The following is a 70,939-nucleotide window of genomic DNA, read 5'->3' as shown; positions in this document are numbered from 1 at the left end:
CTCAGGAAGGGTCCCAAGATGACTGGAGAGCTTGGACTTTGTTCTGATAGCCAGTGCCTTCCAGCTGACCTGGCCTGACACAGTGTCCTGAGCAGTGTAGGTGTTAGGAAAAAGTTTCTTTGATTGATGATACCTACTCTATGGTTGAGACTCAAGCTGGCTTATTCCCACCAGAGCCAACAGGAGTGGTTGACCATGTCCTCTGCAGCCAAGGAAAGCAGCTGTCTGTGCAGGTCTCTCCAGAGGCGGAGGAAGACTAAGCTCTGCCTCAGCTAGACACAGCTCTCTGCTAGACAGTGGGAGGCCATGAGCACTGTGGAAAGAGCCTCCTGGTTGTTAATTTCCTTACTTCCCCTTAAATGTTTTTCTCCTCATTTGTGGCTCTCCTCCCACTGTCTGCCCCAGCCTGCCCCCTGTCATTTCTAAAATCTGGTACTCTCTGTTCACATTGAGGCTTATATGACTTAGCCAGCCCTTGATCTTTGCCAACTTGCCAACCATTTCTTCCCTGTCCTCTGATCTGGTCCTCCCCTCAAAACACTCAAGCAGGCAACTCCCTGTCAACATGCAGAGATAGGCTTGGCAGTTTCCTTGAGCACAGATGCTCCCATCTCGTTAGTATTGGGGAGCCATTTTGTCTGGGTAGGTTGGCCCTTTACAAACCTGACAATGACTAATCTGCCAAGTGGCTGCTTCATTGTTGAAAGATTCATAGCTTTGTTCAGAAAAGGTCAGATTCATTGGTTCAGTCAATTAGAGAATAATTTATTGTCTCTCTTCCTTCTGTGACCTCCAAGACCATATGTAGTTTATCAGAAGGGGCCAATCTCCAAGGCAAAGTCAGGCACACTGATAAGCCCCTAAAAGGCAGAAATGGGGCAAACGAGGTACCTGAGGGTCTGTGGGTTGGAAGTCTCATCGGGGTCTTGTTCACCACAGATCACCATCACGAGGAAGTTCAAGTGGGCTCCATGTCCATCAAGTACACTGGGAATTACCAGTATAATACAAATATGAGATTGTGTAGGCAGACTCAAAGAAGACGGCTACTTCCTCTCCAGTATTATCTTGCAGTTAGGACAAACAGTCACCAGGTAGTAGGTACTGAAGCCTTAGTTATGTCCTTCTGGGACAAACAGACTCTTTTGGGGAATGGCTAAGTGAATAAGATTAATAAGCTCTATTACTCAATTTTAACCTAACAAAGAAACTACGTTATTAATACAGCTGGGCATTAACATAAACTAGAATAACTATTTAAATGAAATACACAACCAAAGCAGGGTTTGGAGAAACCCAAGCCCCTAAAGAAACTTGCTTGCTAAGCCTAAATTCATCAATCCTAGTACTTTCTTTCTCTTTCCCTTGCTTTAGTCCACTGGTTTCTATCCCATTTATATTAGTTTACTTCAACTTTTTGACTGCTATATAAAGAAAAGAATCTAAGAAAGAAGAACAACTTGGCCGACTCTCCTTTGACACCACCCTCCTCTTTTCATGAGCTGTGACGTCGAAGGAATTATTCTTGTGGCTCTTCCCTAATAGCTACCAACTGAAGTCATTAATCAGAGCTGTCATTTCTTCTCCTCATAGTGCTTCTGCCTTTATTTGCAAGGAATCTGAGAGAGGCCAAAAAGGAAATGAAGGTAGCCATATATGAGCTACTTCCCAGCATGAAACCCTGTGATTGTCTTTTCCTTAATCAGGAGGGATTAGATGTTCCTTCTCCAAACCTAAGTTCCTTCCCTCTAAAGCCAGAGCGTATGGTATTCATAATGTATGTTGGATGGTCCCTTAACAATTACCACTCCCCAAACTTTTTTTCTGTTAGAACTTGGACTTGGGAAACTGAATTATGCCAGAATGGAATGTTTAAAACAATATTCCAAGATCATAATCAGATTTCTAAACAAGCATACATAAATGTTTTTTTCCATATGTGCTGTGAAATCAGACCCAACAGCAGAGTCCTCCACTGTAGCTTTCCTCTAGGCTCCTTGTAGGAAATGCCCAACTGTGACTTTTTTCCATCAGATGGGAATAGGACCCAGGGACTTTGGACTTGCTTTGTTCACAGCCCCTGAGATGAGAAAAACTCAGTTGAGTATGATTGGGAGATAGGCATGCATTGTTTTTGGTTTTTTGTTTTGTTTTGTTTCATTTTGTTTTAGATCAAGGAGTAGAAAGAAGGCATTGGAGGCAGGAAGCCACGGATCTAAGGAATGGCAAAATTCTGAGAAACAGGAAAAGTATCATGAGCTTCCCCCTCTGGGATAATAGAGGAATTCCAAGGCATGGGATTCTGGGAACTATCACAGAATAAAAGGGAGTAAAAGGGTTAAAGGGAGATGAAAACCAGAAACAAAGAGTGGTATAGGATATCTTTGGAAGATTCCATAACATCTTCCAGAAGTTCCCATTACAGAAGGTCTATGACTTCTTTAGGGCAGGAGAAATGAAAGTGGCAACTAGGAAGACCTTCTGGGGTCATTGTCCTAATGAAGGAATAAGAGGAGGGGAGTGGAAGCTCACAATGGTTGTAGAGCCCACAGGAAGAAAGTGAGAGGAGTGCTGGGTACCTTCCCAGGCACAAGGACTCACCTTGAGGGTTTCACAGAACCCAGAGGTCTCTATTAGCCCTTTGTCACTCCCTAACTGTCCTTAGACTCATCTGAGACCCTGCGAGTCCTTGCAATCTCAGCTGGCATTTTTACCATGACCAGTCTGGGATTCTTAGCTTCAACCAGGGCCTCTGCCCACTTTTAATTGTCATGGGTTCCCCCAAAAGGCCTATCTCTTCACCACTCTTTCCCCTAATCAGCTTGTCTGGCCAGACATCCACACCTAGGAACCTAGATCTCCATCCCAGACACAGAGAAGCCTCTATCACACATCCTTCCTCCTAACTTTGCTGTTTATAATTTCTCTCCTGCCTCAGCCGCTCATCTGGCTCCTGGTCTCAGCTGACCCACTCTGAGGAATCTTCCAAGTATGTCCTCCTCTAGAACAGATGACCAACCCTCTCAAGAATTACTGTGGATGCCCAGAAGATTGGAATCTTCTTGTTTTACTGCTTTGTATTTCTGGCCTCCACTGCTACCTCTCCTGGTCAAGTCCATGCAGGGACTGCCTGATTCCAGAATCTCTGGGTTTTGTTCCTGGCCTGTGACTTGGCCCTGGCTCCATTAGCTCTGTGACTCACAGCACTGACCTCTGGCTGCACCTCTTCACTGATTACTTGCAGCAGTTGCACTGGGCCTCCAGTTCCTGGATACTGTTCTCAGTGCAGGCCCCCATCCAGATGTCGGTGTGCAGACCTCTATGTCCACTTGAAATGTTCTTCCCATTTTCTAGTAAGCCGATGTGGCGGTGACAGTGGAGAGCCCTAGAGAGGCCTTTGATCCCTCCTTCACGTGGGTGTTACAGCAAAGCAAATTATCCAAGTCCTTGGTTTATAGCACCAAGGTCTGACAAGAGATAATGAGTGAAACTAAGAGGCTTGAGAATTCTGTCTAGAGAGTCATCAGAGAGTTCTCAGACCGAGCTGAGATTGCTCCAGGAGTGCTCAGATACCCAGAGGTTATAGCCAGCAAGAGAGGTCAATAGGGGCCTGTCCATAAATGGTATTAGTGCATGTGGACATTAGGGCTAAGGACAGCTAACAGCCTCATGGTGCCATGACTTTGGTGGCCTAAGTATTCACATGAATAATCAGAATCTCCATACCACTTCCCAAATCCTAGGCTTACCTAGAAACTAATGTCCCAGATCATCATTGTCTAATTGTGGCTACCATATTGGATAGTACACATATAGAACATTACCCTTTTCCCCAAAGGGAATTTCTGAAGAAAGGATGAAGAAAGAATGTACAGCAACAGGTGAACATCCACCAGCTAATGAAGCCAGACCAGAGGAGAGGGGCTGGTGCCACATGGGGAGAGGGTAAGGGATGCTTGTGTTTTGTTATTCTCAAGCTAGCTCCTGGTACCTTAAGGAGCTTTAGATGGGTGGGCCCACCTTGCCTTACTATATCCTTGCCTTATTGGCCATTTCAACTTTCACCTATATGACAAAAATCATAAAATACTATCAGGTGCCATTTAGAAAGATCTAAGCAAACAAGAGAGTTTATTCCCATATGGGAAACCACATTTCAAAGAAGTGTCAATTTTGCCCAAATCAATCTACATACACATTTAACATAAATTCCAACTGAAATTTTTTGGGCTTAGACAGGTCGATTCTAAAGCTTAGTCTGGAAAAATTCGGCTGAAACAAACTGAATGTAACAGAACTTCTAAATTCCAGATTATCATGTATTTATTTCATGCATTCAATTCAAAATAGTTCATGGAAAGGCGGAGAATGTGGGCTCATGCCTCGTTCTTTGTTTTAATGGCACATGACCCATAATAAGAAAGCTACAGAAGTAAAAGCAAGTTTATATTTTCATATTAAAAACAGAGTCCAGGCCGGGTGCGGTGGCTCACGCCTGTAATCCTAGCACTCTGGGAGGCCAAGGCAGGCAAATCATTTGAGCTCAGGAGTTCAAGACCAGCCTGAGCAAGAGCGAGACCCCGTCTCTACTAAAAATAGAAAGAAATTAGCCAAACAACTAAAATATATACAAAAAAATTAGCCGGGCACGGTGGTGGATGCCTGTAGTCCCAGCTACTCGGGAGGCTGAGGCAGAAGGATCACCTGAGCCCAGGAGTTTGAGGTTGCTGTGAGCTAGGCTGATGCCACGGCACTCTAGCCCGGGGAACAGATTGAGACTCTGTCTCAAAAAAAAAAAAAAAAAAGAGTCCAAAAACAAAACAAAAAAAAATTAATCTGGAATGTAAACAATTGATAATAGCTAGAAATATTTTTTTAAAAATAAATAAGGGGACACTTGCCCTAACAGATATTAAGATGTATTCTAAAGTCACAGTAATTACCACAGAGTGTGAGAGAAGAGACAGATTAGTGTACAGAATATGTATAGAATCAGACTCAAATACATGAATATTTGGTATATGATAAAGGAGGCATCTCAAATCAGCATAGAAGTATGCTGAGATAAATGGAAAGACATTTGGGGGAAAAATTAACTTATCTTATTACATAGAGAAAACAAAAGCCACAGTCTAATTCAGTGCCATGTGGAGAAAGCAGAAATCTGAATCTGAACAACAATGTCCTCTTTTGTGTCTAGATTCTTTCACTTTTGAGATTCATCCAACAGCATGGGCAATTCTGTTTTATTCATTGGATGAATGTACTACATTTTGTGTATCCAGTTTGTATACCATGTTCATCCAGTTTGCTTATCATTCCCCCAATGATGAACACCTGATTTGTTTCCAGTTTGGGCTCTTATTAATACAACTGCTGTGAACATTTTTGTATGATTCTTTTTATAAGCACGTATTTTCATTGCCCTTGGGTAAATGCCTAGAAGTCAAATGGCTGGGTCTAGGGTAGGTGGATGTTAAGTTTTATAAGAAACTGACAGACCTTTTCCCAGAGCAATTGTATCCTTTTACATTTTTACCAGCAATGTGTGACAATTCTCCACATCTTCATCAACATTTGACATTGTCAGTCTTTTCATTTTTAACTACTTTGATGACTGTATAGTGATAGCTCATGGTGATTTTAATTTGCATTTCCAAGATGACTAATGATGAGAGCAATCTTTCTTGTGCTTATTGGCCATTTGCATATTTCTCTTGTGAGGTATTCATTCAATAATTTTTGCTCATTTTTGTTGGTTATGTTTTAATTATTGAATTGTAGAAGTTCTTTATGTATCCTCAATGCTGGTCCCCCATCAAATATATGGTTTTTAAACTAATTTTCCCCAATATTTAGCTTACCTATTCATTTTCTTAGCAGAATCTTTTGATGAACAGAAATTTTTAATTTATTTTTATGAAGTTTGATTTGTCACTTTTCCTTATTGCTTCTATATTCTGTGTCCTGGCTAAGAAACATTTGACTACCCTGAAGTGATGAAGGTATTCTATGTTTTCTTTAAAGATTTATGGTCTTTTACATTATATTAAGTCCCTGATCCATCTCCAATGAATTTTTGTGTATGATGGGTGTGAGACTAGGTTCAAGGTTCATTTATCCATATGGATAGCAAGTTATTCCAGTGCCATTTATTAAAAAGACTTTTACTTTCTCATTATATTGCTTTGGCACCTTTGTCAAACTTAAAATGACTGTATAAATGTGGATCTATTTCTGGTATCTTTATTCATCACACTGATATATTGGTCAGTACTCATGCCAGTAACATGCTGTCTTTATTAGTGTAGTTTTAGAGCAAGACTTGAAGTCAGGTAAGATTCATCCTCCAATTTTGATCATCTTTTTTCAATATTACTCTAGGTTTTCTAAGTCCTTGGCATTTTCATATAGATCATACAATCAGTTTGTCAATTTTCATCAAAAAACTATCATGGTTATGACATGATTGTATTAAAGCTATAAATCTATAAATAAAATCTATAAATCCATTGTGACAATTGATATCTCACAAATAGTGTCTTCCAATTCTTGCACATGGTATATTTTTCCATCCCTATAATGATTTTTTAAATAGGGAAGAGTCTTTGTCAGAGATGTGCTTTAAGATTAATTTCATGGCAATATGAAGTGTAAGTTGGACTAGAAGTATGGGTAGCATTTGGTATGCTATTGTGGTTATTCATAGACAGAAAATACGTGCTTGAAGCAGTGTTGTGGTAGAGTGCAAATGAGCAAATGCATTCCTAAAATAGAATTATTGGGAGTTGGTGACTGGATGTTAAGAGCGAGAAAGATGATAGACACTTAGATGACTGTGATATTTGTGTGTAGGGTGACCTAAGGGATGACATTTCCATGCACTCAAATGTTTACTGCAGCACAATTCACAATTGCAAAGATGTGGAATCAACCTAACTGACCATCAATTCAGGAGTGCATAAAGAAAATGTGGTATATATTTCACAATGTAGTACACATCATGGAGTACTACTCAGCCATAAAAAGGAATGAAATAATGTCTTTTTAAACAACTTAGATAGAACTGGAGACCATTATCCCAAGTGAAGTACCTCAGAAATGGAAAAAATAACCACCACACGTACTCTCTAATAATTGGGAGCTAAATAATGGGCACACACAGGCACAAAGATACATAAAGGACATTGGAAAACAAGAAGGGGGCAGGGTGGGAGGAGCAAAAGCTTGCCTATGGGGTATAGTGAACACTATTCTGGTGATGGGCACACTAAAAGCCCCCACTTAAGCATTATACAAGGTAACCATGTAACAAAAACATTTGTACCCCCCTAATATTTTTAAATTAAAAATAAATACACTAAATAAGAGAGAGCAATCCTACAGCTTATGGAATATAGACTAGGAATTTCAATTCAGAACTATCCAAAATTAATGTATATCCATTTAAAAAAATTCAAGGAAATTAATGATGAGAGAGAGAAGGGATAAGCAATAAAGTCTTGCCAGGCATAAGACTTAAATTCATTCATTGGTCCTTACCATATTTAATGACTACCTTCTCCCCAGTGTAATGGGCTCCAGTGAATGACTTATCCACATTTCATCACAGGCATTGGCTGGAGCTTGTGATGGATGAGAAGGCCAAACAAATGTGGGTGCTGGTTTAGGATCTGCTTTACACCAATATTTACTATGGACATAATCAATACAGCTGTTCAGAGTGATGATTCCAATAAAGTGAGTTTCTTCTGCAGTGTCCATCCTGCTTCCACTTCAGGATATGAAGAGAGCTTTTGAATCTCTGGCAGTCTTGTTCTTTGAATGACGCTGAGTTGATTGAGTGGTAACTTGTGGCTCAGGCTGCAGTTAAGGAGCAGGCTTTGCTTCTGGCTCCCTTGCAGGCAACATCTTCAATCCAACAGTGCCCCTAGATCAACCCTTCTCCACAACCTGATCTGCCTCAGTCTTGTCTCTTTCCTCGCCTGACTTTCAGATCACTGAGGCAAGGACTTCCTTCCAGAAGCTAATTACACAGGATGTGTGGCTTCCTGACCCACCTGCATTTCCACTGGGTTGCTGGCTAGTGGACTAGGTCCTCATAACTGACTTGGGCTGGGGCAAGGGCAGAGTAACTACAGGTACCCACCTTGTGAATCTCTTCTGGGAAGCACTGTGGGTCCAGTGTTGGAGTTTCCTCCATGCACTAGAACTGCTAAGAGTCCAACTACATTATCATAGCCCATCCTGCCTGTACAGAAGCTTGGCCTGCCTGTCTCTTTGGAGTTAGACATGGTGCCCACTACGTCAAAGGCACACATGTAAAGACCCAAGTGTTTTACACAACTAGAAAGATCCCTGTTGGCAACATCTCTGTCTATGCTCATTGAGCATTAGACTCCCAAACAGGGTGGAAGCCTGCACTGGCACCCACTCTGAGCCCAGCTTTGGGCTGGGCTCAAATGAGGCTATAAAAATGAAATAACAATAGTTTTAGCCTTGAAGAACATGGGTAGACTCCTAAAGACCCAAAAAGAGCATGAGTACAGAACTGCACAGCTTACTAATTACTCACATTATCCCTCTAATTTTCACAAAATCCTGCATAATGGACCTTATTCTTATTATCCTCAAGTTACATATGAGGCAACTGAGGTGCAGAGAGGTGAATCACTTGACCAAGGGCAAGTTTTACAAGTAGAAAAGACAGGATTCAAACCCAGATCTGTTTGACTCCAAAGCCTGCCTTCTTAAGACCTTCTTAACTCTGCAGGACTGTCTCAGCAAATATCAGTCCTGCAAGTGACCCCATCATCAGAAGTATGTGGGAACACCTTCCACAAGAGGGGGCATCTGGCTGGGATTTCTGGGAAGGGGAGGCACTGGCGGGGTGGAAAGCCAGCTTGGCTCCCTATTAGCAGGGGCAGGTGTTCACTGGGGCTCGACATAGCTGCTCTATTCCTGTATCTTGTCCAGGCTAATCCAGTCCTGGCTGATGTGGCATTTCACCGAGTATGCCCTTTGCCTCTGTAATGAGATTCCCTTCGTCTTCAAGCAAAAATGATGGATTGGCCTTCAGTTTGCTTAGTCGCTCAGCTTTGAAAAGACATCTCAGCTGGGCCAACTTTTGAATCATGTACAGGAAAATAGTCCTGCTGCTAAGACCCATATTCTGACCTGGCTCAGGTCTGACCATGGACAGGTGGCCTTGGGCCTCAGTTTCCCCATCTGTAAAAGATAGATGTGTTGGGTTTCATTCCATCTATGTTCCATTGATTGAGAAGGACAGACTTAGGCATTCAGTCAACTAATAAAAATTATTGAGGACCTCCTATGTGCCAAGCATACTGAGTTACAAAGTGTACAGTGGTGAGCAAGACAGAAATAACCCTGGTCCTCCTAGGGTTTAGTAGCTGTTGGGGAGGTGGCCATGTATGCAGATACATTGTCACATGTTGTGATCACAGCATGAGGGCTAAGAGACCAGAGTGACTAACTCTTCCTGGAGGATTGGACAAGGTTGCCTTTCTTATCGTTACCTTTGTTTGAATAACTTCTACACATCATTCGTTTATTCATTCACTCCCCAAACATTTCCTGAGTGCCTGCCAAGTGTCAGATACTGGAAATATAGTGAAAGTCAAGGGAGAGGATGAGCTGGCCCTGAGGAGCTTACGTTCAAGGAGAAGAGATGGACAGTAAGCAGGTAAACAAACACACAGGGCTCATAGCCCTATAGCTACTTTAGTTTGGCTGGTTCAGAGAAGGCCTCTGAGGAAATGACATTTGAGTTGAGGCTCATGAACAAACAATAAGGAGCCAGTCACCTAACATTCTGAGAGGCAGAGCTTCCCTAGCAAGGCCCTAAAGTGAGACTGAGCTTGAGAACAAGGGGAGAGTGGTGCCTCTCGGAGGCCCCCTCTCTGGTCATTGCTTCCTGGCAGGCCTGCTGCTGGAGCTCTGTACATGTAGAGAGTGAGCTACTTGCTGTGACAGTCCCTCCCCTCCTCCAAGAGCCAAGGAGGCCCATCTGGAAGTCCCTCTTCCCACAGTCACTCTGGCCTTGGCTTCTGAACCACCCCCCCTCCAAAAATTCCCAGGATTTCTGCCTATTTCTGCACAAAGCAGACAGCTTCTTCACCAAACCCCTTCCAAGCAGGAAGGCCTGGGCCCCTCCTCATCTTCTTGCCTCCTGACCACAGTCTGGAAGAGTGTGGCCTGGCAGATTGGCAGCCATGCCCACATAGGCAGGGCCTTTGTGTGCAAGGCACAGAGCTGGGTGCCGCACATCCTACCTCTTATTGCTTGCCACCCCCAGCCTATGCAGGGACTCTGTCTGGATTTCCCCACCAGGAAGACAGGAAAGAGGCCCAGAGAGAGGCTGGACTGAGCCCAAGGCCACGTTCAGAGGTGGAAGCCAAGCCAGGACCTGCGTCCAGCTTTCCAGAGTCCTAACCCCATGCCTTTTTCCACCCCACAGAGTCTCCAGCCCATTCCAAAAGAGAAACCAAGAGTCTGAGAATGGCTTTGGAGCAGGAAACCACAACTCCCTTGCCAAGCCCACTTTCCCAGCAGAACAAACCCCTTTCATTCTCCTGCCACGTCAGCAGTATTCATCCCTTACTGCCTCTCAGCCCAGATTTCACTTCACAACCCAAAGAGACCTGTGCAGCCCTGGATCAGATTACATGACGGAAGATTTAGCTCTGCTTCTGCGTGCTGCTCCAGGCATACCAGGATAGAAGTTGGTTTTACAGGGAGATTACAGTTGCTCCTGACCAACACCTTTGGGCTTCTGAACTGATTATGAAAGCCCAGATGGCATCATCGTTCACCACCTTCACAGTGATCCAAAGATGAATGAGGGCACTCAATCAAGACCAAAAGTTAAGCGGAGACAAAAGCAACCAAACCCCTGTTTCACCCTGCTGCCATGTCTCTGCTCCCCTTGTTACGGGGAATGTTCTTTCCCATCCCTGGGCCTGAATTCTCTCACCTGTTACATGAAAAGCTGGCCTAGATGCTCCCTGAGAACTTTCTAGCAATTCTGCTCTGCAAACTCTGTGAGGTGTGAGAGTGCTCCTGGGTGAGTGGTCATAGTATACCAAAAGGAGGAGCTGTGTAGTAGCTGGCTGGGGCAGGAAGCTGGCATGCTGGGGACTGAGCCATGGAAACAGCCTCCGCTATGAACAAGACCTCCATGAAGGGCTGTGTATACACATGCCACACCCTTGTGCCCACCTCCCACCTCAGGCCTGGAGCCAGTGGGTCTGTGAGTAGGAGGGGGATCATAGCCCATGCAGCAAGATAGGGAGACAAGGGCCCTTGATTTTCCCAGGCATGCAGCATGCCCTAACTGAGAACTTGGTCTGTGTCAAGCTGTGATTTGGACCCCCTCTTGAGAGGCCGGAAAGGCTGAAGAGGACACGGTTGGGGGAGAGAGGAGCATCGAGCCAGCTGCCATCAAAGATGAATTTTCAGAAAAGAGCCAAGATGTTTAAAGAGGCTGTTTAATAAATTCTGTTTTTTGATATATGATACCTCCTTGTTTCTCCTTGAAACCTTCAGTACAATGCCACATTAGCTGTCAATGCACTTGCTGTTGGATTTGTTCTTTCTGAGGCTTAAGCAATATGCTGAGACTGCCCTCTGCAAGAGCAGGGTGCCAGAGCAGGGGTAGCCCAAGGAGGCCCCAGCACCTTTGAGTCCTATATAGAAGAGTTCACTAGCCTGGCTTGTCCACAGGAGGAAGGCCTGGTGGCCCCCCAGCTACCTCAGTACTCCCATCTCCATATCCCTCATCCCGGGTCCACCATCCCCGAGAACCCCTCTGCTCAGGAAGGGTGAGAATCCTCAAAGGAAAGGCAAAGAAGGAGCAAGGCCTCAAGGTTTATTTCACTGTGCAGGAACTGGAAATGCAGGTCCCTGAGTCTCAGAGATCTGGGGGGGTCACATACAGGGTCTAAGATGGACTTGCAGGTTTATCAGCACCATTGCCACCTGCAATAGACTGAATTGTGTCCCCCAAAATTCATATGTTGAAGCTCTATGTCCCAGTGTGATAATATTTGGAGGGGGCCTTTGGGAGGGTGAGATGAGGTCCTGATAGTATGGGCCCTCATGATGAGATTAGTGTCCTTACAAGAAGAAATACCAGAGAGCTTGTGAGCGCTCACACTCCCTGCCTTCCTCCCTCCCTCTCCCTCCCCAGCATGTGAGGACACAGCAAGAAGGCTGCTGTCTACAAGCCAGGAAAAGGGCCCTCACCAGAAACCAATCCTATTGGCACCTTGATCTTGGACTTCTCAACCTCCAGAACTGTAAGAAAATAAATGTCTATTCTTTAACATCCCCTAGTTGATGGTATTTTGTTATGGCAGCCCAAGCTGACAAAGACACCATCCCTGATAGGAAGCCAGAACTTCACCCTTCATGCACATGTTCAGCCCATGGGCTAGGCATGAAAGGAAGTGTTGACCCCATTCTACAGGAGGAGAAACTGGGGCCCAGAAAGCAGCCTCACTTGGCCAAGGTTCCAGAGTGAATAAGCCCAGAGCTATGACTCAAACCAGTATTTTTGAATCCAAATTCAGTAGTCTGGTCCTGGTTTCTCAAAGTGTGGCCCAGGGACCTCATGTGTCAGAACCCCATACAGAGTTTCTTGAGCAAACAGAATCAGCGGGCTTCATCACAGGCTTTCTAAATAACATCATCTTAGGGTGAGCCCAGGAATCTGCATTTTAACCAGCTGCTCTGTGATTTTTAGGCTTCCTAAGATTAGACAAGTCACCTTAGTTTACTCTGACTGCCATAACAAAGTGGCACAGACTGGGTGACTTAAACAATAGAAATTTATTGTCTCCCAGGTCTGGAGGTTACAAAGTCCAAGATCAAGGTGCTAAAAGGCTTCGTTTCTCCTAAGGCCTCTCTCCTTGGCTTGTTGATGCCGTCTTCTCCCTGTGTCTTCACTTGGTCTTCCCTCTGTGTGTGTCTGTGTCCTACTCTCCTCTTCTCATAAGGGCACAGTCACATTGGATTAGGGCTCACCCTAGGGAACCCTATTTTAACTTAATCACCTCTTTAAAGACCCTGTCTTTGAATACAATCACACTCTAAGGTACTTTGTGCTAGGACTTCAACTTACAAATTTTGCCGGGACACAATTAAGCTCAAAACAGCAGCCTTGAATGAAAATGTGGTTCCCAAGCCCTACTCCTAGTGAAGGACAAGTCACCTTTCTTTCTCTCCCTCTTCCTTCTACCTCTCACTACCATAAAAACAGCAACATGTTCTTTCAGAGCACTGGCTGCAAGTAGACCAAGTCAGGAGTCCCTGCTCCCTGTTTCTATATTCCCTAGCCTGACTAGGTCTTTGGGGACCCTCAGGAAACCGAGTCTCTCCCTTCCTTCCAGGATGGTGGGCATGTACGTGGGTGGCATGTAACAAGTAGCACTGTGGCTTGTGAAGAAAGGCTCCTGCCCTCAGGTGTGCAAGTCAGCTCCATCTGCATGTCTCCGAGCACCTTTAATTGACCCAAAACCAAGTGGAAGGTGCACCCTCAGCAGCAGAAAACACACACACAGCACCCTGGCTCAGTGCCCACACAGTAAATACTGTCTTTTATGCCCTGCAGCTGACAAGCTCATGGAACTCGAACAAAACCTTCAGGGCTCATCATTGCATACCAGTTAAAGACACCAGAGAACAAAGATGATGTCTAGGAGGGATGCATAAGGTTGTCCCCTCCTCTGTCCCCGCTCCTCCACCCCCAGTGTCTTTGGGCCACAGTTAAGGGAGGAGTGGTGCTGTGTGAAGTACCCCAGCTTTGCCCACAAGGCCTGGCACGAAGGCTGCAAATTCTGAACCCAGCCAGCCCATTCAGTACTCCTCCCACAGCCAAACCTGAGAAGCTAGCTGCACTGAAGCCCTCTGCCCTAGAGACCTTTGCTCTCCGGCCCTCAGTTTCTCTGGAAGGCCTGGACACTTTCCAAGGGCCAGCTCCAATCCTGGCTCCCTGTGGAGCTTTCAGGCAGAATCTAATGCCGCCTGCTCTTAACTCCTCAGCCCGTGGTATGGAGACCCTCCATTTTCTCACTGTCTTTGACTCCCCCTGGCAGGGAGTTCAGTCTCACTGGGAAACACAGCCTTTGCTCTGAGAAACAGTCCTGGACCAGCCTCCCTCCAACTCCACTTCCTGGTTGTCCAGTGTGCTTTCCTGACAGTCCCATCTCCCAGTGCTCTTGGATCTGAAAGTATAAGTGTGCATGAGCCCTGAGCATCCAGGTGGCCCAGGGACACTAGCAGGGCAGGAGATGCCTAGCCAGGCTGCTAGAGGGCCTCACTCCCAGGGGTGGGAGGAGGTGGCGAGGCTGTAAGGGGCGCTCTGGCAGCAAGGGAGGGAACAAGGGAGGAAAGGAGTGTGAGGACAGCTTTGTGGCAGGAGCAGAGAGCTGGGGTGGACACACTGCAGGACCAGGGACCCCTCTCGCCGCCTGATCCAGGCCCGGGCCCTCTTCACCCCTAACGGCTGCAGAGGGCCTACATAAGCCTATAAAGACCCACCCTGGCCAAGCCAAGCTCAGCAGGCGGGAGCTGAGCTGAGTCTAGCAGCCGTGAAAGCAGCTGCTGCAATACTGTCCCGTGAAGACAGTTGTGTTTCCCAGGAGGGGCTTGATGTCATCCCCCAGGCATCTGGGATGGGATTTGAGAGCCCCCCTCCATCCTGCCTTTGCCTTATTTATGTGCACATCTGTGTCCTTCACTTAACTGAGAGCCCTCCAGGCCAGCAATTGCAACTGATTCCTGTTTCTGTCGCGCCCATCCCACAGCTCACACCCCAGAATCTGGCACTGAGTATGTGATGGCTTAATGTCTGCAAAGGAGCCTGGTAGTCCCAGAAACCTATAAAGATTATGTGCGAAGTCACCACTGTAGATGTGGGTCAAGAGGTCAGTAATTCTTGGACAGGCAGCCTCTCCCCTGGGACACAGTTGCTTGCTGGGGCTGGGGCTTAATCCGAAGGAAAAGAGCTGACTTGCTTCCTCCCCCCATAACGGGTGTGCAGGGCCTTCTGAGGCAGCACCGGGCTCTCCAGAAAGCCCCCACACCCACACTGGCTTTGCAAGGCATTGTCTTTCTTTTCCCATTGCCCCATCTTCCTCTTCTTTCTTTGATTATGTAGTGACTTTCTCCATTTTACCAGAAATATATGCTCATTAAGGAATATTTGAAACATTCCAAATCAGAGAAAGAAGTAGAAAATGTCATCCACATTCTGACCACCCAAAGATAGCCACAGTTAATATTTTGTAATGTTTTCTTCCAATATTTCCTCTAATCTTTCTGAGCAGTGAGGGTTTATGTGTGTTTGCTTTATTTCTACTGCTTAGCAACAACTGACAACCAGGTGAAGGGGAGGGAACAGAACAAAACAATGTAAATTTCAGGAGCGGGTCATTTGAGTCCCAGCTGCGCTGTGGACTACCGACATGTTCCGTGCTGCTGGGCATGCATGGGCCCTCCTTGGGCTTCAGTTTGCCCATCTGTATAATGGAGTGTTGGATTAGATGACTTCAGAGTCCTCTTCCAACTTGATGATTCTTTGAATTCATCGGGGAATAGGGAAGGCTTCAAGGAGAAATTGTTATTTAGCTGAGATTTGAAAAACTCTGTTAATAGGTTTGGAAGAGACATTCTAAGTGGAAGAGAAGGTGGGTGCAAAGAAAAAAAAGTTGGAAGACACAAGCTGGCTTTGGGGGACAGCCCCTGTAGGGTTGAGAATGTGGGAAGTGTCAACGAGAGATGCACCTGGGGCCAGACACCAGATACCTGGAATCCTTTCATCTGAAGGCCCTCTGGGTCCAAGATGACTCCCAAGCAGAGTGTCTGTGAGCCAGTAGTGCAGAGAGTGGCAGTCAACAGATGAGCAGGGGACAGAGCCAGCTGTTGCCCATTCAGGTGTGAGATCTCAGGACAGGGCTGGCCCTGCTGGGCAAGCTGAGATGGAGCCTGTGGAATCACGGAAGGCTGGAGCCGGACCCTGCAGACTCCATTAGTTGCAAGCATGGCACAAATCCACAAACCTGAGGGGAAAGGAGTCAAAGAAGCTGGAAAATCACGTGAGGCCAGAAGCTCAAGGTCACAGTGAGCTCTGATTGGGCCACTTTACTCCAGACTAGATGACAGAGCAAGACCCTGTCTCAAAAAAGAAAAAAAAAACCTGGAAAAAGAAAGAAGGAGGAGAAGCCCCAATAAGAAAACAGTTCAAAAAGGGGAAATGCATCAAAAGAGTGAAGCAATGCCCTAGACACAGAGTTTAGATGGTCTGCCCATCTCCACCAGGCTCACTCTCACAAGTCCCATCCTGATCCGAACATGCCAGCAGATGGAGGGGAAGATGTTTAGAGAAATGGTCAAACTTCCTAGGAAAGAAGGTGGTTGTAGAGAAGGATGTAGGCATTGATTTATCTACACATTCACCAAGCATCTCCATGGGCCCACTGAGTGGCCAGCCCTGTGCAAGGGTGCCAGCCAATCTTTTGACCCTCCCTGCCAAGACTTAAATTTGCAAGATGAACATATTAGAAACAGTGGAGTATTGCCCAGTACTTCGCCCCAATTTAAATAAACTTGGAAGGAATCATGGTGCTTGGGTTACTGTCTCATGGTCCAAACAGCTTGGCTTCTCACAGACGTTGTTAACTGGACAGGAAAAAAATGTAGCCTGTGTTTCCATTTATCCATAAGACTTCATCATCACAAAATAAAATAAGAGAATTTCAGGGTCAAACAGGAGTTTGAAAGCTACTTAGTCCAGAGCCATTATTACCCTGGTTTAAACCATTTAGCATAAACATTTATTAGACTTGATGCTCCTAAAAAGAGACAGTTTTCTAAATAAAAGCAGGCAAATAAAGCTAGGGCCCTACTTACCAGCTATTTTCCACCAAGCTAGTTAAACAGCCAGGCTTCAGTAGAACATCCCATGGAGTTGTCTCTGGTAGCCTTAAGGCCTTCCAGAAGTTTTGTATCAAGTTGTATTCCCAGACAACCTGCCAACATTCGCTCTCTCTTCAGCTGCACAGACCCTCAGCAGCTGGCTGGGTAACCCTGGGGCTAACTTGGTCTAGCATCCCCAAGAGTCCTTCTGTGCAAGGCGGCATTGGCCGTGGCTCCTTGCTCCCTTGCCTAAGGCAGTGCAGAAGGAAGAAGAGATTCAGAAGCTCCTAGTAAATGTCACCCCACCCAGCTAGCTTCTGAAACTTTAAACATGTGTCCTATGCAAAGAGAACTCCAGGCTTCCAGAAGCAGCTTGGAGTCCATTTCCCCGACACCTGCTGCAAGAGGCAGAGCCCGACTGTCCCCATGACTCACTGCCCACCCCGCTTGTTTCCCCTCAACTAGTTCCAAGAAGAGCCAATTAAATCATCTAAACCTTTATCTCTTCCCTCATTGATAAGAGATTTGGAGCCTTTTAGGAGGATCCTGCAAACCCAGGCATGTGCTCATGGGGAGGGGGCCCAGACAGGCCCTTGGTGGTGGTGGCGGTAGCAATGGTGCTGGTAAGAATGGAGGGCTGGGTGTGGCCCTGCTTACTAGGGTCAGTAGGGGAACCACTGCTTGTCCCAGAAGGTCCTCAGCCCTCTCCCTAGCCCCTTTGCCTGCTTGCTTGCTGCCTACCTTCTTTTTAAATGCAGTGGAGCACAGCACACTGCAGAACCACAGAGCAGTATGACCCTTTCATGGTGATCGTAAAGGCGCCTTCATTATCGCCTCCCTTCATTATTTATTTGGCCACGTTAAAGGCAGCCCCATTAATGCGGACTACACAGCTCCCCTTGCCTCTGTCTACAGGTATCACTGTGCTTGCAGCTCAGACTGCAGATTAAGTATCTATCATCATGTTGATAAATGGCCTCTGCAGCAGGGCATCCCAGTACAGGGAGCCCAAACCCTGGAGAAATCTGTGTGTTTGGCCTCTGTGACAATGTGCCTAAGCTCACCTGTGGCTCCTTAGCTCCACAGGGAAACTCAGAAGGAAGGCAGCCAGGGCAGCCCGTTGATGCCCTGGGCCAGCTGGCAGCTCCAGGAGAGCAAACCCCCACAACTCCTCTCTTGCTGACCCCAGGCAAAAATGGAACCACCAAATCAAAGAGACAAAAGTCTGGGCAATACATGGGATAGGGAGCTGTGGTTGCCTCTTCCCCAGACCCCCTGATCATGGGAGGGAGTAGCAGGAAGCCCTTAGGCTCCACATTTGTGCATTCCTTCAGCACCTCTGGGAATCAAACCCACCTCTGCCACAGGACGCAATTTGCCAGTTAAATTCTGAGAAGTGTGGAGGCTCACACTGTGGCTCCACAGCTCCATCCCAAGGGGCCCACCATAACTCTCCTGCTCTGCAAGGGACTCCAGGCTGCCTCCAAAATTCTTGCTGCTCTGAAAAAGAAGAGACAAATACAGGTTTCTAAAGTTCCTGGGACCTCATTCTTTTTCATACTAATTGGCAAGTTTATCTGCAAGGCTTTTGCATCATTGCAACCTAGCCATTCTCACCCTCGGTGAATCACACCTCCTCGAGGGAGAGTTCCCTGATGTCTCTGCTGCCTGTGGTGCCACCAAATGCCACTGCTGTTCTGGCAGCAGGCAGGAGGGAGATGTAATGAACACCACAGTGCGAATGATGCTAAGGTCATGGCTCAGTTCCAGACAGAATGTTGATCATGGCTCCCCTGGGGCTCTATGCCCCTTCCCAGGCTGGGCCAGCTCTCCTGAAGACATGTGGCCTCCATCTCCAGGACAAGGGGCTGCTAGCAGAGGAACAGTACTCCGTGCAAAGGCTCTTTGCTCCCAGTGCAGGTCTTATGAATGCACAGCTCAGGGGTCATCTATGGCCCCAGGAAGCCCTCTAGCCTTGCAGCCCCTTGGTGACAGGTCCCAGGTCTTCTTCAGTTCTCAGGAAAGGGTTGTGAATGAATGAACAAATGTATGACCAATTAAAAACACACGTGAATGACGGCAGTGTATGAAAAAGGATTTTTAGACCCTGAGGGCAATGGCTGCAGGATCCTTGACACCTGCTCATCCAGTCACCTGGGAATGCTCCCTCAAACTCACAGCTAGAATGTCCTCGTGAAGTAGCATGTCTGTTGTTGGGATCAAGGAACATAGAAGACGCTTTTATTTTGTTAACAAAACCCAGCCCTCCAGGCTGCTTCCTCTGCAGCCTATTGGCTCACCTTAGGGTTTCCTTCTGGGGCCCACAGGTAGGCAATCTGTGGTTCTTCTTCCCCAGGACAGACTTTCAGACACTTCAAGAGGGTGGCCATGTTCCCCGGGAATCTGCTGTTCTCCATACTGGACAGTTCCTTCATCTGTTTCTCCTCTTCACCCACCCGGTAGTCTTCCTCTGCACGTGGCAGGCTGTGTCCATCCCTAGTCAGGTGCGGAGCCCAGAACTGAGTTCAAGACTCTAGACATGGTCTTCTCAGAGGGGAGTCATTACTCCCTTCATTCTGGACAGTGCAGCCAATTACTGTGGCAGCTACTTCTGCAGCCACATTGCACTCTGGATCCCTTTTGATCTTTGTGGTCAACCAAACTAGGTATTTCTCATCTTTTTTCAGAGCCTGAGCTCTTTAATCAGGGGCATCCAATTTATTTTTACAAAATAATGGCTTTCTGCATGAATCTTCCAAAAGTCATCTCATTGAGTTGCGGTAGGGCACTATAACTAGCAATGGGTCCATCCTTCTCTCCAAGCCTTGGAGCATTGGGAAATTTAGCACAGTTGCCTTCTATGCTTCACCTGACTCACTTCTATAAATCTGGGATTGATCAAGATCAAGAACAGAGTTCTGAGACCTGTCACATTAGATTTCTAACCCATGTTGAATCCCAACTTCCAATGGACACCCTGTTGTTATAATTGCTCAGACAGTTGTGAGTCCACCCAGCAGCACAACCATTCAAATCATATTTCTGAGGTCATGAGAGTCTTGGGTGGGTTACCACCAGTTAGGGATTCTGAAAACACTAAGAATCCTAGAATGTCATAAGTGGAAGTCCCCTTAGTGATTACTTGTCCCTTTTCTTTGTTAGAAAGGGAATACAGAAGCCCAGAGAGAGGTAGGTGGTGCCTAGAGCCAGCAGTGTATCATAACAGAATGAAGCTCTACTTCGTACAATCCAGATCTAGTCCTGCACACCTTGCTGATGACAGGCATTGCCACAATCATCTGGAATATGTGAAGCTTCCTTCTAATTGACATTAAAAATGAACAAGAGACATGCCAACCCATAGTCCCTTCATCCAATGTAGTAGTGGAAAGCCAGAAAGCATTTTTATTTCTGTTTGGCATTGAATGTCCCTCACCCAGCAGTGGCCCTGAGGACACAGGGCTGGGGTGGGGTACTCAATGACTGGGGCTGAGTGCTAGGGGTAGGGTCTACATGGAGCCCCCGTTTGCCTAGACTAGGGCTAGATCATGGGACATGCTGGGGACAGAACCCTGAACAGGGTGCTCAAAATGCCAATAGCTATGTTGAGATAATTTTTGAGGGTGAGAAGCCCCCACACCTGCATTCTTGCATACTTTTCACAGACTAGGCTCGAAAGGAAGAAAATGGATGGCTATAAAAACTTTGCTGGTAAATTTCTTAATCAGCCGACAAGCTTATTTTTCACTTGGCTTCCCTTGGTATTTTGGTTTTGTTTCCACCCCCCCCCCACACACACACACTTAACTTCCAACTCCATTGCTCATACATCGCCTTTCATTGGAAGGAAGAAGTCATTTATCAGAAGCTGAGCAGGCCAGCCCACCAGCATCACATATGGGCGCTTCTCACTGCACTCTGAGCCTTTCTCACAGCCAGTTTGCCTCTGACTCCTGGGCCTTCTGGCTTTTCTGCCTGTGTCTGTCTAGCTCTCCATGTCTCTGTGTCTCTGTCTTTTCTTTTCTTTTTTTTGTTTTTTTGAGACAGAGTCTCGCTTTGTCTCCCAGGCTAGAGTGAGTGCCATGGCATCAGCCTAGCTCACAGCAACCTCAAACTCCCGGGCTTAAGCGATCCTACTGCCTCAGCCTCCCGAGTAGCTGGGACTACAGGCATGCGCCACCATGCCCAGCTAATTTTTTCTATATAGATTTTTAGCTGTCCAAATCATTTCTTTCTATTTTTTTGGTAGAGACGGGGTCTCACTCTTGCTCAGGCTGGTCTCGAACTCCTGACCTTGAGCGATCCACCCGCCTCGGCCTCCCAGAGTGCTAGGATTACAGGCGTGAGCCACCGCGCCCGGCCTTCTCTTCTTTTCTTATTGCCTTTTTTGTGTTTGTCTCTCTCTGGCTTCTCTTGGGTTCTCTCCCTCTTCTTCCTCTCTCTCTCTCTCTCTCTCTCTCTCTCTCTCTCTCTCTCTCTCTCTCTCTCTCTCTCTCATTTTGTCTCTTTTCACTTTGGCCTTAGATCCATCTTCCAGACCCTAAAGTCTGGAGCTTACAGTGATTCTAACCCTTCCCAGAACAACCAACAGTTTTCCTCCAAACTTGTAACTGTGGCCCTTGCCCCCAGTTGTCTGACTTTGAAAAATGACTGTTATTGGAACGTCTGGTGTCGATGATTTAGCACAGGCCTTTCTCAGAGCCAACAAAAAGTGCTCCAAGGCTTCAGAAAATGTAGAACAGGAAAAGAGAACCTTTGGGACTCCATGGGGCTTGTCATGGCTTGTGAAAATGCCAGCTGAGCATTTGAAGATGGCTGATAATGAAAGATATGTGAGGCCAGATGAAGAAGGCAGAGTCTGCACTTCTGGCCAGCTTTCCCCATAGCAAAACCACTCCTTGCTCCCCACTGCCCTCCAGACAAAGATAAAGCTCTGTCACCTGGAGCACAAGGCCAGGTGTGCCCTGCCCCACTGTCCCTCCATGCTCACCTCCCACCACTGCCCCACACAGACCTTCTCATGCTATTCCAGGACCCTCACCATTCTCTCATCTTACCCTCTGCCCCCATGGCTTTGTGCCTTTGTTTGTGTCATTTTTGCACCTAGAATCCCTTTTCCTCCTCTGTAACATCCAACTGCTAAGTTCCTGTAATTTTTATTTAAAAGTCTGCTTATCTCCCAAGCGTCAGTGATTTAGCTATTTAACAACTATTTATTGAGCATCTACTATGTGCCATACTGCTTTCTGGCTAGCAAATAAAGTCTCTGCCCTTGTGGAGCTAGTTTTTGGCTTTAGTGAAAGTGGCAAACACTGATCAGAGACACATACCAATAAGGGAGTATCTGCATCTGGGCTAGGAGCTGTGATGCAATGAGAGCACTCTCAAGGGAGAACCTGCCCTCAGCTGGGAGGTCAGATAAGTCTTCCTTGCAGACATAGTGTGTGAAATGGGATATAAATAGGAGGGATTAATTTGGGTTTCCACCAAAGAGATCAATATGTGCAAAGGCCTCACAGTAGTAGGGAGCATTTGTGCTTGAGGAATAGCAAGGGAGTCGGCATAGCCAGAACACAGTGGAGAATGGGCAGAGGCAGAGGATAAGGACAGGAGGTGGGCATTACTTGGAGGCAGGGGGAAGAGCTTGTGTGTTGTTCATCATGAGATGAAAAGCCACTGGAAGTTCCTAAGCAGGAGTTGCAAGCTTTGCAGAGATACCCCTAGCAGCTGTGCAGGGGATAGACTCTGAGGAGAGGGGGCATAAATAGAACTGGGAAGACTGTTAAGGATGCTATTGCAGTCATCCAAGAAAGATGGTGGTGGAAGGGAGGTTGGGGAAAAAGGTATTTAAGAATTAGTGTTGACATAATGTAAAATATAGAGGGAAGTGGAAGGGGTGTGGATGGTAGAGACATTTATTGAATGCAGAATACATTCTTATTGGAACAGCTCAGAGAAGGTCTTGAGTTTTGTTTAGAGAAATATGAGTGGAAGATGATAATATTAGTTACCAGGGCTTCAGTGCAGTAGGGGCACCCTGCATTCCAGCCCCTCCTCTGCATTTCACATGTGCTACCTCACTCCTTCGCAAACCCTATGAAGCAGATGATGATGATGATGATGATGATGGCGATTTTCATTCTTAAGTGAGGTAACTGAGTCCCAGAAAGATTAAATAATTTGCCTGAGGCCTCACAGTTAATCAGTGAAGAAGCAAGGATTTAAACCCAGACAGTTGGGCTCATGAGCCTAGATGCCTCAGCACTGCACGCAGCTGCCTCTCATATTGAGTCTGAGGTCCCACAACCAGCTCCAGCCCAGACCTCTCCTCTGAGCACTAGACCCATATGGGAGGTTTAGGTTTAGAAGTCATGGGCACAGAGGTCATTACTGAAACTGTGGAAGGTGGATGAGCTGACCTAAAGAGAGGTCACCATGACACCTTGCCCTCACCTTCCCATCACCTGCACACTGTTCATCCAACCATCATTCAGGAGGACCACTTGGAGCAAAGCGTGGCTAGGCACCAGGCTGCAGACATGAAGGCAACTGGGTCCCTGTCCTCAGCAGGCTTGCAGCCAGCATGAGCAGTGCTAAGTGGGTGAGAACTCTGGGAGCTGGGGTGGAGTCAAGATGCCGGCCAAGGAGATAGAGAGATAGACATAGATGTAGATATAGATATAGATATGGAAAGAGATATAGATAAAGGTACTGGTTCTCTTTCTCTGGTAAAAACCCTGGTAGAGGAGACATAGATGACAGGTGGACAGATGATAGATAGATATAGATAGATAGATAGATAGATAGATAGATAGATAGATAGATAGATAGATTCAGAGCAAGGAATTGGTTTATTCAATTGCAGGGCAGGCCAGGCAAGTCTAAAATCCATAGCACAGGCTGTCAGGAAGGGCAGGCTGGAACCTCTCAGGCAAGAGCTGACGCTGCAATCCACAGGTAGAATTCCTTCCTTCTCTGGGAAGCCTTAGTTTTGCTTTTAAGGCCCTTCAGATGATTGGCTGAGGCCCACCCAGATTATCTAGGATAATCTACCTTACTTACAATCAATTGATTGTAGATGTTAAACACAGCTACAAAATATCTTCACAGCAACACACAGATTAGTGTTTGATTGAATATTTGGGGACCATAGCTGGCCACTTTGACACATAAAACTGACCATCAATCACAGGCACCCAGAATAGGAACATTAAAGAGCTTTCATTCAAAAAATATTGAGTGAGTGCCAGCCACTGTGTACACAGTAGTAAACAAGCCAGACAATAATCCCTGTGCTCATGGAGCTGACAGCCCAGCCTGGCCAATGCTTTGGTGATCGTGTCCCATTAGGAATTTTACCTTCTATGTCCCACTGGACTGTAAGCCCCATGCACCTCCAAAGCTGGGGCCATGTGTGAACCCGCTGGTCTCCCTCCCTTGGGGCTCAGCACAGGAACCAGCAGATAGAAGATGCTCAGTAAGTGTTGCTGCAATGAACTGAAGTGTTTGTGGACATGAGAGAAAGCTGTCTTGCTTCAAGCAGATCAGTCACATTAGGCATCTGAACCATGGAATTTTCAAGTGGGACAAAGCCTTGGCAATCACTGTGGCACATTTCATTCCTTTGATTTAAGGTGGCCCATTTCCCTTGACACCATCTTCCCTTAGCCTGCCCTGAAGTCAGACCCACCTGAAAGCCCTTCCACTCTCCAGACAATAGCCCCTGAAGTGTGGCCAGAGAAGTTGGGCCTCTGGTTTGGGAATTCCACTTTGGAGTTCACAAGGGAACCCTTTGGCCCAGGCCAGGTCTTTGCTAACTCAATGCACCCTTTGTTTAGCACATAAGGTGCAGAATGGGAAGGGCCAGCCCCACTAATCAAAAAAGACTGTCCAAGCATCATAGCTCCATTGGTCTTTGGGCTCTGTTACCAGCCTGTGTAAGATGCCACCTTCACAGAAAGCAGGAAACTGGGGGCCCAATACAAGCACAGGGCAAACTGGGCTCTCAGTTGACAAATGAGACCCAGAGGACCTGGCCCCAGGGCGGCCTCACAAGCTGGAATAAGGGCAGGACAGCCTTTGCTGACCAGGAGCAGAGACACAGCAGCCTAGAACCTCCAGGCTGGAAATGACCTCTAGATGAATGGTCTTTTAAACCCAAGCTGCACAAAGTGTGATTTGCATTCAAGTGCTAGTTGGCAAGCAGTTTGCTCAGGGCCCAAGATGAGATAAGTGCAGCAGTTAGAGAGCGTTTTAGCAATTTGACGTGGCTACAATGCAGAAGTGTGTGATTTTGTATTTTACAAAAGTATAGATTGTGACAGAATGGAAATTGAAAAACAAGTCCTGCCATCACAGGTGGTTTAAGGAGCAGTGCTCTGAACTACTGGTTCCCCAGCCTGGCAGTGAGTCAGCAGGATAGAGGCTGGCATCTCTGTTTGAACCCCCTCCCCAGGTGACTCCCAAGTAGGCTTGGGAACCAGCAGACCAGTGGTATGGAATGACCTATACCCCAAATAAGAGACACATCCACAGCTTCCACATTCACACCTCTAGGGTTCAGAGACACCCTCATCCTGAGGCAGTGGCTCACTCAGATGGCAGCTGGGCCCCTATGAGACCCCACTGGGTCTGTGCACTCAAGCTCTTTCCACTCTCTGCTGCTCTGGCCGAGTCCCTATGTATATTTCCAGCCTCTCTTCAAGACATCTGAGGAAGCCCTGCTGTGTGCACCACTGCCGCCTGTACCCGCTTCTGAAAGAGATAGACCCAGCCTGCCTCTGACTTTCTAAATGTAGTTACCAGTGCCATCATGTCCCTTTCTACCTGCATCCCTCCCTGTACTTCTGCCTTATGGAATGTAGAAGGGCTTGATTTGTTAAGATCCATCAGTTGCTTCTATATCCATCCACCCCTGCAGTGTCCCCATGTTGCTCCAGACAGCTTGAACTGTCTCAGCAGGGCCTGGGGCTCCCAGACTCCCCTTTGTTTTGACCATAGCCTCCTGACTATGCTTGATGACCTCCCTTGACAATGCCTATTGGCCTTCAGCTTTGGCCTCTTCAAAGCAATCTGGCCACGAGGTCCGTCTACCTTGTCCATCCAGGCAGGAAGTGGGCAGTGGCAAGTATTTGTGCGTTGGAGCATGAGTCGTCTACTTTCTCTGAACAATGTGTGTTAGCATAATGTGGTGACGAAAGCCAAGGAAATGGACTCAGGAAATATGAGGTTAAGTCCTGCCTCTCTCACTAAATCATTTCACATCTCTGGGAACCCCTACCTCTCTCTGAGCCTCAGTATCCTCATCTGCACTGTGGGCACGTCTTCCTCAAGGCCTTCTTACAGGTCCTGAAATGAAACAAAAGACCTGAAAGAAATTTGTGATGACTAAATCACTAGCTCCCTTAAAGAAGTAGCTCTTTCTGTTCAGGACCCAGGAGAAAGGAGAGTTTCCCATTCTGCTGCCAACTCAGTGCCAATGCCATGAGCTTTTTAATATAGGAGTTAAGAAAAGAAGAGAACATGGAAAGAATAAAGGCCTTGAAATAGCTAAGTCAATTTGTACAGAAGAAGAGCAAAAAGGAAGACTTGTCCTACACATATTAAGATCTAAAACAAATCTATAGTCATTTAAAAAATAATAGGTACTGGTGCAGGGCAAAAAACAGACATCAAAGGAAAATAATAGAGAGTTAATATATATGTTAAAGTTGGAACCACAAATCAATGGGGAAAGGAAGGGTTTTTGAGTAAACAGTGCTGATAAAAGTGGTTAGACTCCCACCTCACACCATATTTAAACATTGATTTCCAATGGATTCAAAGCCTAAATATAAAAGATAAAAACATAAAGCTATTGGAAGAAAATGTAAGCAAATACCTTTTTGGCTTGGAGAGGATAGGATCAGACCTAAAATAAAATCTTCAAGCCAATAAAGCCAAGCTCAGAAAGACAAATCTTACATGTTCTCACTCATATGTGGGAGCTAAATATTTTTATAAACACAATTGATCTCCTGGAGACAGGGAGTTGAATGATGGTTACCAGAGGCTGGGAAAGGTAGCGGGGAGGTGAGGATGGAGTGGGGATGGTTGATGGGTGCAACAATATAGTTAGATAGAATGAACAATATTTGACAGTACAAAAAAGTAAACTGTGATTAACCATGAGTTAGGGTATACTTTAGAATAACTAAAAGAGTGGAATTGGAATGTTCCTAGCACAGAGAGGTGATAAATGCCTGAGGTGATGGCTATCCCAATTACCCTGATTTGATTAATTCACACTGTATGCATGTATCAAAACATCACATGTACCCTATAAAGATATACAACTATCATGTGCCCATAATAATTAAAAAATTTAAAATAAAAATAAAATAAAATCTTCAAGCCATAAGGATTGACAGATGTGACCAAAAAAAATTACAGATTTCTGTTCACAAAATGATAACATTAAAAAAAGATAAATGACAGAGGTGAATACTTTTGTACTCTTGATGTCTAAAACCAACAAGAAGGGATCATTCAGCAAGAAGACAGGAGTCCAAATAAAAAAACACAGAAAGAATTTGAATGGGCAATTTACATAAGAGGAAATCTAATGACCAGTAAAATGTGTGAAAAGATGCAAAAAAGTAGTAATCAATGAAATGCAAATGAAAACAACAAGATTCACTTAGCCCCTATCAGTTTGGCAAGTATTAGAAAGTTGGACAATACCATGTGTCAACAGGGACACTGGAGGCAACACTGGAATCCTGTGACCTCCTGGTAGGAGTGTAAACTTCTCTACTGTTTTGGAGAACAGTCCAGCAAGGCTTAATGAATTAACTACATATGAACTCTCTGATCCAGTGGGCCCACATCTAGAGGACTACCCCCAATGTAGGTCCCATCACCACATATCCAGGAGAGGCCACTGTGGCACTGCATGGAAATAGGGACAGGGCATCTTTCCATCCCCAGGAGAAGGGGCAGGCTAAACAGAAAACTAAGCAGCAGTTTGAAGTAACTAGATGTATGTGCAACATGGACTGATCTCGAAATTATAGTGCCGATTCTTTTTTTAAGTAAGAACAGAACAAGATTTATAGCACAATAACATTTATGCAAATTAAAAACACATACACAAAACAACGCTATATTTTATAAGAATGCATACATATTCAAAGACTCATCTCAAAAGCATTAGAGCGTGTGCTCAGGAGGGGAAGGGTGTGGGGACCTGAGACAAAGGGGATTGAAAACTAAAATGCAAGCAGAGCCTGAAGCGAGGGCTGGGTTTCATTCAACTCTCTGCACCTGAGGGCCACAAGTAAGTTGTAATAATGCAATTTTTAAAAGAAAATAAGGGCAAGGGGAATGAGGCATGAGTGCCTAATGGGTATGAGGTCTGCTTTTGGGGTGATGAAAATGTTCTGGACAGTGATGATGGTCACACAACCCTGTGAATGTACTAAATGCCAGTGAATGGTACATCTTAAATGATTAAAATGGTGAATTTTATGCTATGTGGATTTTACCTGTATACAAACCAAAAAAAAAAAAAAAAAGGAAAAGGAGAAGAAGGAAAGATGAGCTCCCCAGGCAGGACTGCACAGAAGGCAGCCAGCTCCCCTGGCCTCTCATCGTTAGCCTGTCTCTAAGTTCCTGGTTCCCCAGCACAGCATAAGGACCCCTTGGGCCAGCCCCTGTGCAAAACTGGCATCAAAACGGGGCCTGGCTTCCAGCCCTAGCTCTACCCACGCCACCCTGGGGAGCTAGTCCTGTCCCTGTTTACCTCACAGGCCCATTGTGACGACCGAGTGGGCTGATGCATGGGAAAGAGCTCAGCGCCTGACACAGCACCACGTGGCATGAAGGATTATTGGAGATATTTATGACCAAGCTGAATTGCTCACAAGGCAATTTTCTCTCCCTTATTCCTTCCTGACATGGCAGCCAATTTCCATTTCAGTGACTTGGGACTTTGAAGAGGCAATATTGCAACCCTTCCCCTATTTCCCAGAGCTTGCCACAAATTTGGTCATCCCTCCTGGTGTCAAACCAATAGCTGAGAGCCCTGCAGCACGTAGGGCTGGGCAGGGACTGGAGTTCAGAGCCCGTCACTCAGACACAGGATGGCTACTCAAAGATTGCTTCGTCCCAGAGCCCCAGGCCTACAGCACATGTGTGCAGGTTCGTGTTCATCCACCCACCATGCCACATGCCCAGCGGCCCTTCACCCTCACCCTGCATGGAGATGTCTTCAGAGGGGCCAGATGTGGCAGGGGTGGAGCACTTCCAGGCTGCAGGATAAGCTGACGGGAGGCATCAGGACATTTCCTTTCTTTGGAGTAGCTGCCAGCAGCTCTTTCTTTACTTGGAGATTCCTGCAGTTACTCAGTTGGTGCCACTGAGTCTCAGGATGCTTGGGAAGGCAGCCCTCCCCCAAAGTCTTGGTGTTCAAGTCCAGCACCTTGGTCAGGGTTCATGGTACAGGCTGGAGCCGGTGTTGCTAACGTTCCTACACGTGAGGCTTTGGTTCCTTTACAAGCCAGGTCATCACACACAGCCTCTGGGTGCTTTCCTATCTAGTGGAGCCCTGCTCACCTCTCCCCTCCTCTCTGTCCATATTGCTAGCCAGCAGACAACAGCATTAAAACAAAGATCTAACTGTGTGTCTCCTCTGCTTTTAAACATCGCAAATGTACAACCTAACATCGTGCAAATGCCTCCACTTGGCTTTCTTTTTTTTTTCACCATATTATTGGGGTACAAATGTTTAGGTTATGTATATTGCCTTTGCCCCACCTGGGTCAGAGCTTCAAGTGTGTCCATGTCCCAGACGGTGTGCACCGCACCCATCACGTGTGTATATACCCATCCCCTCCTCCCCTCTCCCATCTGCCCGACACCCGATGAATGTTATTACTATATGTGCCATCCACTTTGTTTTCAATGCTCTCCATGGCCAGACCTCTGCCTGCCTTTCCTGTTTTATCTACCTATTTTATTAATATCTTCTCCCACACCCAGCCCTGCAGCCCTACAGAAAGCACTGCCCCACTTCTCTGAACACCAGAACTTTTTCCTTCCTCATCTATGCACATATTGCTTCCCTTACTAGAAATGTCTCATACTGTTTCTCTGCCTAGAAAACTACTCATCCTTCAATACCTTGCCTGATTCTCCGAGACAGAGTCAGTCACTGTGTTCCCCAGACTTTACAGCACCCTCTATAAATCTGACTCTCATAGTACTCAGCATCTGGCACGGGCCTACAGTGATCTGTTACCAGGTCTGTTCTACCAGACTGGAAATCCAGGAAGGCAGGAAATCGGTAAAATTGTCCTCAGTGTCCCCAGCACCCAGGGCAGTATAACTGAGCACTCCATTGGTGCACGGTTCTCATCACTATTATTTGCCATTAGAGCATCAGCATTTGTCCAGCAAATATTCACGGAGTCCCTGCTGAGCGTGAAGCACTGTACCAGGACTTAGGGGTACAACAAAGAACAAGACAGATGTGATCTGACACTATTTGATGGGGACAGAGAGACCTTGAACAGAGAAAGAAATAAAGGAGGACACTATGAGCAAGTAGTGCTGGTCAGATAATTAAAATGGGGTGATGTGACAGAGAGTCGCTGCGTGGCCACATTAGACTGAGTGGCCAAACATTTAAGCTGATGATTGAATGTTAAGAAGAAGCCAGTAATGCAGAGATCGGGGGACAGGACATTCCGACAGTGGGAACAGCCAGTGATTAACCAAACACTGAGAGCCTCTGTCATCGCTGACACAATGATTAAACACATGCCATCTCAGTGGAGGCTCCCTACCTCCCAGCTTGCAGCAAGGCTGAAAGGAAAACAGCTGGCCTTAGCCAACCACCCCGCTTGAGCAGCTCTGAGGTTTGCCCTATCTGATCTGCCTTTCCACTGGTCAAGCTGCCGCTGGGCAAGGGCCCAGAGTGCCAGACCCCTGGGCCAACTCCATCAGGAAATGCCTTGATACAGCAGGTTGAGCAGGTCTGTAGCCAAACAGCCCCATGTTCCCGTCCCAGCACTTTCACTTACTTGCAGACACCTGTGGCCAGGTGTTTAACTCCTTGTGCCTCGGTTACTGTGCGTGCCGAGTGGGTAAACCTAGCTTGTCGAGTTAATGAGAGGCTTCAATGAAACCCCATGGGCACAGTGCCTGGAGGAAGATGGGCCCTCGCTAAGCCAGTGTCACCACAGCTAGAAGGCCCTTTGGGGCAATTTAGTCCAGTCCTCTGTTGAACGTGGGGACACTGAGGCATAGGCTTGCTTGCTCAATGTCACTCCCATTCTGGACTAGAACATACATCTCCTGGAGTGTGTGCTTTCCTGAATATTAAATTTGTTTTTCTGAAACAGGACAAATTCAGTTTCCGTTTGAAATCCACATGTACTACAGGGTTGGGGGTGGGCGTGGCAGTGGGGTGAAGGACATGGATGTGAATGGCACTGGGAAAGCCACACAAACACACACGTGCCTCCACGCATGTCCAGCACACACATACACACGTGCAGACTCTACAGACAGAGTCCCGGCCCTGTCAGCCCTAGCTTTGACTGCTAACCCTGGTTCCTTGACCACCTGAATGTAGGGCCTTAGTTGGTCTTTGATGTCCCCGAGTGCACAAAAGAAGATTTGAGACCATGTTTGTGCAGCCACTCCCCTCCTTACTCCCTTGGGTACTCTTCTAGTCCCTAGAAAGCCATTGCCATCCTCTAGCAGGCCTTGGTGCAATGGCAGAAATGTACCAAGTAGGTGATATATGTGTGACATCTCCAGCAGCTCCCCTGGGCCTGGGAATGTGACCAGGGAGGATTGATGGCATTTCCTGCTCTGGCGCAGAGCTCCTAATGGGGCTGTGCTGGTGTCCCTGCCAGAACCCAGGAGAGAGAGTGGCAGTAACCTCACAGCTGGCCACTCACTACAGCCCCCATGCCTCTGCGTAGTGGAGAAAAGCCACTTCCAGCTCCAAGGTGTGGCTTTGCAAGGCCACTAGTCCAAAGTACTAGTCCAGAGGTCTTCCCAGACCTAGTGATGGTCACTGGCTATGAGAAAGACACGTACTTATAAAATAACAGGCAAATATGAACTAGTGGATGAGATTTTCATGCTATTCAAAAATGATTCAATACATGACAAGATATGAAAATAGACAAAAATCAAGTTTCAGCCAGCTCCATCTCAAAAGCCTCAAATGTCACCACTCAGTGCTTCCTCCATCTGGCTGTGATGATATCTCTGCAACTGAGTAAACAACCCATCAGAAACCTGGTTTTCAGGCCCACGGTGGCTCAGTTGGTGGCTGCTGTCACCTTGGAGTCAAAAGCAGCTTTGGGTAGCATGCCTACGGCAGCCAGTGTTTTGAACCGCCCACTCCACACTCCCTTCTACAGATAATACCTGAAGCTGTTCTACAGCAGGTACAATTAGCTCTCAGCATGTTCGGACACAGCCACTGCCTCGCCTGCCTTGTCTTTGGGCCAAAGCAAACTGTTTTTTGTTCCACATGGTCAGAACAGAAAAAGAAGAGCAAGATCATGCCTGCAAAATGAGCCGCGTTCCTGGACTCTCTTCACAGCAGGTTTCCACTTTCCCAGACTCTTTGTCCCCCACCTACGTCCCAGCCCACATCTGCACAGAACTGGTTTATTTCCTGAGGCAGAGGCTGTGTTATGGACATACTGGACACGCTGCTGCTTCTTAAAGGGCTATACTTTCATTGCATAGGTATGGTAGGAAACACAAATTCAAGCACCTCAAAAAAATCAAGAAATGCACTGGTTTTCTCATTCTTTCAACAAATATTTGTTGATATCTCCTCGGGGACAGGCACTGAGCAGGGACTAGAAGACAGAGCAGGAAGAGGTGGCTTGATGGAGTGGGGTTGGGGGATCTCTGGAGACCGCCAAATCAGGGTGGCTTTAGAGAAATCAGTTTCACCTTGAAACCTGGGGAACCCAGCCCTTGCAAAAGAGGGGCCAAAGGGAGGAGACAGGGGCCAAGTCTTCTGGGCCTGGCCTGAGGGGGCGATGCTCCTGGGCCACTGGTGGTACACCCAAATTGTTTCACTGGTTTTGAGGGCGACTCCAACCCAGCCTCTTTTTCTAAGCATACTGCATATCCAAGTGCTCAGCGATGAAATCGATCCACAGAGGTGACTCATAGGCAGACAGCCAGCCCAGTCACGGAGCCCTGTCTGCATTCCCAATTTGCCTGCTCAGGTTGTCGCCTTGCTAATGTTATTTACCAAGCCTGATGCCCTGAATGCCTGTCCCCAGACCCTGCTGGAGCCCTCCAGCCATTGTCCCTGTATGCCTGTCACATCTTGTCATTAACTCTCCGAATTCAACAGGTCTGGGCAGCCTGTGTACAGACCTGCCTGCTCACTCTCTCATCCCGGGGCCCCATCCCTATCCTCCCTCAGAACAGGTCCCAGAGGTGAGTGCCCCACAGCTACACTCCTCCTCCCTTTCCTCGGGCAAGAAAGGGAAGAGTTGCCAACAACAGCTCTGCAGGGTGGCACTGTGCAGCTGGCAGATGTGGCCAGGATCTCTGGCAGTGAGAGGAGAGGACGAGGGGCGAGGCTCTCAGGGGGCTGTGGAAATGGAGAAATCCAGGCAGGCACCAGAGAGCTTCTTCCTGCAACGCCCCGTGCCCGTGACTGCCCTCCTCAAATCCCTTCTTGCGTGGGGGTCTTGAGGTGACTCTCCCCTAGGGTCCAGGGCATACAAAAGGGCTCCCGCGACATGGAGGGTGCGCAAGAGCCCGGGAAGCCGGTGGCGCGCCCTATGCACGGCGCGAGAGCGTCCCCACCCTGCTCCGCGGCTGGAGGCGGAACCGCAACAAGGGCGAGTTGTCTGGAGCCCGAGGCTGCCGGGCGACGCCCATACCTCGGCCGGCTTGGGCTGCTGTTCGCCCCCAGGGGCCACCTGCCAATTCCACCTCAGTCTGCCTCGGGAGACTGAGGTCCCCTCCAGCACCAGACAGACCAGCTGTATCTTGGTGAGGCTGGGGCAGATCCCACCTACCCAGAGCCAGAGTGCCCCAAAATGCTGGAACCAAAGGATCCGCAGAGATCTTACCCATTAGACAGATAGGCAAACAAAAGCTATCACACGAATTCAAGGCAGCTCCTTGTCCACAGGCAACTCTAGGAACTCCTGATTATTATCATCTCACCACTGTTCCCATCCATGTCCAGTGCTGAGCCTCCTCTCTGACCACCCACTCAAGAGAGTCTGCTATGCCCCAGGGACTCTGACCCTTAGGAGCTGGAGGGTGGCCCACAGTTCAGGGGGAAGCCACTCCTCCAGCTGGCCTCTGATCCCACCACTCTGGGGAAAAAGTTGGAAGGACTTGGATGTGGCCCAGGCCCAGGTTATGAAACCCAGTTGGCATTTAATTGACCTAACAACAAATTGCTCAATTTAATTTGCTTACTCAATCCAATAAAGGAGAAACAAGAAAACCCATCTAATTAAAAACATTGATCCATAGAAACTGGCAACTCCACAGGCCTGGCTGGAAGTTAGCGCTAAAACAAACTTGAGTGATGCAAGGGTATGAGTTAAGACAGGACAAATCTATCCTCTGCCTGCCTCCTAGGAGGGCTAAAGAAAGCCTGAGAAACTCCTTCTTAAAGTAGGTGGGAAACCGAACCCAAAAGGGAAAGTAATTTGTTTAGTTCAACCAGTGAGGCCAAGTTAACTCCAGCATCTTTGGAGCCTGAGAGAGTTGGGTTCATGTTCCACTGCACCCATCCCAGGAGGCTACACTGTGGGGTCCTTGGCCTTGCTTTTCAACTTTCTTGCTCAGGTGGCTTCTGGGACCTTGGCACCCCATCCTACTTGCCCAGCAAGCTCCTCTGCATCCTTCAAAATCCAAGGACAAATCTGTCCTCAGAAGGCAAAACAGCAGCTTGCTCAGAAAGACCCACTTAACCCTGCCCAGTTGGAGTCCTGTGAGTATACAGCCAAGTCAAAAGTGTCGGGAAACTGCAGAGCCTCACCAAGCCTGGGGAAGCCAAGGAAAGATGGTTCTATTGGATACAAATGTAATGTCCTCTTCCCCAACTGCCCTACTGTGCTATGTCCTGGGTTTCCAGGAGTAGAAATTTCCAAGTCCTCAGAAAGTGGGAGTGGAGCAGAACCCAGCTTAGGTTCCTGGCTCCCAGGCCAGTGTTCCTCCCAGCCCTCCAGAAGCATGGCCTTGGTCTCATCCACAGCACCGAGCCCCTTCTGGACCTGTGCTTAGCAAACCTGTTATCTAGAAATGCATTTTCATCACCCTCCCCAAGCTAGAGTTGGTTTGGTGTCCCGGGCCCTAAATCAGGGCTAGATTACCCTTCCAGGGAAATGTCTGCTTCAGAGAGAAGCAAAACCACTTAGTATTTGGCAGCTCAGTCCCTGCCAGGGGGAAGGTGACCTGCAACTGAACCCACAGCCAGTATGGCACACCATCCCCCCCACTGGGAGCGGATGGCACCCCATGCCTGTTACCCCAGCTCCTTGTTCATCTTGGGGAGCTCTGTCTTCAGCAGAACCTTCTAGGGACCAACTCCACACACACACACACACACACACACACACACACACACACACACACACACTTTCCCCAAAAGTAGCTTTGGCTACAGGCAGGCAGGATGAATGTCACACAAATGCAGATGAACCCTGGGGACAGGGACTATACACTTGCTTGTAGGGGATCAAAGAAGGCTTCAGGAGGGAGGTGACATTAGAGATGACTTTGAAGGATGAGAGGAATGTTGTAGGCAGAGAAGTATGTGTAAACGGAGTTCCCTGCGGGATGGCTCCGGGTGACTTATGGAACACCACGGAGTTGTGCGTGGCTGCAGCACACTCTGCAAGGCTATGAGGATGGGCAGAGTGTGTGCAGTCTAATCCGTCAGAGAGAGGGGAGAAAGCCAGCCCCCAAGGAGTCCCCAGCATTCAGCATTTAAAGAACACTGTGATGTGCCAGCAGCTGCTCTAGGTGCTGGGGATGCAGTGGGGAATCAGCAGAATTGTCTACCTCAGGGTGTCTACATTCTAATGGGGGAAACAGACACGAATAAACAAGGTGATTATGGGGGCTGATACATGTATAAGGCAAAGCGGACAGGGTGGTGAGATAAAGCATGGCTGAGGGGCTGGGGCACCTTGCACTGTGGAGTCCTGATGACAAGGAGCCCGCCACCTCCAGGCCCAGAGAAAGAGGCAGGAAGAAGCTGGCCCAGCGTGGAACTGAGGGGAGGGAGACCAGAGGGCCTGGGGCAGGAGAAGCAGAGGAGAGAAAGCGGCCGGAGACCCTGGTGGGAGCCGCACAGGCAAAACCTAGAGACCACGGCCTGAGTCTGGAGGCCAAGGAAAAGTTGTAAGCAGGGGAGCGATGGGATGCGACTTCCCACCCAGGCCTGGTGGAGAATGGCTTGCAGAGTGCGCCTGCAGCTGTCCAGGAGCAAACTGGTGGTGACCTGGCCAAGGGCGCGCAGTGGAGGTGGGCAAGGAGCACCATTCTGACTGTGTTGTAAAAAGCAAAGCACAAGCCATGTCCTGGCCGACCGGATGTGGCAGATGAAGAGGAGAATCCAGGATGCCTTTCAGGGTTGGCCCGAGCAAGGAGAAGGACAGATGGGCCATTTCCAACATGGGGAAGGTGAGCAGATTTGCGAGAAGAGGAACCAAGAGGGCGGTTGTGGGGTGTTACTTGTGAAATACCATGGTGGTGTCAGTGGGCATTGGGACCTATGTACACTGTCATCTGTGTGCTGCCTTCATGTGCCATCAGAACAATGATTTACAACATTTTCCTTAAATCAACTTTAAGCTGGCTGATTGTTTTCTTTAGCTCCATACCAAGCAATCTTATCTACAACATCAAGGGATTTGCAGGCTATTAGCATTTTTTTTTTCTGAATATACATTAAAATAGTGCTGACAGCCATGGTGTCCAAGTCCCCTTGCAATTCAACCCTGACATTTCCTGCTTCCCCAACTTCCAGCAGAGTGTGCACCTAGCATGCAGACTGGGACTAGAGGACTGGTTTGACACCCAGGAACTTCTGAGGGCATTCGAAGGGACCACAGCAGGATATTGTGAGAGAGAGAGACCTGGTCCAACAGCTGTGCAAGGCCCTGGGGACTGCTACCTAACCTCTTCGGCAGGCCGCGCTCAGTCCTCTGCTTGGGGGTGGGGGGGGGGGTGCACGGTAGAGCCCACCACCCTTTCCTGAGGTCCGTGCGCCCTCTGGTGGTCGGGTTCCCCATCTCTGTGCATTGGGGGCTTCCTTGTTTCCAGGCTAAACAAAAGAGGGAGACCCTCTGCCTTGGCCTCCCAACAAAGGGAGGGGACTAGTGATGAGACTAGCTTTAAGCTCCAGACCAGGAACAGATAAATGCTGCTGAGGCTGGGACTCAGGCTGGGCCCGGCGGGGGCGGCAGCCTGCAAGCCAGGCAGGGGCCACCAAGGGTCAGATAGAAAGGGGAGGAGGAGTGGTGGGTGGGCAGGAGCAGGGGCTTTGTTTTCCAAAGAAGGTCACCAGTGCAGAGAAAAGCAAACTGACGGCTATATTCAAATAGAGCAATTTACCTTCAATGAGTATTTTCACAGGAAAATAAAAAAAAACATTCCAATTTAAACATTTTTACATTAAGAGCAGGGAACATCAGGCTGTACTAAATAAATACAACACATAATGGAAATTGTACTTCAGTTCTTATATTGCAGCCAGCTACAGACAGGAGAGAGACGGGGGTGAGGGCCAGCAATAGACAGGAGAGAGTCATGCTCTTGCAGAGAGAGAAACCCCAGGTGGGGGAGGTGGGGGTTGGCCAGAGACAGACACAGGAGCACACATGCACGCACACAGACAAGCTGCACAGATATTCTTATGCCATTGCTTCATCCTTTTCTCAATGAACAAACTGTGTTTAGATGAAAAGAAGAGATTAATTGCTAAACAGACACTTGCAGACCAGTGTATAAGGAATCTCTCATAGAAAGCTGCAGTGGGCTCAGAGATGGGACCTGTGGACCTGATCTCAAATGAAGAAGTGGCAGAAAATGATGCTCTAGGCAGAGGGAAGAGCATGAGAAAAGTCCTGAAAGCTTAAGAGAACATACACAGTTGAGGCACAGCAAAAAGTTGTGGGAGATTGGACCCAATCTGGGGAAAGGGAAGCTGGGGAGAGGGTGGGAGCTGAGTCCTGAATTCTGTGTCTTCAACCAGTAGGCTGCCCATGTGACCCAGAAGAGCCACCTGCTTTGCCCTGGGGAGAACCAGATTCAAGACACAATGTGTCCCATGATGTGGGCTGGAAATTGGGCAGCTGTTGGGGCTAAACTGAAGGTTAACCAGGCTCCAGGGAGAAACACTGCAGATTTCTTGCTAAAACCAAGACAAAAAATTGTAATGCAGTCATCCCCTGCCTCTGGCCACAGTACCATCTCAGGGCTGCAAAAGTAACATCTCACCCAGGTTCCAACACATGAGGAAAACTGAAATTCTCAGTGCAGCCTTAGCAATGAGCATCTTGGCAAGCAGTGGGTTGGGTCTTCAAAGACTTCTCTGCAGAGAAGAGACTTAGAGCCTTTTCTTCCAGCCCAGTGCCCAAAGAGAGAGTAGACACAAAGATCGGTCACACCATGAATGCTATCTCCCTATTGCTGCCACTCTCAGGGACCAGGACCTCCAGGTGAGTCTTCTCCTGGTTAAGATTTATTACTGTAAGGTAGAGAAAAGGCCAAGAAATTACACCAAATTTAAGAGAAGTCTGGCTAGAAGAATGAATTCACATAAAAATGAATGGTGATACCAAAAGCACAGGCAACAAAAGCAAAAATAGATAAATTGGATGACAACAAAATTAAAAACTGCACATCAAAGGACACAATCAACAGAGTAAAAAGGCAACCCAGGGAAAGGAGGAAAATATTTGAAAATCATATCTGATAAAGGGCTAATATTCCAGAATATATAAAGAACTTCTACAGCTTAGCAATCTGATCAGAAAATGACCAAAGAACTTGAATAGACATTTCTCCAAAGAAGATATACAAATGTCCAACAAGCATGTGAAAATATGCTCAAAATCGCGACTCATTAGATAAATGTAAATCAAAACCACAATAAAATATCAGCTCACACCCGTTAGGATGGCTACTGTCCAAAAACAGAAAATAATGAGTATTGGTGAGGATGTGGAGATATTGCAACCCTGATGCACTGTTGCTGGGAATGTAAGTTGGTGTCATCACTGGAGAAAAGAGAATGGTGGCTCCTCAAAAAATTAAAAATAGAACTACCATATGATCCAGGAATTCCACTACTGGATGTATATCCAAAGGAAATGAAAAGAGATATTTGCACACCCATGTTTATAGCAGAAATATTCACAATTGCCAAATGGTAGAAATAACCTAAGTGTTCATCAATAGATGAATGGATAAACAAAATGTGGTCTGTCCATATAATGGAACACTATTTAGACTCAAATAATGAAGGAAATTCTGACACATTATACAACATGGATGAATCTTGAAAATACTATGCTCAATGAAATAAGCCAGGCACAAAGGAAAATTACTGTGTGATTCCATGTAGGTGAGGTACCGAGACTAGTCAAATTCATAGAAATAAAGTAGAATGCTGGTTGCTGTGGGCTGTGGGGAGGGAGGAATGGGGAGTTTTTTTAGTGGGAACAGTTTTCATTTGCAAGATGTAAAAATGGGTTTCAGAACAATGTGAGTATACTTAATGCTATTGAACTATACACTTAAAATGGTTACAATGGTAAATGTTATATGTATTTTACCACAATAAATAAGTAAGTGGTGTGCACTCACAGGAAGGCATCTGAGTCTGCACTTAGATTTTCTTGCCCACTAATTTGCCTTCAGGCTTCTGACATCTTGTAATGTCTGCTCAAGTGCCTGCTGGTCCAGGACATCCTCCCCAAGTCCCCAGGCAGAAGAACCAATGTTTCTGTCAAGACATAGCTGCTGGCAGATGGAAGCATAGTTTTGGTCAGTTCTGTTTGTTCATTCATTCATTCATTCCTGTGTTCACTTACTCCTTCAATGAATAAATATTCTCTGAATGTCTCCTTTCTGCCAGATGTGTCACCGAGGCTGCAAACAGACCAGAGAGGAAGACTGTCTTGGCCTTTCCCTCAAAGAACCCACAGTCTGGAGGGGAAACCAGATCCATCAAAACTGACCACACAGTGTAAGGGCCAGAACAGAGAGGCTCTTGAGCACTGTGGGAGCCTAGAGAAGGGGTAATTGACTGACTAGTGGGGGAACAGCTGCAGGCAAGGGGGCCTTCCCTGAAGAGGTGGTGCCTGAGCTAAGTCCTGAAGACTACAGGGCTTAGGCAGGCAGGGGAAGATGGCAGAGTGTATTTCAGATGGAAAGATTTCTGAATGGGGTTGGAGGGGACAAAAACCAGAAAATAACAAGTGTTGATGAAGATGTAGAGAAATTGGAACACTTGTACACTGTTGGTGGAAATGTAAAATGGTGCAGCCACTGTGGAAAACAGTGCAGAGATTCCTCAGAAATTTAAAAATAGAACTACCATATGATCCAACAATCCCACTTCTGGGTATTTACCCAAGAAATTGTAAACAGGATCTCAAATGGATGTTTGTACACCCCTGTAGGCAGAAGGCCTTTCATATCCTCAGTTTTCACATCCTTGGGTTCAATCAACTGCAGAGTGAAAATATTCAGGAAAAAAATAATACAACAATAAAAAATACAAATAAAAGGCAATACAGTATAACAACTATTTACATAGCATTCACATTGTATTAGGTATTAAAGTGATCTAGAGATGATTTAAAGTATGCAGGAGGATGTGTAGGTTATATGCAAATGCTACACCATTTTATATAAGAGACTTGAGCAGTCACAGATTTTGGTATCCACAGGGGGTCCTGGAACCAATCCCCTGGGGACACCGAAGGACAACTGTATGTGGAAGAGAGAGTTTAATGGAGGGAGAGAATGCGAATAGCAGAGTTGTGCAGTAACCACAGATAGTTCAAAGGAATTTATTACTGTGTAGGTGTCTCTAATGCCTACATTAACTTGAGGAGTCTCCTGCCCACCAGCATCCTTCAGAGTCTCTTAGGAGATGTTCTGCATAGAGGAGCGATGGCCAGAGCTGCCGGCCGCCTCTTTCTCTAGGAGGATTGCTAGCTGCCCTGCCCCGGAATGGACCAGAAGCCAGGAGCATCACCATCTCCCTGGCCCAGAGAAGCTGAGACCCCACTCCTGGCTGGCAGAGCAGGAGTTTGAGTGTCTGACAGGGAGGGACAGTCCTGAGTGAGCATCCTCCTACCCACCCCCCTCCACCATCACACACCTTGGCCTGCCTTGGGAGATAAGCACCAGGTACCTGGACTAAATGTAGCCAGTGCTCAAACTACCTATATATGCAGAGAAATGGGGGCATTCAGAGCACATGTTTTAAAAAGTGGGGGCCAGAACCAAGTGGGAAGTGGCTAGGTGCGAAGGAGCCAGACATCAGAGAGTGCTGTGGCAGGGTGCCCACGGATCTGCAGATGCACTTCCTCCAAGCAGATGGTTGTCCAGGCCTCCAGTCCCAAGACAGACCACTAGAAGACAGTCCAGCTGTTCCCCTCTTCTTTCCTCAGACTTGAGCAGCCTGAAGCCAGCCCAACACAGTCTGCACTGGCCATAAGCTTGGCTTTTAGCTAGACTTGGAGAGGAACTCCAGGATGTTTAGGCCAAAAACCTGGGGTCAGAGAGGCTTCGGGAAGCATTCACAGTACATGAGAGTAATGCACAGAAACCTGGAGATCTATACAGCTCTTCTAGCTCCTGGGGTGAAGGTCAAGACTGGAGAGGCAGTTGGGTCCCAGCCCTTATGGCTTCTCCTCGGTAGCTGGCTCGGGGCTGTTCATCCCATCTGACAGGTAGTAATCCTCATTGTTCTGCTTCATCTTGGTCTCCAGGACCGTGATACGCTGCTTGAGCTTCTGCTGGGCTCCGGTGTACTCAGCCAGCAGGCGGCCAAAGCGTGTGTACAAGGTGTCCATGTTGGTCTCCAGCTGTTCCAGCTTCTCTTGCACATCTACTTCCATGCTGGTTGCCACCTCGTTCTCGTCCAGCAGCCCCTCCTTCATCAGGATCTCCCGACCTCTCTCCTCCAAGACCTTCTTGGCATCTGGGTACTCAGTCACAGCTTCCATGAGATCATCCTTGGACAGGCAGAAGAGGTCTGAGTAGCCCAGGCTGCGGATATTGGCTGTGCGTCGATTGCCCATTTTGCTTCCCTTAATGTTAAGGATACTTATCTCCCCAAAGCAGCTCCCAGCCGAGAGCAGGGCATACTGAGTCACACCATCATCAGCCACCACTGCCAATTTGCCCTCCTTAATTATGTACATCTCCTTGCCAATGTCCCCTTTGCGGCAAATGTAATCCCCAGGGCTAAAGACCTGAGGACGGAGCTTCAGCACCAGCTCCACCAGCAGGCCAGCCTCACAGTCATGGAAGATGCGCACTTTCTTGAGTGTGGACAGGTGGACGTTGATGGCTATCTCAGCCCTGAGCTTGGCTGGCAAGTTCTTGAGAACTTCCCGCTCATCCACAGTCTTCTTATTAGTCCACAAGTAGTCAAACCACTTAATGACCTTGGCTTCCATCTCCTTGCTGACCTTGTGGAACTGCATGTAGTGTTTGACGGCATCGATCTTGGCCTGAAACTCTGCCCGGGTAGCATTCATGTTGGAGATCATGGAGCCCACATTTCCCACAATGGTGGCAAAGATGAGGACACCAATCAGGAAGTCAAAGATGACAAATAGGAACTCTTCATCCTTTACAGGAGGTGGTGTCTCCCCAATGGTGGTGAGGGTCAGTGTGGACCAGTAAAGGCAGTAGATGTATTCCCTAGCCAGGTAGCCATACTCAGGGTCAGTGATATTGGGGTAAACCCAGGTGTCAACCCCAAAGCCTATGGATTTGGAGATGGCGTAATAGATGCAAGCATTCCAGTGGATGATGACCAAGATGTAGAAGACCAGGTTGCTGATGCGGAAAATGTTGGGGTAGCTGGTGCGTGTCTCAGTGCGGTCAAAGAACTCAAACATTCGGGCAAAGTGTAGCAGGCGGTTGAAGCGCACCTCGGGGCTGTGGATGCCCACAGCAAAATAGATCAGGTCTGTGGGGATGATGGAAGCCACGTCCAGCTTGAACTGCAATGTGTGGATGTAGTTGTCCCGAAGTTTCTTGGGGTCTTTGACCAGCAGCCCCTGCTCCAGGAAACCTAGTAGAGATGCAAGCGAGCACATCACCTCTGCTCTCAGACCTGTCCCTCTCTGTACACGAATGCTCATCAAGGAACAAACTGCCCACTCATCCCTCCTTCCCAAGGAGGCATAGAGCTCATATAGCAGGGCTGGCCAGAAGGACCCTAAGAGACAACCCCCCGATCCAAATCTCTCTAAGCATGTGGGACCATGAGGTTCAAAGAAGGCCAGTCACCTACCAAGGTCTTAGCCAAGCAGTTGAGTCCAACATCATGTCCAGTGGGCTTCCTGAAAATGTGGACTCAGGCCTTTGGAATTATGGGTTATGCTACTGCCTGCTCATTCCAGTTGCTCACTGACCTGTGCGCAATCGGATGACGAGGTCTGTGATGTAGACCACATCGGAGAAGTAATCCAGCACCAGCCATATCAGGTAGTAGCCTTTCTGTAGGTCACTGAAGCAGGCTCTGCAGGAGGACAGGGCTGTGCTTCACCCTCAAAGCCAGCCAAGGTCCCCTGGAGGCTCCAAACGGAGTGGCCACTGTGTACAGGGCTTGGGATGGCCACCAGGGGCACTATTGAGTCATAGCTAGCCTGGTGCCAAGGAGACACTGACAGGGAACTTCTACCCTGACCTTTATCATTACATAGACATCACCACTGGCCATTACTTTTGTGTCTTGCCCACTGGACTGTGAGCTCCAGGAAGGCAGAGATCTCCTCTTAGTCATTACTTGGGCTCCATGCCCAGCCCAGGGCACCAGGATTTGAGTGCTCAATGGGTGTGAGTTAAAAGAATGAATAAGTCATTGGAAGAACAAACTAATCACCTCCACGCTCATCTCCTCAACATACACCTATTGAGCACCCAACATACAGCACTGGCCAGTCCAGGTGAGAGAGGGTGTAGTGGGAATGGAGAAAGTTTGGAGGCTGCAGGAGTTTCTTAGAAGGAATGGACAATATTTGGCGACTGAGTGGAGAGGGGCCTAGGGAGAGGGCAGAGTAAGGATGATGGTCCAGTGAGTGTACGGTCAAAGGGAGGAGCGGTTAATGCTGACTACTCAGTCATGTTTAGAATCGAACTCCATCCCCCTCCCATTCCCACAGAGGCTGTCCCACAGCCCCCAGCACACTAGCACTCTTCTCACCACATCCTCCTCAGCGCCCAACAGGTGTTCAGTCCAAGCGTTGCTGAATGAATGACTGAGGCAGGGCTGGAGTGGAGTGGGGGATGTTTTCAGGCAAAGCTGCTTGTCGAGAGTGGCTTTTGAACTGAGCCTGCTGGGAGAAGACTCTCCATGGGTTGAATGCAGGGAAAGGGAATTTTCTCTTGAGGAAGCAGCATGTTCTGATCCAAGAGTAGTGAGTGTGGGGGCAGGGTGTGTCCAGAAGGTGGAGAGAGAGACAAGGCCAGGTCCAGAGGGCCTTGAAGGCCATGCTCAGGACTCGAACTTCATCCTGTGGGCAATGGGGAGTCATTGACGGGTTTATGAGGAGAGAGTGGCATAATCAAATCCCAGTTTTTAGCAGCCGTGGTGGCACAGTAAATTGGGGGAGGTTTGGGGCTAATAGGGTGGATGGAGGTATCTTTGGCAGCCAGGGAAGGAGGGCTGAGTTGGGGTAAACTCTTTATCAACAGCTGGGACTGGTGTGCTCTCAACCCAAGAGTCTGTGTACTGGGCTGCTTTGGCCACTTCCTCCCAGGCCCTGCCTGCTCACCTGGCCACCAGCAGGCACCAGTTGTAGAGGACAGGCATGGCGATGACAAACAGCCAGCGGTAATACCAGTCCCCAGCTGGGTCCAAAACAAAGAATTCAAATTTCTTCCTGAGGAAACAGAGAGAGGCCAGGCTTAAGGATCAGGTCCCCTGCCCCAGTGTGGCAGCACCCCAGTCCCCAGAGGACAAGGGTCCCCAAGAAAGCACTGCCTAAGAGGATGTGTGTGGTGAGGGTGGGTTGTTCAGGGACCTACAAGCTGGTGTCAGGCCTCTGAGTGGAGCTCAGATGGGTGAGAGACACCCTTCCGCCCATTCTGATCCTAGATAGGCCCATTGGCTTCTGTGACCTCTAGAGGGCATGCCAGGGACAAAGCTTTCAGTAGGGACAGGCCTGGGGAGGGATCTCCACAGGGCGGTAGTGAGGGCACACAGGAACTCCAGGCAAGTGAACACCACGTGCTTCCTACCCACCCCCAACTCCATTTCTGGCCTCCAGCCTCCAAATCACTTTCCCACATGCTGAGTCCTGCTTTGGCAAGGGTCCTTTTCCTCCACTGGCCAGAGGTGGGGAATGTCGGCTTGGCCAGACATTTGCAGTCGTCTACTCATTCCTCAAAGGACAGACCCTCCAGCTCTGCCTTGTCTGCCCTCCCCGTACTCTCCTGCTCCATCATTCGGTCCTTGCCCACCAGCCCCCTCCACACTGCCCCCACCACCACCCCACATGGCCTCTTCAAGACCCAGTTCGTCCCATATCGGAGGGAGCTAGGAAGGACATGCCCACCAGAGTGCTCCATGAGTGCACTCCTTTGGCATTCCTTGACTACTGCAGCTGGACTGAATTTGGGAGCAGCAAGAGGACATCTGGCAAGGGGCAGCTAAGAGGACAAATCCACTGGAAGCTCCCATGGCAAGAAGGCACTGAATGTTGGAGAGGCCGTGACAAGGACAATGCAAATGTGCTGCAGTTAAAAACACAACAGGTCACACCTACCCACCACTTTCCCCAATATTGTAGGGCTCAGCATAGCCCCTGGTCCACCCATAGAAGTGACATTAGAAACTCCACAGAGCCCTCCCATCGCACACTTGGGGGCCCTTTCACCCCACGGGCTGGACAACTGTACTTGGTGCCCTTGCCCTCGCTGTCCTTGTCGCCTTTGCCATCCCCCTGCTGTGTCGTCACGGTCTGGAGCTCAGGCCCACGGAAACGCTCAAGGAATGAATCAGGCCTAGGTTCCTCCTCTCGAAAATTCTTGTTGGCCCACTCTCTGACGACCCTCACCAGGTGGACAATCCTAGAGGTGAGAGAGAAGGAGCATGAGCCCAGTGTAAACCCTCTGTTCAGTCTGCTAAGGGAGACAGAAGACGGGAAGGGAAACCTGGAAACAGGCCAGGCCATGAGTCCCCATGCGCTAGGAGCTGAGACAGAGGCCAGTACTGAGAGCAGAGGGCTGGGGCTTAGGCATGACCCTGAATGCAGCCCAAGGGGAGAGGTTGTCCTGGAAACACTCCTATGGGAGGTGTCATCTCAGTTGATAGTGCAGAGCAAACAGGAGGCCTTCGGGGCAGGATGCAGGCTGTGTTAAGGCAGGACCAGCCAGGAATGAAGCCTGCCCCAGGCTTCCTGATTTCATTATGGGACCCGAGACTCTACAACGGAGACCTCAGGCCCTTTTCCTAGACTCTTCTGCTGGGAAGGATATCTCCCCCAGTGTGGAGACAGCCAAGTATGACTGGCCACTATGAGCTCTCCTCCCAGGAGCCTTAGCGGCTGCTCAGGCATCAGGAGCAAGGAGAGTTAAGTTTGGCTGGCACTGACAGTGCTCCCTGGAGGTCTTAGAGGACAGGCTGAGTGGGACTGAGAGGAAGAGGACCACAGTAGCCATCCTGACAGGCCTCATGTGCTGGAGCGGGGGAACAACAGGGCAGTGGTAGGACCCACCTGCGGAAGCCACCCCTCCCCCGCTGTGGGGTATCCATGTCTGCCAGCCTCTGCAGTTCTGAGGAGGTGTCATCATCAGCCGAAGACTGTGGCCTGCAGAGGAAAGAGCAGAGTTGACCCAGGGTTCTCTGGGCACGCCATGTCTCCCCTCCTGGAACACGCCTAGAAATCCCATGATCCTCTTAGAGGTTGTCATAGAGCCAAGGATCGCTTGCTCTGTGACAACAAGGCAGAGCTGGGAGGAATTAGCAGACTCTGGGCCATTCCCAATACTACGCAGCCTCAGTAGACCCACCTGCTTCCAGTCCTGCGGTCATCTTTGCCATTGGCCTTAATGGCAGGGGGTGCATGATGGTTGTGGTTATTGGCTGGGGAGCTCTTCACACCGTTGGATTTTTCAGTCATCCTCCATGTATGATCAGGACCCTTACCTGCCAGGGAGAGGTCCAAGAAGAAGGTCACAGAGGACCTTGACACTCATGGAGGGTAGGACAGCTACAAGTGGGCAGGGTGGGCTCGAACCCGGGCCCAGCTGGCTAGCTTCAGCATTGCCCAAGTACCAGGCTCCAAGTACCAAGAAAATCATGGTACTCCTGCCACCTTGATAAGTAATTTAAAATGGAAACAGTGCTAAACTATAAAATGTGAGGTTTTTTTTCTTTTACCCTAGTGGATTTTTTTTTTTGCCATATGGACTATCAAAGCTGAAACAAAACAAAAGAAAACCAAACAAACACAAACTGTTTAACCCATCTTCCAGCACTCTGGCTTTGCAGATGTCTGGCGCATGTTTAAGCAGATGAGCAACTCTAAACCAGCCCCTGCCAAACCCAGGACCCGAGAGAGATGTGTGTCCCTGGCCCACGGCAGCGTCCCTCCCAGCTGAGGAGCATGAGTGGTCTCAGGTGATGAGGACCAGAGGGCTGGGCGGGGCAAGGGTAGGGAGCAGCCTGAGCATGTGCCAGACGTCTGCAAAGCAAGGGCGCTGGAAGATGGCTGAAACAGTTTGTGTGTGTGTGTGTGTGTGTGTGTTTTGTTTTGTTTTGAGGGAGGGCAAGGATGTGGAACTATTTAGGAAGGAGAACGGGTGGGACTTGGGGGTGGATTGGGTATGGGAAGCAAGGGAGAGCAAGTGTCAAGTGAGTGGGATCACAGGGGAAGAGGGGACAGAGCGAGGGGCCAGGGAGAACCCCAACAGTTAAAGAGTTGTGCACAAAACAGACTGAGAAGGAACAGGCCAGGAAATAACAATCTCAAAGAGAGACAGGACATTGTGTCCCACAGTGTCCCTTTCTTGCCACAGTCAGAGAGGCTGTGGTGGGAGCCACTGGGACAGCTCTTCCCTGCCGGGGCTGGTCAGCATGCCCCACCAGGTGTGGACAGAAATGGTCGGCACAACTGCAGATTGCCTACTGCTGGGTGCACAGCCCTGAAGCTGTTTAGAGCCCGCCCTGCCCAGCTTGTCCCAGCTTCTGAAGCTGTCACCATGGTGATGGCAGACACGTCAAGCAGCCTCAGAGCTGCTCGCCTGGTGCTCTCTGTGAGACGATGGCACCAGGATGCTAATGAGGGCACTTGAGGGAAAGAAACCAGCATCTCTGAGTCCCTGCTTGGACCCTGGAGACAGCAGACCATGGAGACAGAAATTTCCAGGCAATGCAAACAAAGCTGGGGCCACTCACACTGATCAGTTTCAGGGCTTGCCTCCTGGAGAAGAGGGTGTTGAAGCTAATGGGGGCACATTGCAAGTCTATGCCTCTCATCCCCCCTGCCGTGAGCCCTGCTCCTACTCTGCCCAGAACATGCCCTTCCCTCAGCCCTGCTGCCCTCAATGCTGCTCCGCCACACACCCTCTCCTTCGTTGCCTCTGCCCCTCAAGCTGCTTGCCCGGAACACAGCAGTTAGGCTGCTGATTCTCATGTCCACACCCTGTCCAAGAAACCTCATCCAGTCCTAAGACTCTAGTCACTACCATGTCCCAAATCAAGTACCCAGCCCAGGCACCTCTCCCAAGCTCCCCACCTATATCTCAACTGCCTACTAGACATCTCCTTTGAGATACTTCAAACCCTCAAACTCAACACAGGTAAAATCAAGCTTGACACCTTCACCTACAAATTGGCTTCTCCTCCTATTTACACACCTCAGAAAGGGGCCTTCCCTCTTCCCAGTCACTTAAGCAGGAAACCTGGTTGTCAACCATAAGGCCTTCTTTCCATCATCACATCTAAGAAGCCTCTGTCCTGAGTTGATTGATGCTCCCCTCAAAGTGTCAAAGGCCTGTCCAACCATTGCCTCTACCCCCAAGGCCCTGGCCTGGTCTCAAGCCTCCACCACGGCTCTCCAGGCCCACTTGCAGCCAACACCAGCCGGCCCAGTACCCACTGGGGTCTGGACTGAGGGGCATGTGGACACTGTCAGCATTCACATGGGAGTTGAGGCTCTCAGGGGGGACGAGCCCACCCCCATACCATGAGAGCGGAGAAGAGGGCTGAGGTCACAGCTCTGAAGAGCTGCAGCCCTGGCAGATAGCCCAAGGGCTGAGCGAGGAGTGTGAGAACCTTGAGGAGGGAGTTTCAGGCAAGGCGGGGTTTGGGAAGGGAGCCCAAGGCAGGAAGGTAAGGGCAGCCTGGAGACCCTGGCACTTGTTCCCCCAAGAGGACAGCTGGTGACCTTATCAAGAGCAGCGTCAAGGAGTGGTGGGAAAGACAGTGTGTTCAACAGGGTTTCAGAGTGAGGAGTAGGAGGTGACAGGCAAGAGATAGGGCATGTAACTAACTCCTAAAAGGCTGACTGAGAGAGAAAACAGAGAAATAGTGCGGGAGTTGGAGGAGGATGTGAGCTTGAGACAGATTCTCTATGTTGCTATTGTTATTCTACATCAACAAGATAAGAAAGCAAGTTTCAAGGTTTTGAGGAGGGATTCAGTAGATAATGAAAACGTGTGCCTGTGAGCAGCTCTAGTAGCTGCTGGAGCCCAAGAAGGATGGCTGTAATGGGTGGGTTCAGGTACCAGAGGAAGAACACGGTGGGGGTGATGGCGACTGAGCGGCAGGCCAGGAGGGAAAGAGGTGACAGACATTTGAGGAGGGTGTAGAGGACAGTGAGGGACAGGTGAACAGATTTGCTCTGCAGACTCCAGCTTAGGGAAACAGGAGGGGGTCACAGCTTCAGAGCACATACAGACTTTGCAGGAGGCCAGAAGGTTTGCAATAGCTGCTGCAGGGATGGACAGGGGACACCAAAAGAGAATGATGATGACACTAGGCTTGCCAAGGAAGACAGCAGACCATATAGTTGCCAAAGAGAATGGAGATGGGCAGGGGATCCTAGGTGAACACTGGAGTCCCCAGGGAGGGTGCCTTTCCACCAGAGTAAGGCATGACAATTCTATAAAAAGCCCAAGTTCAGTCACAGTGTACTTCTGGGCCACTTTTCTCCTTATCCATGAGTTGAATTGCCAGATCAACACTTTGTAGAGTCTCTTGAACCCTGGTTGAAAGCATTTTGAGGACAATTCCTTCAGAGTGTGGCTAGAGATATTAAGGTCAGAGAGAAGTGACAAGTTAGTCACATAGCCAAGACTAGAAGTTCCAGTGCACAGCCCTCACATTCACTCGGCCACCCCATGCACATGGCCAAGGCGCTGATTGTGTGCCAGGTCCTGTGCTGGGTGCTGAGGCTAGAGAGAGGAGTCTGGACATCTCTTATCTCAGCGCTGCTCACAAACTAAAAGGGGAGACAGCCAGGAACACAAGTCATCCTAAGAGTTACTTCTCTGTTAACATTCCATTCTATTTCTCAGTAGCATCCGACACAGCTTATCACTCCCTCCCTGAAATAATATGTTATACTCCCCTTGTATTCCTCCTACCTCACTGGCCACTTCTCTGTGTGCTTTCAAGAAGCCTCCTCCTCATCCCCAGCTCTAAAGATTGGAGTGTCCCAAACTCGGTCCTTCAATGGACCCGGTGTCTTTTCTCCTGTCATCACTTCCTCCTCCAGTCTTCTGCATGCTGATGACTTGAAAACTTCTAACACCAGTCCAACCTCTCCCCCAAACTCCAGTTCGCCTCTGGATAATCACTTGGATTTTGAATAGATATCTCAGCCTCAATATGTCCAAAACTAAGCTCTTGGTCTTCCCCTCCAAACCATATCCTCCCATACTCATCTGCCTCTCAGTAAAGGCAATGCCACTGTCCCAGTTACTCAGGTCAAAAACCTGAACATCATCCTTGTCTCCTTTCTCTTTCATACCCATGCACTCTCCATATATGCAATTCATGCAGGCTCTACCTTCAAAACACCCCCTGTATCCAATCACTTCTCACTTTGTCTACCATTACCACATTCATCTAGGATAACACCTTTTCTCTGTGCCTGGCACATGGTAGGTATTCAGCAAATAAGGTTTAAATGAATAGTTTATCATGGTCCCTGAACTTTATTCCCCCTTTCTCCACTTCCATTGCTCAGCTCAGGTCCCTGCTATATCAGTTAGTTGATTTTAAAGAAACATATGACACTTCTCCTCTAGGCCAAGATACGGTAACAGGGATGAGATATGCCCTCCAGAATGAAATAACCAAGCTTATAAAAATATATGACACAATATTTTTCAAGATTCTAAACATTAGGCAACAAAGGGAAGTCATCCCTAAGAGACAGGAAACAAAGGAGGTGAGCCCTGTGATTGCTCCAAGTCACTCCCTTGTGAGAGTTTCTAGGCCAGAGCACAGAGAGGGCAAATGCAGGTGGAGCCTGATGGGTTCCCTGGGTTGCAGAGACAGCAGAGAATCCGAGGAGACCAAAGCAGCTAGAGTTTGCAGAACAGAGTATGTACAGAGCTCTGGAGACCTCTCAAGGATCCGGCTGAGTATTTGCCAGCACACATCAGTGAGGAAGCTATCCCTGGCTGAGGACAGAAGCATCCCCCCAAATTACACATCACAGCCTTCAGCTCTCACTCGGGGCCTGAAATAGTGCCTGATGCCACCAGCCAGACTGGAAAACCTAATAATTCATGGGGTATTGGGTAAAGTACCCAGAGGGGCTTGCCTCAGCAGTGAAGTATATAGTTAGCCCTTAGACTGAGCACTGTTCTAGTCCTACTGAAAAATCTTAAAAACAAGACTCCAAAGTATCAAAACTCTTTCCAAGTAACTTAACTGCTTTCCAGAACAAGGCTCAAGAATGTTTTTAGAAATACAAAAATATTCAGCATCCAGCTAGGTAAAATTCACAATGTGTGGCATCCACTGAAAAATTACCAGGTATGCGAATAATTTCTCCACAATGAAGAGGAAACAGCCTATCAATTGAAATAAACCCAGAATAGACAGATAATGAAGTAGCAGAAAAGGACATTAAAACAGTTAATACCACTGTATTCCATATATTCAAAAAGTTAAGCAGGAGTATGGAATATATAAAAACACCCATGTCAAACTTCTAAAGATGAAAACTATAATTTTTGAGATGAAAAACACATTGTATGGGATTAACAGAGGATCATATTTGCAGAAGAAGAAATTAGTGAATTTACAGACAACACAATAACACCACCCAAAATGAAGCACAGAGAGAAAAGAGAAGCAGTTAAAAAAAAAAGAAGAAGAAGAAAAAGCATTAGTGAGCTGTGGGACAACGCCAAACATGAAGAAAACTACACCAAGGCCATTATTATTGAATTGCCCAAATCCATTGATAATAGGAAAGTCTTAAAAGTAGCTAGAGAAATAAGACACATTGTGCCCTGAGTCACAAAAGTAAGGCTGGCATCTAACGTGCACTAACAAAGGTAAGGGTGACAGCAAGACTTCTCTGCTGAGCTGCAGGCTCTCCCTCCAGCTTCCAAGAGGACATTGTTCTCTGGCTGCCCTTGGACAGCTGCAGCTCATCTTGTCCCAAGCCACACCGAATGCATCACCACCATCAGCCCTTTAGCAGACAGACATTTGTGACTGACTGGGCCTGCAGGCTCTCAGCTGCTGGCCTTCAAGGTGGCCTGGCACTCCAACTTCTCCCTGAAGAGCATACCCAGGCTCATTCTCTTTGTCCACAGCTTCTTGCCAAGTTTTCATGGTCCTGGGGTGAAGCCTGTGTCGAGACTATGCCACCTTCTTGCCAGCACCCCTGCACTAGAGTGTGTGCTGCCTGAGGGCAGGCATCAGTGTCTGCATGGTTATGCACTGCATCCCTACATGGCACTGGACTGGCTCCTGGAGAGCACCACATGCACGCTGGTGGAAGGAAGGAAGAAAAGGAGGGAGAGAGGGAAGAAAGCATCATAAAAGCTAGAACTTGGAGAAGTTCTGAAGAATCTCAGAAGACACAGCTCAGAAAAGGGAACTGCTCCAGTGGGTCTTCCCAGGGGTCTCATGCAACCCTCTAGGTAACCAGATGTCCCAGCTTCTAGTACAGTCCAGCCCATCCTTGATGGAAAAGCAGAAAAAATTCAATAAGGGTTTAAAGAATTCAATCAACATAATTAGAACACTTGATCTAGTTAAAGGAGAAAAATATTACATGATCACCTCAATTGGCATTGAAAAAGAATTGGACAAAATTCAGAACCTGATTATTCAAAAAAATGGTTAGAAAATTAGAATAAAAAGGACTTTCCTTAACCTCCTAAAAGATATATGTATATATATAAAATCATATTGAATATTGTAAAAATTGTTTTCTTTTTTCCTGGGATTAGGAATTTTTTAAAAGGATGTAGGCTATCACCATTTCTAGACAGTACTTACTGTACTGGGTCTCTCAGCCAATACAATAAGCAAGAAAAAGGAAATGAAATGCATAAGTACTGGAAATTAAAACAAAATTAAGTAGACTACAGTTAATAATTTATAGCATATTTCAAAATTGCTAAAAGAGAAGATTTGTAATATTCCCAACACAAAGAAATGATGAATGTTTGAGGTGATAGATACCCCAATTGCCCAGATTTGATCATTACACATTGTGTGCATGTAACAAAATATCACACGTGCCACATGGATATGTATAATTATTATATATTGATAAAAAATACTAATGTAAATAACAAAACTACAATGATGAAACTGTAGGAATTTTTTTTCTGAGATAGTCTCACTCTGTTGACTGCTCTGGAGTGCCGTGGCATAAGCCTAGCTCACAGCAACCTCAAACTCCTGGGCTCAAGCAATCCTGCCTCAGCCTCCCAAGTAGCTGGGACAGCAGGCATGTGCCACCAATGCCCAGCTAATTTTTTTCTCTATATATTTTTATTTGTCCAGCTAATTTCTTTCTATTTTTAGTAGAGACAGGATCTCGCTCTTGCTCAGGCTGGTCTCAAACTCCTGAGCTCAAACGATCCTCCTGCCTCGGCCTCCCAGAGTGCTAGGATTACAGGCATGAGCCACTTTGCTTGGCAGATAGGAAAATTTTTATATGATATTAGTATAGGAAGACAAGACTGAAAAAACATTGAACATAAAATAGATATTAAAACCAAAATTAAGAAGAAGACAATAAACTGAAAATAAATTGACAGAGAAAAGGAAATGATGGATGTTTTTAGCATAAACAGAGATCTTATAAATCAGTATATTAGAACAATAGTCCGTAAAAGCATAAAAATAGAAGTGCAAGTCCATAAGTAGGAATACTATGCAGCCCTTAAAATGGTATTGATATTGTAGAAGATAAATACTTCTTGTCAAGGGAAAATATAATATGGCAAGGGGAAAATAGGTTTCCAGTGGAATGTGCCATTATGTTATTGAGCGTAGTCTATGCTTGCATGTGTGTTATATATTCACACAGGCATACATACACTGTATAAGATATAACAGATTTTAGTTCTCAGGTCTCAGGGTGCCAGGAAATTTTTTTTTATATTTTTTGATAAATTCTAATATTGTATATGATGTCTATAATTGGGAGGGGATTGTAGGGCTATTTACTTTAAGTCTTAAAATTTTTCAAAAAATTTAAAAGCCAATCCAGCCATCCTGATTTCAGGTTCAAGTTAATACCAGGTCAAGCCAAACCTTTTCCACTGTGACTGGGAAGGGATCTCATCCATGGTTGACAGCCTAGAGCATCAGATTACAAGTCTTAGCCAGAAACTAGTCCACCAGAGAGTTAATATCAGATATTTCCCATTGCAGTGGAAAAGGTCCTGGCGGCAGGCAGAGAATGGTGCCAAGGGCAGGGCCATACACATCATGGGTGGCAGGGTGGCAGGGCAGGCAGGCAGGGAAGCAGGGAGGTAGGTGGCAGACAGGAACAGGGAGGACTGAGAGGAAGCAGCTAGAACCTGGCGATCTAGGGTCTAAGCACTTGACACAAGTGACTTCATTTAATCCCCACGACAATCTGGCAAAGCTGAAGTGATTACTGTCCCCATTGCACAGATACACACCAAGCAATCTGGCTCCAAAAGCACACGCGGCCAGCTCGGAAGGCAGCTAGAGCCAGGAGAGTTCGGGTCAGAACAACAGGAGAAGCGGCAGGCTCTTGGGCCGACTTCGGAGTGTGGAGCTGACACTGCTGTGACCACTTGTGCCTGGGCCTAGGAGGAACAGCTAGAGGGGCCCGCTGTGGGAAGGAGGGCTTCAGGAGCCACCTGCCTATCACCTTTGGCTCTCATCGGCCTCCTTGAGGTCAGGTTCCAGCCTATCACTTTCACAAAATACTAATAGATACTTGAGAACTATTTGTTGAGTAAAATCTCCAGCAGGACACAGGGGAGGTGGGGCTTTGCCCAACAGGCCTGGTGAGCTGGCGGGATTCATCACTGCTTTGACAAGGGACAGGAGCCTCTAATGTGGACACCACTGTGTCAGAAACTCTTCACAGCCAGGCTGCTTTAGCCAAGGGAGGCTTCATTTCTTTATGGACAAAGACGGAACTGGGGCAGCACACCTGGCATCAGCCACACACTGTCCACACCCCAGGGAGGCTGGCCCTAGGAGGCCACCCAGGACAGGCTGGACCCTGGCAATTGTAGCTCACCCCCCTAAACCCTCCTGTCCTCACTGGGAAACCCCTCTTGAGCTCCACATCCCCAGATGTCCCTGTGCCATCTCTATCCCCCAGGCCCACCATGTCCCAAACTGACATGACCTCCTGCCCCTCGGCCCCAGCTCCTCCGTCCCCAATGCTTTATCTCAAGAAGGGCACATTTTCCCTACACGTGCTCAATTCAGAAACCTAAGAGTCATCCTTGATACCTCCCACCTGGTCCCCAAATCTTGTTGGTTCTACTGCAGAAATGTGTTTCCAGCACCTTCTTCCCCATGGGTCCTGACTGCTGCTGCCCTGGGCCTTGTCCAGATGCTGTCACAACCTTCTGATGCACTGTTTCTCCACCTCGGGATCCCTGGCTCTCCCAGGCCTCTGCCTTCCACACCACCACGGTGAGTTCAACAGGACCACACCTGGGCCCATCTGTCCCTGCCTCTTCTAAAACTCATGGACGGAAAACCTCACTCCACAAATAAACTTTGTAAGGACAGGGACTTGTGTGTTTCGTTTAGTCATTAATCCTCAGAGCCTAGCCCAGTGGCGAGCACATCATAGGTGCTTGATACGTGTTTGGCAAGTGAGTGAGCTAACTACCTGACTGGCTCGGCACTTCCCAAACCCGCGCCTTGTTTCACATTCGCTTTCCCCACTTTATTTGTAGCACAGACTTATCAGCCCCTGACAAGGAACTATGAATTTATTTGCTTATTGTCTGTCCCCACTGGATGGCCACCTCCACGTGAGCAGGGACCACGTGTGTGTTGTTTCCTGCTGAGTCCCAGGATTAAAGAGAAAGTTAGGTATCTGTTGAATGGAGCAGGGACCATCTGCATAATAAACTCTAGGCTCCGCACCTGGGCATTCAAACCCCTTCAGCCTCATCTCCTGTGGGGCCACTTCATGGTGGAGCTTGGTGGGGATGTGGCCAGGGCTGGTCCTGGCAGTTCTGTGGCCACCGTGACACCTGAGGACCAACCAGGTACACACTCCATCTGCCACAGGCGAGGCTCAACTTGGAGCCCATGTATGTGCCCAGTCCAGCACCAGCGTCCCTCCCTCTGGAGAACTCAGCTGCTGATGAGTGGTGTTAGGGGTCAGTTGGAAGGGGCCCAGCTGTGGAGAAAGAGGGGCCTGGGGGCCCAGGGACCCAGCTGCTGGCAGGACGTCTAGAGATGAGGCTGCCACCAAATGAGTTTTCTCTCACAGCCACGGTCAGATGCAGCCTACGTCTGCTGGACTGGACGCCAGCTGAGACAGAAGGCGAGCTCAGCTGCATGGCCAAAACTGGGAGCTGCCCCACCCTGCCTGAGGCCAGGGAGAAGCTGGAAGAGGCCCAGAGGATCCCATGCCCCTGGGAGCCTGTCCCTGCCCCAGGCCTGCTGCCTGGATCCAGAATCTTCCCTCAGCCAGAAGTTTCAAGGGCTTGGCTGCAGATGCATTTGCCCAGATGGCCGAGGGGCAGGCTCCCAAAGCCTGAGGGGCCTGAAGTGGGTGCTCCCCTCCAAGGAACTCCTGAGGAAGCCACGGTGAAGCTCGAAGGGCCAAAAGCAAAGGCTACAATCCCAGCGGGGTTTCTGGGAGAGGCCCACATAGCCCCTGACCTTGACCTCCATGGCTCCTCATGTGCAGAGTGCCGTGGAGCTCCGAGTGGCACACTCCCCAAGCCCTGAAGCTGGGAGACCCAGAAATGCTCTGCACCGAACAGGCAGTGGTAAGGCCCACAGCTACCCACCCCCACCAACCCTGGCCAGGTGGCCCCTTGGCCCCTCTGCCACCTCCTTGCCACTGTCCTAGGGGAGGACGAAGGCTCAGGTGCCTCAGGGCAAGCTGCCTCCACCCTCCTAGAGCCCCAAGCAATTCATTTGGCTGCTTTGACTGGGGACAGGTTCCCCACAAAGGCCACTTTCCTCAGCTCCCTAGCAGGCCATGCTCATGAGGGCCCAGGTCAAGCCCTGCTCTAGGGCCTGCAAACTTTCATGGGGTCCAGCTCTGAACCTTGTGGAGGCCACCAACCCGTGGTCACAGGAAAGCTTCAGCCCCAGGTCAGTGCCTTTCCTTACCAATCAGACGGCTTCAGAGGCAAGGGGTCTCCTGGCCACAGTCAGCATCCGTGGGTCCTTCAGCACAGCCTCCAATCAGAGACAAGCCCTTGGGGGCTCATCATCACCTGAAGCCAGCAGAGACCTCCTGCTGCTTCTGTCCCCAGGCCAGGGGAGTTCTTGAGCCCCTGTGACTCAGCTGGCAGCTTCCAGTCAGAAAGCCGCCCCACCCTGCTCAAGGCCAGCAGGAGAAGCTGGCAGAGGCCCAGAGGAGCTCATGCCCAGGGCATCACCTGCCAACTGGACAAGCTGTCCTGCCTACGGGCCCCGTACACCCCGGGCTGTCAGCAGGCAAGCAGAGGATGCCGGGCTGCCTGGCTGTGGAAACTGCTCACCTGCCCAGATCCAGGAGCCAGCCTCTCCCAAGCTCCCCAAGGAGCCCTCCCTTGCGTGAAGTGTGCTCAGGGCTTTGTGCCTGGGGACTCAGAGCTGCCAGCTCACGGCCCCCATGCACCTGCCTCCAGGCCATGGCACAGTCCCGGCCAGCCCACCTGACCAGAGGGCAAGCTGGGGAGCAATCTGGGAGAGAGAAGAGGGACCTGGGCTGGGGCTGGCCTGAGAGGGGAAATCAATTCCTTCCCCTCCATGGTCCCCTGGACTTGGCCCTGGAGAGAGGCTGGGGTTGGGAAGAAGAGGGCAAGGGCCTTGGGGCAGTGAGCCTTCAGCTCCTTTGTAAAAGGCTGCTCCCAAGTACACCAGAGACCGCCATGCACCCTCAGGGCCCCTCCCCACGTCCCCGCTTCCCCTTCTCACCTTCCCCCAGCCACTGGGAAGCACACCTGGGCCGGAAGAACTGGAATATTGAGTTTCAGCTTTTGCTCAGGGCTGGAGAAGGACTGGGAGGCCAGCTCAGTGGGGCAGGGCACAGCATGACCAGGGGCACAGCCAGCTGGGAAGACAGGCCCCTCCCTCAGGGGCTGTTGGGGGAGGCTTCAATGCCATCCTGTGCACAAAGCCTGGGGTGCAAAATCTGCGTGTAACAGTGTGGGTGTCTGCAAAGATGCACACCAAGCCCACCATGGGAGTTGCTCTGTGGAGGGCTTGGCACTGGGGTCAAGGATCTGTGTTAGCTACACCTGAAGTGTTTGCCTTTTTTGGGAGAATGCATTCAGGCATGACTTATGTTATTACATATTTTGAAAAAGTGATATGTATGGCACATAGTAGGTGTGCTGTGGCAAGCGGTGGTTAGAATTGACTCACTTAGATAGGGAAGGCTTTCCTACAGAGGGCATGCCCTAAAGGCCAGATGGGGATGACCAAGGCCAGACTTGCTCTCTGGGGACCCTGGTCAGAGGCCATCGTGCCAGCCCTTTATGTCCACTGGGTGCTAGGGATGCAGAGGCAATGGAAACTAGCCCTGTCCTCAAGAAGCTACTGACCCGTGGGGGACTGATTGTGTACCCCTCTAATACCAAGCCTGAGCAGCCAATGGGAAGTTTCACAGACTAGCAATAAGCAAAATGCCAAAAGAGTCCCTTTCCCCAACCCCCTTTCCCCACAGCACCCTGCTTCTCCATGGGGAAGTTAATGGCTTGTTGGGAGAAGGATTGGGCTCAGGAGGAAGTGTCTGGGCAGTGCAAGGACAGCTTATGAGGGACATAGAATCAGAAAAGCACATACTCCAGGTGGGTCGGAGCCAGAGGGCTGGGCAGGGGTGCTAACCTGCCCCCCTGAGCCTCCCTGGGTCTCCCAGGGGCTGGAGGATCAGAAAAGTATGGCAGAGATGCCAGCCCCCACAATTTATCCCTGTGCCCCTGAAGGAACTCCGCAGAGGGGCCCAGCATGAGCAGCTCTGGCTCCGATTCCTCTCAGGAGTTCTCTGAGGCCTTCTTGGTGGGACAGGGAGTTATGGAAATGGAGCAGGAACTAGCCCCCAGCCTCGCCAGGAGCCAGCCAAGTGTCCACACGGCAGGGCAGGGCGGAGGTGCAGCCAGGCCCAGCCAAGGGCTCTGGGCAAGCTCACCTAGCTCAAGAGGTGTTCCTCCAGGGGCCACCACCACACTGTTTGTTTGCAACTCAACTAAATTGCTCCCAAGGGTGAACCTTTGTTTCACAACATATTTTCAACCAGACTTTTTCCGCAAACATGTCCTTGTCTGCGCAGGCACATGCACACCTGGTCCCACAGGGCAGACCCGACCCCGCTCGGCTGCAATCTCCTCCCCCTCTGAGCTTCCCTGCACAGCCTGACAGTGTGAGGGCTGCCCCATGGCAGCTTTAGCTCCTGGCCCCTCTCTCAGCTCGGCTTGCCTTCCATGGTTTGAACAGGTAGGCTGCTCTGTCTCCCAGCTTCCCTGAGTACTCCTCTGCATCTTGGGCCCCAGTCTGTCCTGCGGCTGCAGGGAGGGAAGGGGTGGCCTGCAAGGTGATTCCCAGGACTCCAGGGCCCATCTGGAGGGGACAGGTAATGCTGCCGGTTCTCCCTGACCCTCTTGGCTCTCTTGGTGAGAAGCACTTATGTCTGGGTGCTGCTGGCTCCCTGTTCTGTAGAGGGGCTTCCTCTGACACCTCATTACCCTCAGTGCTCTGGGACAGACAGAGAATCTCCCAACTCTTTCTTCACCAAGTGTCCTTGTCTCTGCTTTCAGCAGGGCCAGGTTCCAGGGGCCACGTGCATGGGGTCCCACAGGGCTGACAGGAGGCCCTGCCTCCTTACCTCAGACATACTGCAGGCTCCAGAGTGCCAGGAGTGGAGGAACCCCCTGATTGCATAGAGCCCCGCTGGGGGCCAGAGAGGGGTGAGGCAGGGATAGAGCAAACTCTAGGACTCAAGCTCTCCCCTCCACCCTCCCTCCCCGACAACACACACACACACATTCATTTATTGCATGCCTAGTGACTAACATACTCTCCCACCTTTACCGATGGAGAACCCTTGACAGATTTGGACGATTGCGGAAGGTCCACTTACCCACAAAAGCCAAAAGTTCTGGGCCCCTGGCCCCAGAGTGAGGTGTATTGATCCCTTGGTCCCAGAGAAAGGGCCAGCAGGTCTTCTGCCCTGTGCTCAGGCCCCCAAGTGGCAGGCAGCACTCCCAAATTCTCAGGCTCAGTCCCACACCTGTCTGAGGTGTGTCATGGGGCTGTGGCCCCAGGGCATGTGTGCATAGGGCGGCAGTGTATGTGCAGCTCCTGTTCAGCCTCAGGAATGAGTCAGGACCTCACCCCCAGCAAGTCTGTAGGAGGCTAGGACTTAGAAGAACCCAGACCCAGTCCTGTTCCCGTCTTTCTGGATGACCCCAGGGACAAGTTTCCCCTCTCTGGAACTCCATTTCTCCTCCAGGAGATTTCCTCCGATTGAGTCCCCACAGCATCTGGCCCAGATGTGCTCTGCAGAGCCACTCCCCACAGGCACTCACTGGCACAACCCCAACAGGAAGGACTTTGCAAAGGTCCCCCCAGGACGCCCTCTGCCTGGGCTGAGGGCACTGGGGGGGCAGATGAGGGAGTGGAGGGGACCAGGGCCCCTGAAGTGATGGCAGAAGCCTAGTCCCAGTCACAGGGCCTTTGTCCAGAGAGGCTGTTCCCCAGTGCACTCCACCCTTACTGCTGCCGCAAATTTGTCTTTGACACAAGAACCTTGACACCAAGTTTTGCTGCTATCATTGAACTTTTATTGAGCATGTTCTCTATGCAGAGCCTTGCAAGTAATGTGTAAGCAGACGAGGGAGGAAGACAGAGCCAAACCCCTGACCACAGAGGATGGAACAGAAGGGGTACTGAGATCACAGAGACGAGGCAGCGCCTGACACTGGTGTTACTGTGGGGACCAGATGCTGCTCTCCTCGCCCTCGACAAGGGCAGCAGCTCAGCCCCTTTTGACCTCCTCCACCTTCCCAGCAACTGGGACCTCCCCACGGAGTGACCTGACCTCCCCAGGCAAGGGGCCTAAACAGAGTTGGAAAATGGCCCTGGGGCTGCTGGGAGATGGGAGGAGGGTGGGCAAGGGTGGCCCAGGGACAGAAGGAAAAAAGGGAAGGAGGGAGGGCTCTAGCAACAGCGTAGCGGCAGCGAAGCTTCACTGGCGCATCCACAGCCACAGGTTGACGGTGCAGGCCGACACCAGCATGGTGAAGAACAGAACATCCCGGCGACGCCAGGCGGTGCTCTGGTCCTCCAGGGCGCGCAAACGCCCAGTGATCACACTCAGCTGCAGAGGGACCAAAAGCAGGGCTGGTGAGCAAGGCTCCTGGCAGGAAGTCCACAGCAGGGCAGTGGGAGAAAGTGTAAAACTAAAGCAGGAAGGGGCTTTGCTGTCTATGGAGGGCCCAAGTGCCCCTGAGTGGGAAGCGGGGCCGGAGGGGGGGGGAGGGGGGCTGGGCCCACAAGACCATTGCACAGCTTCCTTGTCCCCTCCCTTGGTGTTCACTCCAGTTCCCTGAAGCCAGCCTGTCCCAGCTCTGCCGGGGGAGCCAAGGAAGGAGGGCTCTTCGATGGTGGGGTGGGCTGGCGTGGGGGCAGCAGCAGAACCAGAGTGAGGGCCCAGGATGCAGTGACACTCAGGAGCCAGAGAGGGCCACCTGGGCAGATGCCCCTCCATGCCCAGGTCCCCTGGGGTCTCTTCCTGAGAAGCCCTGGACTTGATTAGGGCAAAGGCAACACCTCTCTCAGACCTCTTGGTACCACTGTCTTTGGACACACTGCTCTTACCCTATGCCTCCTCCTTTTCTCATCTGCCATTCCCTCCCAGCATCTCAGGGATAGCATATGCTTGAGGTTGAGCATCAAGATGGGATGCCAGAGCTATGGGGACTGGGAGGAGGAGGAAGGGAGCCTCCTTACCTCCAGTGCTCCAGGGTAAGATGGCCTCAAACAGGCGGTCAAGGCCCGCCCACTACAAGGCACTGTGGTTTTGCCTCCACCCACTCGAGGGGTCCCTGCTCACCTGTCTTCTCATGACTTCCATCTCCAGCCCATTGAGCTCTTCCAGGCCAATCTCCGCCACCATGTCTGCCTCTGGGTTGCTAGGAAAAATGAAAAGACAAAAGATCAGACCTATTGGTGGTCCCAGGCAGGGCCTAGCAGAACACACAGGACGGCCATGTGAGCAAGCAGGTAAGGTCAGGGGCATCTCAGACAGTGACTCTATTAGCCTCCAGTCCTTCCCTTCCATGGAAGAGAGGACTCAGGGCCTAAGGGCTGGAAGCCACCCCACCCACCACAGCCACAGAGCACTCAGGGGCCCCGCATGGGCAGGAAGCCAGGGCACCCAGGCCCCTTCCTGGTCAGTCTGCTCACCAGCCCCTCTGCCCCATTCTGGGCTCTCCCCGAGCAGCCAGGGCCCACCAGGCTCCAGCTCTTACCGCTCATACTGTAATTTCATGCCTTGGAAGCTGCCAGGATACTCCTGGGAATGGAGATCACCATGGCCTTGATCTCGGGGCATCCTGGGCACCTGCAGGTGGGGCCCCTAAGAAAGAAGGGGAGAGTCAAAGTAGCCTGCTCAGTCCACCCGAGCAGCTTCCCCACAGTGTGCCCAGAACCCGTGGTGCACCCCTGGGGAGTCACATGGCACCTGATCCTCTGGAATCCAGGGCTGGCAGCCTCAGAGCACTAGGAGAGCCTTGGAACCCCATAAACTGGCTGTCTGCCGCCACCCTACCTACACATGTTCCTCAGTAGCTCTTGACCATCCAGGCTGCATGGAAGGAACAGCAGTGACAAGGGTCCCTGTCCTCTGCAGGAATTTTCACATGCAGACATCAGCTGAGAGGCCAAGCAACCTACTGGAGACTGTGAAACTTCACCTGGCAGCCAGGGAAACTGGGGCCTGGTGAGGTGCCTTCACTTCCCTAGGATGCAAGGTCAGTGTCCATCCGAGCTAAGGAGAGAACCCTGGCTACTGGGAAACAATGACCTTCTCTGGGTGAGCCCAAACATCCCTGTGGCTTTCATTTTTATCCATCTGCTAATGACTCCCCAGACTGTATGTCTCTGGCCCAGAGCTCTTGGGCCAGGGGTGTCTGATGCCTTTGAAGAGCCAATGTGGAGGAGAGGAACAGAATGTGACTTTCGGTGCCAGACCTGCCTGGTTCAAATCATAGCTGTAGGTTTCCAGTTCAGGATTAAATATTTCACGTGCTGCTTGTTTAACTTACCACATGCCAGGGACCATGCCATCCTCTAATCCTTTACCAATAGCAAGTCACTGAATCCTCATCATGCCCCTGTGAAACTGGTATTACTATTACCCCAGTTTGAAAGATGGGGAAACTGAAACACAGAGAGGTTAAGTAACTTGCCCACGTCACACAGCTGGTAAGTAGCATAGCAGTATTTTGAATCCAGGACATTTTGCTCCAGAGTTTACACTCAACCATTATGCCAGGATGTCTCTCACATTCAAAATTCCTTCCTCTTAAGACTCCTTAGGTGTCACTGAAGACAGTAAAATCACACAAACCCGTAAGAAAGAAGACGCTAGGAGAGGCATCAACAAATGAAAGAACTCAACAAAACTGTGGAATTCTGAAAAGCAGGGCTGGAGGAAGCCAGACAGTGAAGCAGCCTCAGCATGGATGGGGGCAGATAGGGCTCAGCTGACCCTATCAGCAGCACCCAGAGAGGACCCAGACCTGGAGGCTACAGGGACAATTGGGGGTGGGGTCTCAAGAATGGGGCAGAAAATGGGGACATTAACTGAAGATCAGTGCATGAAACAGTCATCTACCCTTCTCACTCCACCTGGCTGGCAGCCAGGCACTTTACCCTCAAGCCAAAACCTGAACCAAATGAATAAGAAATCTGGAGTGGTAATGACACAAAATAAAACCCTCCTCATTCTGGCATTTTCAGGGTGCCCTGCATGACAGCTGGTTCCTCACCCATTCTCGTTGCTTAAGTATAGCCTCCCTTTGACCTGCCTGACCATGACATGCAGAGCTCTGGGCTAGCCCTTCTATTAGCCTCATTCTTAGAAATGAACAGACCAGTGAAGCTCACCTGTCACCCGAGAAAGATCTGCAGTTCTGTTCTGTTCCTAAGTAACAACATTAAGCTGAAGGTGGAACAATGTCTGTATAAAGGATTTTCATAGGAACTCTGTCAGCATGCTCCATTGGTTGCAATAATGCAAAGTTACTCTTTCTCGAAAAGAGCACACAGATACTGGTGTATATCACAGTTTTAATATTTTCTCTTCTTAAGATACTTCAAAAATGGCATTAAAAAGACAGCGTGTCTTAGGGAGATCCCAGGATTATAAAGAAGAATTTGATCAAGAATTTCTCCTAGTACAATTTTCAGACCATCTTTTGATTCTCCTATAGCTTGGAATCATTACAAAACATTTTTGAGAGGTTTGAAGGCAAAATAAGGATGACTGGCTGGTGGCTGGCTTTTGTTTGTTTCTTTCTTTGAGATAACACAGTCTGTTGCTAACACACCAATAAAATAAGAATTAATTTAACAACAACACCTTCAAGTTGGTGATACCATTTATTGTGATCACCCGCAATAAGACTGGTCTAACTGTTTGAAAGCAGTAATTTGTCTTGTTGTTTTTTCATTTTTAATTTTAGGAACTCTATTTGGAGTTGTATACATTGTAAAACATAAGAGTTTTATATATACGTGATTGAGGTTAGGAAAATCTATGAGCTGCAGTGAGAACCAACTTCCCTCTGTTAATCCTTTCAAAAGCATTATTTTTATTTTCATGTACTTTTTAAGGCACACTACTTTTTTTCCAAGTCAGCAGGATAGTGTTATTAATTTTTCTTGTCTTTGCATATTGTGGTTCTCCCACTGGCAGTTCCATGAATTATTTTATTCAGAAATAAATATATGAATGAATAAATAAATAGAATTTAAAAATTAGATTTAATTCTAAATTTCTAAATTTAATTTCTAAATTCAATATAATGTCTCTATTTTTAAATAGTCCAGTCCTCTAATCTTCAGAATTAACTTTAATTAATCCAGAGGTCATATGCCCCCCTTAGTCTCAGGGGCGTGAGTGGCTTCCTGGAGCCAGACCTCCCAGGGCAGCTTTATTTGGATACAGGAAGCCAACTCGATATTTCTGACTTATTTTTATTCCCAGGAGTTCTCTAACCTGGAAGCTCTTTTTCTCATTAATCACTGGGGGCAATCATTTCAGCATTTATTGTAATACATTCCCTAGAACAGTCAAGTCTCCCTCCCTCTCAAACATTATTGCCTTTTCTCAGTAACTTTTGTAACAGTCTAACCACCATTTTCTAAGGTTTCCTTCCACCTCCCAAATGGCTGTCTTTTCCCTCTGCAACAATATGGCCACCATTTTTCTAGAAAATTCCCTCACCCACAGTGAATGTAGCTTAAAGAATTGGCTACTGAACTGTGGGTCTCAGGTGATTTCCTAGAGCAGTCATGTCTCCCTCCCTCTCTAACTTTGTTGCCTTTTCCCAGTAAACTTTGCAACAATACAACTACCATTTTTCTAAAACTTTCTCTCATCCACAATGAAAGTAGCTTAAAGGATTGGCTACAGAATAAATATGAAACTCACAGAATTCCCTGTAACAGTCAGGTCTCCGTCATCTCTAACCTGGTTGCCTTTTTCCAGAAACCTTTGCAAATGTATTGCAATCATGTTTCTAAAACTTTCCCTCACGCACTGCAAATGTAGCTTAAAGGATTGGCTACAGAACTGTGGGACTTATGTGATTCCCTAGAACAGTCAAATCTCCTTTCTCCTTCAAAATGGCTGCCTTTTCCCAGTATTCTTTGCAATAGTATAGCCACCATTTGTTCTAGAACATTCCCTCACCCATATTGAATGTAGCTTGAAAGATTGACTATAAAATGGTCAGATTCACTTGATTGGCTTTCCTAACAGCCAGGGAGCATAGGAGCCTTACCCACCTATATATATATATATATATATATATATATATACACACACACACATATATATATATACATATATATATACACACACACACCACAGACACACATTTATATGTAATTTTAAATAAAGTAGGAAAGTGTCATTTCACAACTAGAGTTTTACAGAGCCAAGTATGAATGTACTTCCAAAGCAATATGTGCTGTAGACATTTTGGACTACCAAGGTTGAACTCCCAGTGGCCTAGTACTGTGGCTCATGCTTATAATTCCAGGACTTTAGGAGGCTGAGGTGGGAGGATTGCTTGAGGCTAGGAGTTCAAGACCAGCCTGGGCAATATAGCAAGCGACCCTGTCTCTACAAAAAATTTAAAAATTAGCCAGGCATGGTGGCATGCATCTGTAGTCCTAGCTACTTGGGAAACTGAGGCAAAAGCATTGCTTGAGCCCAGGAGTTCAAGGTTCAGTTAGCTATGATCATGCCACCGCACTCCAGCCTGGGTGACAGAGAGAGACCTCTTAAAAAAAAAAAAAAAAAACAGATGTCCCTGACCTTTCACTGGACCTCCCTGCCCTCATTTGCATGCTTGGCAAACAGGAGCTTCCTCCTTCCCCCAAGTCAACTTCTGGCCCTGCTCAACCTGCCATGATCAGGCTGTAGCCCCTACAGCCAATATTCCCAATGCCAACCTGTCCACCATGTACCAAGAACTCCATACAGTACCATTTTCTTGGGCCGGGTGGCAGTCATATTCCAAATTAGTTGGGCTGCAGCAGAGCCAGCAGACTTTGGTTCCAACTTCTGTCGCTTCTGGGAGGCACCCAGGGACCGAGATCCACGCTCCATCATTTCTAGAGAGAAGAACGGAGGCCCCAGAAATACTCATAGAAGTTGTGCCAGGGATTTCTGGGCACAAGACACACCAGAAAGAAGACAAGGTCCCCAAACTTCTTAGGAATCACTCAGCACCCATTCACCACTGCCCATTGCCTGATCCCAGGCCTGCTTGTTCATCTGCGCAACAATTCAGTAAGTATTCACTGAGGGTCGAGCTGTAGGCTAGGTTACTGGAGAGAGCAATGACCAAGAGACAAGATCCCAACCATCAAGGAACTGATCATCTGTTTGTGTATCTGGGGCCAGGCAGGACAGTTGCAAAGCAGAAAATAATCTATCAGTACAAATTCAGACAGATGGAAAAGTTGGAGACAACCCTGAGGCAGATAAATGAATGAGACAAAGGGCCCAGCCATGGGAAATTGAGGCAAAGAGCATTCCAGACAGAGGGAAGAGTGAGTGAAAGGGTGTGAGGAAGAAGTAGGCTTGGGGCATTATAAGAACGAACATAAATGCAGTATGGAGTGGGTCGCCTTTATGGGCTATAGAAAAGGTATTTTCTGTGTAGGTCATATGGCATTGCTGAGGCATTGCTGAGGTGACCCTGATAGGATTTTGTAGATCATGGAATTTGGATTTTACTCCTAAGGGTAGGAGAAGGCACTAGAGGATTGAGAGACAGAATTGATCTGATTAATCGTATAAATTAAGCCCTCTAAATATTTTGCAATAGACACAGTGGTGGCTTAGACAAGGAGGAGACAAAAGAATCACACATGTTGTTCCCACCCATGGGCTACAAAATGCTCACATCATCTATCCCTTTCCCTCACCTCCCCTGTCACCCAACCCACAAATACTCAAAGGCCCAGACACACACACATGCCTACACATACATGTAAACATATACCTGCATACATTTGAGCATCTGCTCAGGCACACATGCGCCTTCTCCAACACCCACATGCCCAGGTGTAGACACATGTCTACATGGTTGGCTTTAGCCAAGGGACATTTCAGGGGATCCTCACCTGCTATCACCAGTTGCTCTTGGCTTTGTCCTTGACTTCCAGTACCCAGTTCTTTGGCCATGGACATTTCCATCTCCTCCTTGATGCTAGGGGGGCCTCCTGCCATCACAGCCAGTTGTTCACTTGTAAGCTCTGGCTAAGGATGTGCAGGGTGCAGGCACAGCAGAGACACTTGGAAAATCACCTTTTCAAGGCGCAGGAGCTCAAGGATGATATATATTCGGCTATGGGGGTGGAGCCAGACTCCCTCTCCGGGCTCAGGCCTTGGACTCAGCACCTTTTGTTCCTGTTGTATCTTGTTGGCTTGTCCATGGCCTTCTCCCCTGCTACTGTGTAAGCAACTTAGGAAAAGAGATACAGCTCAGAGCTTTTGCCCATGAGAAATGCTTTGACTTGCAGATCCCTGGACTTAGCCTGTTGGGGGGCAGGCAGGGTCCATTCTCCATTGTATCTAGGGAGAGGCAGGAACTGGCACAAAGACCAAGAGCCAGACAGTGGCCAAAGCAGGGTTAGGTCCCAGGCCTGTCATGGCTTCTGCAAGCTCAGCTCTGGCCCATAATTCAGGCCACACCACCCCATCAGAAGGGATTCTCTGCAAAGCACATCCTGCCTCCCCCAATCCGGAGTCCCCAGGCAGGGAGGTGGCCTTTTTCGACCTGAGTCAGCCTGGCAGGAACCCTGAGAACCAAGGGAGGGAAGGGTGGGAAAGGAGGGACCTGCCTGCAGCCACTGGAACCCCCAGTTCTCCCTCAGCTTCCCTACTGATTCAACCACTGTGGTGGGCAGGTTCAGGTGTCACGTGGGCCAGGCCCTAGTCTAACTCATTTCTTTTGAACGCAGCCCAGCACCTGATCATGAACATTTTGGGTGTCTAGAGCTTTTCATTTTTATAAGCAATGTAACACTGAGTGTTCTTAAATGTCTCTTTGCACACATATATAAATATTTCTATAGAGCAGGTGCCCAGAGGTGGAATTGTGGGGTTCTAGGGTATGTGTGTTGATGCTTTTGATCTGCATTGACCAATATTGTCAAAGTACCCTCTGAAGAGGCTGCACAAAGTGGGACCCCACCAAAGGGAAGAAAATGCTTGTTTCTTCACAGCCTTATCAACAGAAGATATTATGAAACTTTAAAAGACATCATTCTGATGGGTGAAAAATGATATCTATCTCACTGTTGCTTTAATTTATATTGCTTTAATTATGAATAAACCTGAGCAATTTTCATATGTTTATTGATCTTCTGCATTTCTTTCCTGTGAACTGTCTGCTGGAGGGCTTGGATATTTATTAAAATAAGAGCTATTTTATTAACAGAAAAGGATGGGTTGAAAGCTCTCCCTCCCTTTAAGCCAAGCATCTCCAAAGGAAACATATCATCTTTTTCCCTAAAGGTGATCGTGAGCTCCGAGCCTCTGCTGGGGACCAAATAAATCCAGTTAATAGCATCCAAGTTTTCCTGAAACCTACAGGGCATCCAGGCACCCATGGAGCAGGTGTCCAGCTCAGGCTGCTCCCTGCCTGTCTGCCCTTGTGTCTGTCTGTCTTTTTGCCTGCCCTGGCCTGCCCAATCACCTGCCTCCACCAATGCCTTCAACTACTGGGCTCTTCCAGCTGTTCGGTCAGCAGAAGACTCTGCTCAGACTCTCACAGGCTCAGGGTCTGCTTGCAAACAGCAGTGGGAAGTGACAGGAACCCAGGCCCAAAGCCAGAACACCTTTAAGAGACTCCTAGCTCTGCCACTGGGACATCTTAGGCAAGTTGTTTTCCCAGCTCTGAGCCTCAGTTTCGCATCTTCACATGGAAGATTGATCCAAAACATGGTTTCAGGCTGTGTTTCATGGTTTCAGGGAAGTACACTGGGGGCTGCCTAGGCTTCAAGGCAGACCCCAGTCTCTTTTCATCCAGAGTGGTTCTGCTCTTATCACTTTCTTATATCGGGGCTTTATGTAACAGGTCATTCAAACCAAATGTCTTGAAGGAAAGTATGAAAGCCACTGGATAAGATGACCTCTCCTGCCTGCTGACCCTGCTCAGAGCCCAGTCTGAGGCAGCTACAGCCCCAAACCCAAGTGAGTGAGCCCGCCCGGATATTCCAGGCAGCTGGGAGATTCCCCTTGGGTTGTTAATAAACTGTACAGACTTGTAAACAATTCCCCTTCCTGCTCCTGGAAGCAGCTGGTATTGAGGTCATCCCTGGAGCCCCAGGGCCCTCCCC

The 70,939-nt window shown here is 48.6% G+C and overlaps 2 protein-coding genes across 2 annotated transcripts; both read right to left on the bottom strand.

The window, feature by feature from the left end:
- Window positions 1-41,601: 41,601 nt before the first annotated feature.
- On the bottom strand, window positions 41,602-47,343 carry CNGA2 (cyclic nucleotide gated channel subunit alpha 2). The gene is made up of 6 exons (XM_045537520.1): window positions 47,209-47,343; window positions 46,914-47,006; window positions 46,096-46,266; window positions 44,970-45,077; window positions 43,608-43,714; window positions 41,602-43,264 (listed from the first exon to the last, which is right to left on the bottom strand). The coding sequence occupies exons 1-6, from the start codon at window positions 47,316-47,318 to the stop codon at window positions 41,859-41,861; spliced, it is 1,995 nt and encodes a 664-aa protein (XP_045393476.1). The 5' UTR covers window positions 47,319-47,343; the 3' UTR covers window positions 41,602-41,858.
- Window positions 47,344-62,039: 14,696 nt separating this feature from the next.
- On the bottom strand, window positions 62,040-68,886 carry FATE1 (fetal and adult testis expressed 1). The gene is made up of 5 exons (XM_045537521.1): window positions 68,720-68,886; window positions 67,575-67,702; window positions 63,325-63,431; window positions 62,907-62,985; window positions 62,040-62,171 (listed from the first exon to the last, which is right to left on the bottom strand). The coding sequence occupies exons 1-5, from the start codon at window positions 68,823-68,825 to the stop codon at window positions 62,040-62,042; spliced, it is 552 nt and encodes a 183-aa protein (XP_045393477.1). The 5' UTR covers window positions 68,826-68,886.
- Window positions 68,887-70,939: the final 2,053 nt, after the last annotated feature.

Source organism: Lemur catta, chromosome X (assembly GCF_020740605.2).
Source record: "Lemur catta isolate mLemCat1 chromosome X, mLemCat1.pri, whole genome shotgun sequence".
In the NCBI taxonomy this organism is placed as follows: domain Eukaryota; kingdom Metazoa; phylum Chordata; class Mammalia; order Primates; family Lemuridae; genus Lemur; species Lemur catta.
The sequence above is the reverse complement of the archived record's forward strand: the minus strand, read 5'-3'. Positions and strand labels throughout refer to the sequence as shown.

Bases quoted from the DNA above. Each gene is read 5' to 3' on its own strand.
- CNGA2 (XM_045537520.1), bottom strand. From the start codon at position 47,318: ATGACTGAAAAATCCAACGGTGTGAAGAGCTCCCCAGCCAATAACCAC. The intron at 43,715-44,969 runs GTGAGCAGGCAG...GTCCTCCTGCAG, and splicing joins TGGTGCCTGCTGGTGGCCAG to AGCCTGCTTCAGTGACCTAC. The intron at 43,265-43,607 runs GTCAGTGAGCAA...CATCTCTACTAG, and splicing joins CGTCATCCGATTGCGCACAG to GTTTCCTGGAGCAGGGGCTG.
- FATE1 (XM_045537521.1), bottom strand. From the start codon at position 68,825: ATGGCAGGAGGCCCCCCTAGCATCAAGGAGGAGATGGAAATGTCCATG. The intron at 67,703-68,719 runs GTGAGGATCCCC...TCTTCTCTCTAG, and splicing joins AGAGCAACTGGTGATAGCAG to AAATGATGGAGCGTGGATCT. The intron at 62,986-63,324 runs GTAAGAGCTGGA...CATTTTTCCTAG, and splicing joins ATGAAATTACAGTATGAGCG to CAACCCAGAGGCAGACATGG.